Here is a 72,089-nt window from a genome sequence, read left to right as displayed (position 1 = left end):
TCAGCAAGAAGACCCAACACAGCCAAAAAATAAATAAAACATAAATAAATTTATTTTAAAAAAAGGATAAACTATCAACACTATAAAACACACTTGTGAGTCCATTAAGTGTCCCGTAATTATAAGAAGTACCCACCCATTTTCAGAAAAAGGCAGAGAAAGAAAGGAGGAAAAAAGCTTGCCGAACACATTTTTGCCCCACACAAGTAACTATCTCATATTCCTCATTTCTCTAAACTGTTCCAGGAAGAGTCCTAACACCTACTGCTTCATCTTAATCATCTCAGAGGATTTCTCTTGGGACATATGTCTTTACTTTTCTAATGGCCAAGTTGTCGCATTCTTCCTCCTAATTATCTACCGAGGCAGATTCCTGTTTCACAGGGTAGTAGACGTGAGTGGTGTCAGTGGTGGAGCTTCACAAAGGACCCGCATCCCAAGGAAGGAAGGATGTGGTTTGCAGAATCCCAGACCAAACATCTGGACAAAACACCTCAAAATCTTTTCCTGTCCCGCTCCACTGAAAACTATATCCGCAACATCGGTGGACAAGCGTGCTTTGTAATTCCAACAAACTCAGGAGTATCATAATGGACGCTCAGGCCTTCTAATCCAAGAGCTTTGCAGCGTTCTGACTACTTCCTGCCTCTTACTAAGCATTTCGATTGTTTCCTCCCATCCTTCCAGGTGGAAATGAACTTGAAGTCTTTTTTTTAAAAAAATTGTATTTGTCAAGGTGATTGCCGGAGGGGGAGCTGGCAGAGGGGCACTTGGCTTGAGACAAGGCCTCTGACAGTAAAAAAGGCTGAAAGCACTTCCATTCTTTGAAGCTCCAGGTCTACTTCTCTTTTAATGGAGACAATTGAAAATAGGGAAAAATTGGGGCATTTTTTTTAAATGCTTAGTTTTAACGAGGTAAAACTTGCACACACGCACAAATGCAATGCAATAATAATATAATGAATAATAATAAGTAATAATAAAAAACAGTGAAGTTAAATAAGCCTAGTTAATTGTGGAATTTACTAAATATTAATTCATACTGGTATAGCCTCAAGTCAAAGTTGTATAAAGATCATTCTGTCTCAATCCCATTAGGCATTTCTGTGACTATGTTTAACTTCATCTGAAGATGAAAGGGAAGCTCTTAAACATACCCTTGAGGCTCCAGCCCCATGCTCCCCTCCTCCCGTCTTTGGGTTGTGGCCTGAAACTGGCTTTAAAGTCTTCAAGGCCACCTGCAGACCACATCCTCATCAGGTACAGTGATCCCTAGAGCTAAGGAACTAAAAAGTGGTTACTCATCCCTGTTTTCTTAAATAGCCTCTTTATTTTTTAGGAAACCCGAAGGACAGAACCACACCTTTTCTATCAATTTCCTAGGGTTTTCAATGACATTGTTTTATGTTATGCATGCTTTTCTTTTGAACACAGCAACTTTCCTATGAATAGCTTTTTATATTGCTTATCCCTTTCTTGGATCTCCTGGAGCTCTGGAGAGCACCCAACTCGATGATGTCACGAGGAGGCAAGTTTGGGCCACGAAAAGAGCATCTTATTGTAGTCTGCAACTCACTCTCCTTCCCGCTCTCCCCCACTGCGCCCCTGTTTCCTGCAGAGTCAGCCAACCAGAGTCACCTCTCCCTGCCTTTTGTGGGGCCTCCCACATTGATAACTGATATCTGTGAACTTTACATTTGCTCTTCTGTTCTCCATGAAACAAGCTAACCCAAACCTCGTTGGAGTGTTGGTCTCATAAAAGCCGTGTCCCCTCTATCCATTCATATGTAAATATTTTGAAAGACAACACTCCACTAATTGCTACTTAAGCAGATTCCCTTCCCCGTCATACTCTGACTCTAAGAGACCTTTCTCAGAGCCTGCCTACAGGACAAACCACCACCCTGATCTTAATAATTGAAGCACTTCCTGCCAGGATGAATTTTCTGTTGTAGACTGTGTTCCAGAAAATATAGATTGGTCTAGTCGTTACCCCTCCCCCACTCCCTGGATCAGCAATGAATCAGCCAGGAATGTCTTTTATTTGATAACTTCTAATGTTTGATTTCTTGAGGCTAATGATTAGATGCTCCTTGCAATGGTGCTTTACAAACAAAAACAAACCAGCAGCCGTGGAAGGTCTTGATCAAGTACACACGGAAGAGATAAAACAAGATGTAGGGTATCACTCATTGTAAGGCTCTTTTGATCACATTTTAAAATTTTATTTTGTTGATGATACAGCTAAAAACTTTACGAATATCTCATCTTTTTTTTTTTTTTTTTTTTCTTTGCGGCACGCGGGCCTCTCACCGTTGTGGCCTCTCCTGCTGCGGAGCACAGGCTCCGGTCGCGCAGGCCCAGCGGCCATGCCTCACGGTCCCAGCCGCTGCGCGGCACGTGGGGTCCTCGCGGACCGGGGCACGAACCCGTGTCTTCTGCATTGGCAGGCTGACTCGCAATCACTGCGCCACCAGGGAAGCCCGACCTAATACAATTTCACGTTTGCTAACTGCTGGTTTTCCACTGTTAACTTTCATGAGAGAGGACTTGCTTTGACCCTACCCAGAACCCTGTACAAGCCCACATTCACTGTGCTTCCTGATCTCTCTGTCCCGTTAAAGGCTTGTCCATGAGCTGCTCCTTTTCATACTTCACCCTTCTGATACTAAGGATGGTGAAGATGAGTTAGGATAGGTATACTAGTGGGTGGAGATAAAACTCTTACCAGACTCTCAGGGAGAGCTCCAATTGGTCAAAAATAGAAATAAATTAGCATATTCCCTGCCTTGGGTTTGCTTCTGGGCGCTTCCCCGCTTCCCTCCTCCCTACTCCTGCCAGTTCTCTGAGCCTCATCAGAGTTAGAGTTTGTTTCTCCCACCATGGCTTTGGATTTGTCTACTAATCCATTCTCTTCTACCTTTTTCTCTTGTTGTTTCTTCCTTGTTTCCTTTCATTGCCTTTTCTTGTCTCCTTTTCTGACACTGGCATTCTTTCTTGACTTCTAATTTCTCATTTCTCGTGTCTTCCATAAAAGGAATAACCTTCATCGTTGCTGACCAAGTCTGTCTATTTTTTGTTCTCTGTGGGCTTATGCTGAAGCTCTGTTCAAAACTGCCAATGTACACTGGGCCCTGATAAAACCATAGAAAGTGGAGAACCCACCCCAAAGATAAACAGTCACTTCCTTCTTGGAAGGGCCATTCGTAGTCCAACCAATACTTCTTTCACCAAAAGCTGCGAAAGGCAAACTATTTCCATACCAAATGAGCTCCATGAAACTGGCCCCTCCCGTATTCAATCAACAAATATTTCTTGAGCCTCACAGGGTCAGGCCGTGTGAAAGGTGAGAACTCAAGACTGGCTTGATTTCTGCCTTTGAGAAGTCACTGGAGTAAACAAATAATAAAAGACCCACCAATGCCATCCCTTCTACCATCACCCCGCCCTCTTCCCTGCGTTATTTTTCTCCGTATCACTTGTCGCCATCTGACATGCCCTGTATTTTACCATTTTACCATCAGTTTACCCCTGACTAGAATGCAAGCTCCGTGAGGGAGGGATTTTGTGTCGGGATGCGTGGCTGAATCCCTAGTACCTGAACATGGCCGAGCATGTGAAGGACTCAAACATATAAGCTGAATGAATGAAACACAACGTTATGTGTGCAATATCAGAAATGTGGACAAAGAGCTGCGGAATTACGGGGATCCCCATGGAACTAAGGGTCAGTGTGTGTGTGTGTGTGTGTGTGTGTGTGTGTGTGTGTGTGTGTGTGTGCATAAAAGTCAGATTCAAAGAGGAATTTGATGCTTTTGGAATGATGTAGGTAAAATACCAAAGCATTCAGAAGAGGCTTGGTCATCTGGTGCTGGGTTGGAGAGCTACAAAGTAGGGGGAAATGTGACATATTCCACCCTTAAAACTTATTGAAGTGTTTGTTGCTTCGTTGAGTTGTATTGGAAATGCTTCTATTTCATTTGGAAGGAGAGGGAACGGAAAGCATTCTCAGTGCCTCCTTAGAACACAAAAAGGAAAGCTAGGTCACAGCGGTCAGGCAGGCAGCAGGGGCTTAAGAACTCAGGTGTGGGAAGTCCTCATTTCTTTCCTGTCTCTGCTGTGTGCCCTTGAGCATGTTACCTGACCTCTCTGAGCCCCACTTCCTCAAAATATGTAATAACATCTTGTACATGTTACCTTGTAGAGGTGTCCCAAGGATTAAGTGAGAAAATGGATATAGGGTGTTTAACATGGCACCTGCCTGTTAAGCCCACAATAAAAAGGTAGCTCTTCTTGTAGTAAGGTCACAGCAGAAAAAAACAGAGCTCTACCCTCGCGCATCCATACTGCTGAGGAGAAGGGACGCCACATCGCTAAGTGTCTCTATGTAGTTTCAAGCAAGGCCTATTTTCCCCAGCTCTTTATTTTTACATAAAGTGGCACCAAACGCAATATAAATTAGGTGCCAATAAAAATTGACACCCCCTCCTATCCCCAACCTTTCCCAAACCTAGTAGAAAAGAGGTTTCTCTCCTGCTACTGAGGAGCAGTGGTGACATTCTTCCACTCAGACTATGGTTTCCTGGGTGACTAAGTCATTATCCCTCTCCTGCCTCCTCCCCACACTCACCCCTTTCTCACCCCCATTACTTCTGCTGGAAAAAGCTTTTAGAAGACAATTTTACAAGCTGCTCTAGCCATCGATTTAAAACATTTTTTTCTTTCCTGAATGCAATATATTTTCTAAAATATTGAAGAAAACACCTTTTTTTCTAGGGCAGAGGAAGGCAATAAAAAGGTACACAGTGAAAGAGAAAAAAGGAAAGCCTAGGAAACAGGAAACCCAGCGGGATCCACTGGGCCTGGCTGGACTTCCTGGGGGGTGAGTTTCTGGGAGTTGAGTGGCTTTGTCTGTGTGGGGATCAACTTCTGAAAAAAATGGGATCTGCTTGGCCAACTATGGCACTGGATAAAATTTTGGACCCATAAGGGAAACATGAGGACTCTAGATTCTTTGTGACTGTTTCATCTGAGTCAATGTTATCACATATAAAACTGAACTCCTTATTGCTGTTTTTAATAAGAATTATGTATGTGCCTTGCTACTTGGGTTTGGGAATTTTTACACACGGTGGACACAGCCATAGTCAACCCAGATCGAGGTATAGAACATTTCCAATTCTCCAGAAAGTCTCCTCTTGCCCCTCCCAAGTCAAAACACCCCACCCCACAGCAGGAAGCCCTTGTTCTGACCTCTGTCACCATCAATGAGTTTGCCTATCCTTGAACTTCATAGAAATGGAATCATATAGTAGATACTCACCTGTCTGTCTGCTTTCACTCAACATCACGTCTGTGAGATTCATGCAAGTTGGTGCATATAGCAGTAGTTTGTTCTTTTTCATTGCTGTGTAGGACTCCATTGTGTGACTACATCACAATTTATCTCTTCTCAGTTGTTGGCATTTGGGTTGTTTCCAGTTTGGGACGACTATGGATAAAGACGCTGTCAACATTTGTCTACATGTCTTGGGCGGACTTAAGCACTCATTTCTCTTGGGTGTTAGGAGTGGGATTTCTGGCTGATAAACGAGTCAAACATTCAGCTTTCAGTAGATCCTGCTGAACAAGTTTTCTAAGTGTCTGTCCTATTTTATACTCACATCACGACTCTATACTACTTCCTGCCTTAATGGAATAAGGAGTAACTGTTATGAAACAAAATATTCTTTGGTTGCTCTACATTCTCAGCCTCATGTGCAAATCAAGATTCCATCAGTTACTATTAATAATAGTTTTTACCTGTTATACCCTCTGCCTGGAACACTCTGCCACTGGGTATTCCCTGGCAGTTCCTCCTTATATTCAGGTCCTAGCCCAGAGGATGCCTCCCCAGCAAGGTCTTCCCTGACTGCCCCATCCAACTGAGTGCCTCTGCTTCCCTAGCTAGTCATCGCCGTTTCACCCCCTGCTTCATGTCCTTTCCGGCACTTATCCTGTTTGTTCATCAGTTTAATTATTGTCTATCTCCTCTCACTGGGAACGAAAGCTCTGTGAGGGCTGGGTGTTGTCTGTCACAGAGTTCAGTACAACCAACACAACCTGTACAACCAATAAAATATTGCAGAAGTGATCATGTGTGACACCCAAGATTAGGGAATAAATCATATGGCATCTGCCGTGCTTTCTCTTGGATCACCTGCTGTGAGGGAAGCCATATTGTGAGGACATTCAAGCAGCCTGGAAAGGCCTGTGTCTTCTGCCAACAGTCTGCATCATGTGAGAGAAGAACCTTGGAGTCAGTGCTTCCAGCCGCAGTCAGGCCTTCAGATGACTACATCTTGGTTGATCCCATCATGAGTGACCTTGAGCCAGAGCCACCCAGATAAACCACTTCCAAATTCCTGACCCACAGAAACTGTGAACATGGCATGGACTTATATATACTACCAAATGTAAAATAGATACACTTTACATTTGGGAAGCAGTAAATGGGAAGTGAAGCAGCCGCATAGCACTGGGAGATCAGCTTGGTGCTTTGTGACCCCCTAGAGGGGTGAGATAGGGAGGGTGGGAGGGAGACGCAAGAAGGAGGGGATATGGGTATATATGTGTACATACAGCTGATTCACTTCGTTATAAAGCAGAAACTAACACAGCATTGTAAGGCAATTCTACTCCAATAAAGATGTTAAAAAAATAATAAAATAAAATGAAAAGTCACAGAACAGTTGTAAAAAAAAAAAGAAACTGTGACCACATTCACATCATTGTGGTTTTAAGCTACTAAGTTTTGAAGTAATTTGAACACAGTAATATTTAACAAATACCAGCACTCAGCAAGTATTTGTTGAACAAATGAGTGAATTAGAGTAAAAGCAACAGAAAACATGGCCTCACACCATCTACTTTGACCTGGTCAGAATGCATGTGCCACAGGCCTCTCCGCTCTCCTTAAGTTTTAGCTTAAGCTTAGGATCCTAGAGCAGGGTTTCTCAACCTTGGCACTCTTGTTATTTGGAGCTAGAAAAGTTTTTGTTTGAGGGGCAATCCTGTTCATTGCTGTCGGATGTTTAGCAGAATCCCTAGTCTCTACCCACCAGATGCCAGTGGAAACTCCTCCCTCCAACGCAACTGTCACAACTAAAAATGCCTCCAGACATGGCCAAATGTGCCCTAGGGTGCAAAGTCATCCCTACTTAAGAACCGTTGCTCTGAAGTAGTCATTGAAGAGAGGTTAGAAGTACAATACTGGTTGGGTTCAGGGCAGGTACAAAATTGTACAATGTCTTTTTAAGATATGTGACTTACAAAAATCCAATCAACACATAACATATTTTTTCCAAAAAAATAAATAAATAAGAGCTTAGTTAAGCCAAGTACATCTATACATAAAACAATCCTTTCTTATAAGTAAATGGCCCAATTAGTACATACTGTGGCTAGGTGTGAAAAAAAAGACAACACCATGACCAAGTCAAGTTCAACCTCTGGCTTTAAATAAAATATTGAAAAGATGATTTGTCCCATAAATCTCCCTTTGGAAGAGGAACAGAAATTACTCTTTTTTCTTTCTTTCTTTCTTTCTTTTTTTTTAAGTATAGTTGATTTTCAATGTTGTATTTATTAGTTTCAGGTGTACAGTAAAGTGATTCAGTTATATATATGCATTTTTTCAGATCCTTTTCCCTTATAGGTTATTACAAAATATTGAGTACAGTTCCTAAAAGTTACTCTTAAAGTAGAGCAGTACAGGAAACCAGCCTTCCTCAAGTCCTCCTGTTTACTTCCTGTTCCCTCTAGCCTGGAAGCCTTCTCAAGAGAGCCATGCAGCTTGCCCCTTACTTCCTCCAGGTATCTGCTTAAATATCTCCTTATCAGAAAGGCCTTCCAAGACCAATCTTTACTGATAGCAATCTGCTATTCATCCCGTATAGCAATTATCACCATCAGATAGACTGTATATTCTGTTTGTCTTCAGCGTTGGTCTCTGCATTGCTAAAACGTCATTTCCAGAAGGGCAGGGACGTTGTTGATACTCTGCTGTATCCTTACACCTGCAAGTGGTGCCTCACACCAGGTAGGTGCTCAATAAATGTTTGTGGAATGAGTGAATGACTGATGTGGTGGCTCAAAGGCCAAGGAGGGCTCAAAGTGCTCCCCTGGGATGGGACGGGGTGGACGGGGGACTGCTCACGCATGTTGTACTTTTTGCATTTTGAGTCGTGTGAAAATAATAGCTACTTAAAACAATTAAAAAGTGAAAGAAAAACGTGGTCAGTTCCCCTCTTTCACCAAATGGGGCAAATCAAGTCTGCTCCACCATATCAACATTACTTTACATATGTGTCATATGGAAAAGGTTTGTTCACCATGTCTCATTCACCCTCAGCGCAAAACTGGCTGCGTTGTTGTTATTATTTTCACAACATAAAATGATGGATTGTTTTGGATCCTCATTCCTCATTTGAGAGCTTCTTTGCCTCTTTTAAATCAAGTTTCAGTGTTTCTTCAGTTCTTTCAAGTATTTTCAGCCATAGAAAAGAAAAGAAAAGAAAGAAAAAAGCCAATCTATCACTACGTGTCCCCTACAATATTGAAGAACAATTATTTCAAGCATATTATAGCTACTTAACTTGATAGCTACTTTCTGAGAAAAGAGAAGTGTAAATTCAAATTTTGTAAATCAATGAGTTTAAATGCATCGTGGAGACATTCTAAGATGATCCTGTGGTGAATAGTTTTATTGAAAACAATGAAAAAGAACCTGCAAAACATGAAGAACAGAAGAAAGAAAAAAATTCCAATATTGAGCCCAAGCCGGGCGATTTGTACCCATTTTTCGTTTTGGTCCCATGTTGGTTATTCAAGTGTTGAGCACGTCTTTTGTGTTTTCCTTTACACGTCTCCTCTCTAGGTAAAAAGTCAACAGTCCTTCCCACCGTTCCCAGGGGGACATATCGGCATCACTGGGATGGGTGCGGGATCTTGGGAGACTTTTGCAAACTCCACAGCACGTCTAGCAGTGGAATCTGACATACCTCAGGTTAGGGGAAGGGAGCCACCATTGCAGGTTAGGTTCTTCGGGAGGTACATGCTGAGAAAGAGTGATGGGCACAGAGGTCTACTGGGAAGTAAGACCTATAAAAGGAGATGGGGAGAAAGCAGAACTGGGCAGGCAGAGTGGTCCGAAGGCCATCAGACTGGACAAAGTCTGCCAGCCCCACGAGGAGCTCAGTCACAGGGACTGTCTGGCAGAGAAGTCTTGCGTTGAGGGGACATGGCTAGGCTAGCACCACCATCTTACTCAGCCCCTGGCTGGGGATCCCCCCAGAAGACTGTGACCTTGACTTGAAGAGCTGAAGCAGATCCTGAGGGAGCTGACGGCTGCAGGCTGTTGGACAATCACACACCCCGTGGCCAGTCATTTCTTGAAGGGGGCTCTGAGCAACACGTGTCTGTCCACCCCAGGAGGGAAGGAATGGGAGAATCTGACAGACATTTTAGAGAAGTCTTGGCAACGCTCGGTGCTCGGTCAGATCTACAGGAAGAGGTTAAAGAGAACCCTGACAGGGCTTCCCTGGTGGCGCAGTGGTTGGGAGTCCGCCTGCCGAGGCAGGGGACATGGGTTCGTGCCCCGGTCCGGGAAGATCCCACATGCAGTGGGAGAGGCCACAGCAGTGAGAGGCCCGCATATCGTAAAAAAAAAAGAGAACCCTGACAATTAGGATAGCACTGCCATCAGTAGTCATAGTTTGGACGAGATGTAACCTCTTCCCATGAGACCCACAGCTGCTTTTTACTGAAAGTAGCCCAATTATTTGCTGCCTAAGTTGCCATGACCTGTGCCCCCTGTGTTGAGTGACCAGCCATGCTCCTTAGCTGCAACTTACAGGGCTCACCAGGGGATTGATCCAAGGCCCAAGAAGGCCACATGCAGGATGGGGGTGGCTTGATGTGAAACGGTCCCATTTTGAATGAGGACAAACTAACTCAACACTCTTGTTAGTTTCGAGGAGCAGTTGAAGCAGGTGCTGAGGCTGCATCCTAAGGGACACTGAGTGTTGTTCCCACTCTCACCTGCTGCACTGAGCTGACCAGAGAGCCGTGGACATCCACCCTGCTGTTGCCTGAAGAGGCAACATGTCTTTTGCTACCCAGTATCCTTGCAGGAAACTCCTGTCATCACAGGTGATCTGGAGATGCCATTTCCTTAGAGTCTGTCCTTTGAATTTCAAAATGACAATGCTGACGGGTATTTTTTCTTCGTAAAAAGTGGGTGAAAAGATGAGGTTTGACCCTGAGACTCTAAGAACTGTCCTTTCGTTTTTGGTTTCGGCAACCTTCATAAACATTGAGCACATCCAACTTACCCCCTCACCTCTCGCGGTGGTTTTTCCCAGAGCAGGAGCTGTCATGTCTCTAAATTTTGAATGTCAGGCTAATCTGCCTGCCGCATTCTTTACTTGCTGCAGGTGATACAAAGAACTAACTCTCAACAGTTCACAATCTAATTAGCAGGACCCTATCTCAAGCAGACCTTATTAAAGTTGTTCTGTATAAATAAAACGGTTTACAGTACTATCTGTGGACTTCCCTGGTGGCTCAGTGGTTAACAATCTGCCTGCCAATGCAGGGTTCGATCCCTGCTCCAGGAAGATCCCACACGCCATGGAGCAACTAAGCCCATGCACCACAACTACTGAGCCTGTGCTCTAGAGCCCGCGAGCCACAACTACTGAGCCCACGCCACACAACTACTGAAGCCCGCGCTCCTACAGCCCGTGCTCCACAACAAGAGAAGCCACCGCAATGAGAAGCCCAGGCACCGCAACAAAGAGTAGCGCCCACTCACTGCAACTAGAGAAAGCCCGCACTCAGCAACGAAGACCCAATGCAGCCAAAAAAAATTTTTTTTAATTAAAAATGAATACTACCTGTTAATACCAAATCTCTGTAACCTCCCAGTATGAAAAGCCTTAAAAGCTTTCAAACCAGAATTGAGCTACACACACACACACACACACACACACACACACCTGCGCACACACACGTACAACTTAGAAGCAGGGGAGGGTTCTGTTTCTATAATTCCCTGCCTCTACTACAGGTTTGGAATTCTTCGACCTTCAGGTCATAGAATAAGGATCGTCTATTCCCAGGCAGAAGCCAGATTAAATGGAAAAGGGGAACTACTAAGAGGTATTGCAGGGAATTTTAATTTTTAAAACAGTGATCAAAATTGTAGTTTGAAAATTAAAATTTTAAAGCGCTTAAAGGTGAAAGAGAAAAGAAGAAATAAAAAAAAGTTACAAGGGTACTACTCAAATTCATACATTTCTTTTCAATATGTTAATTAAAAATCAGAGTTATACCAACAAATACAATATTCATTCTCTACACTAGTCCTTGGGAATTTTTGGATATTTTTAACTGAATGGAATAATGAGTTGGAAGAAGTCAGCTTCTAGATCTCAGAGCCTGTCAGGGAGAAAACTCACAAATGCTAAACAGATAACATATTTTTCAAGTTTATATGTGCTACAATTCCAATAACTTAGATGAATAATATCTGCAGTGATATCTGCAAACATAGCTGAGGGGCTTAAGGTAAGGTGAGGTATAGATTAGGTAAAGCTTAGAATGCAAATAAAAATAAAGATGGGAGGCAAGAGATCGCAGTGGCTAAAATACCAGCGTCAGAATCTGGCTTTGGTTTGAATTCAAGCTCTGCCCCTCGACTAACTGAAGAATCCTGAGCAAATTACTTCCCCTTTGTGGGTCTCTATTTGCCGTAAAATAAGAATAAGGAGATGATCCAAGATGTCAGTCCCCAGGGCTGTTCACGTGGCTGAATGTTCTCCAGTATGCCTGAACCAGTGTCTATGTCCCTGGGGTGAGTCGCAAGCCCATCACCAACACCACCCCTCAGCAGAGATTTTGCAGTTGCACCTGTCAACTTTCACATCAGACAACAAGTGGATTACCTGACAGCAAATGGAAAACCAGGCTATTAAAATTTTCCTGGTATCAAAGCATCCTGCTCTGGTCATTTCTTCAGGTCACCATTCTCTAGTGAGGGCTCCCGTGTACATGTAAATATTCAATAAAATTTGTATGCTTTTCTCCTGTTACCAAAAAAAAAAAAAAGAATAAGGAAATCTACCTCATGTTAGTTTTGTGAGAATTCATGTATAAAGTACTGAGCACACAATTTGGCATGTAGTAGGTGTCCAATTAATGAAAACGATCTATAATAAAAAGTAACCTGAAGTGAAAATCTTATCACAATGATCACTTCTAATTTTTAAGTGATTAACTTGAGTTGTAGACTAGGAAGACTGAAATATGAGAATAAGAACTATTATTTATTGAACCTCTACTATTCGCCCTGCATAGTGGCAGACACTATTTACATATCACTAATTTTCACATTATATGTGATATTATTTTCTCTATTTATAGATGAAGAAACTGAGGATCAGAAAGTCAGAGAGGTTGCAAGTGACTCTATAACCTAATCTCTATTCACTCTGCCATATTGCCTCTAAGAGTTGTGATGCCATCAAATTAATCTGTAAATAAAATTAATTTATTCTAAACAATGTAACCAATTGCTGACGTCCATATCATTCTTGTCAGATGTGCTTAATGGACTCTGGCCTTGAATCTACTACTGGTCTTCAATCTACTGGATTGAAACGAAAAGCAAAATGGAAGCTTCTACTACCCTCCATCCATCTCTAGTGCCACGATCCTACTGGATCGTGGCACTTACTGCCATTCCTAGGAGAGGCATGCCACGAGACACATCTTCTACAACACAGAGAGGCTTCTCAAAGTCAGAGAAAGGAATGATTACCTTTGAGAAGGGTCAGAAAAATTGCTAAGAAGTTATTTGCTAAAATGCTAACATGCTGGCTTGAAGAAGTTAAGTTCTTCACATTTGGTTAGCAATATGACCACCAAAGTATCATGTTCACTTTAATTCAATGAAGGATGAGCAGTAATCACTATGTTTTTTTAGTTATTCTGTTGTATATCTTTCTTTAAATAACTTAGTACTATACATGGAAATCCAAATACACACACTAAATAAATTAGGAAAGTTGTCCTCTCTCTCTCTCTCTCTCTTTTTTTTTTTTAATGAAGAGTGACTTTTGTTTTCCTAAAAACCTAATACCCTTTGAAGCTGGGAAGAAGCACTTCAGAATTCCTTTAAAGGTAAACTCCCTCAAATACTTATTTGGTGTTTTTTAAACATGTACCTAATAAGTCAAAAAAATTCAAAATGTAGAAAAGATGCTATACAAATGGCAAGTAAGCACATGAAAAAATGCTCAGCATCATTAGTCATTAGGGAAATGCATTTTAAAACCACAATGAGATAGCCCTACACACTCACTAGAGTGGCTGTAATTAAAGAGACTGACGACACTAAGTGTTTCCAAGGATATAGAACAACTGAAACTTTCATACATTTCTTGTGAAAATAGTACAGCCACTTTAGAAAGCAGTTTGGCGGTGTCTTATAAAATTACACATACACCTACCATATGACCCTTCAATTCCGCTCCTAGATATTTACCCAAGAGGAATGAAAGCAGATGTCCACACAAAAATGGGTACGTCAGTGTTCACAGCAGCTTTCTCCGTAATAGCCAAAACCAAAAAAGCAACCAGATGTCCAGCAATGGGTGAACAGATGAGGAGACCATGGTCTATTCATGCAATGGAATACTATTCAGTAATAACAGGGAATGAACTAAATAGAGCCACAAAAATTTGCCCAGCTGATTTTTGGCAAAGGTGCAAAAGCAATTCAATGGAGGAAGGATATCTTTCTTAAAAAAAAAAAAAAATGATGCTAGAGCAATTGGACATCTATAGGCAAAAAAGAAAATTGAATCTCAAACTAGAGTCATAGAATCCACAACAAGTATACGGAATAGGTAACAATTTTAGGACTATTTACGCCACTGTTAGCTAGGATTACTTTTTAAAAAAATATAAATTTATTTATTTATTTAGGCTGTGTTAGTTTTGTGAGAATTCATATATAAAGCACTGAGCACACAAGTTGGCACCTATTAGGTATCCAATTAATTTGTTGCTGCGCGCGGGCTTTCTCTAGTTGTGGCGAGCAGGGGCTACTCTTTGTTGTGGTGCACGGGCTTCTCATTGCGGTGGCTTCTCTTGTTGTGGAGCATGGGCTCTAGGCGTGCGGGCTTCAGTAGTTGTGGCACGCGGGCTCAGTAGTTGTGGCTCGTGGGCTCTAGAGCACAAGCTCAGTAGTTGTGACTCACAGGCTTAGTTGCTCCACGGCCTGTGGGATCTTCCCAGACCCACAGAGCTCAAACCCGTGACCCCTGCATTGGCAGGCGGATTCTTAACCACTGCACCACCAGGGAAGTCCCTAGGGTTACTTTTTTTTTTTTTTGAATTTTATTTTATTTATTTTTTTGTACAGCAGGTTCTTATTAGTTACCCATTTTATACATATTAGTGTATATATGTCAATCCCAATCTTTTGACTACAAATGATAGACACTCTGAACTAGCAGGGGCTTAATCTCATTAACAAAAACAACAAAAATGCAGGTTAGGGGTAGTACAGCAGTTCCGAGAAGTTCTGAGAGCCCCACGCCCCTTCTGCTTGTCTGCTCCACTTTTCTTGGTATTCTGCCTCAGTCCAGGTTGGCTTACCTAGCGCTCACTATGTCCACACTCTGGCCAGCAGGAAGGGGAAGGGACAAAGCAGTGAGCATCCTTTCCCTTTCTGGATACTTCCCAGAAGTCTCACATCAAACATCTCCTTACATGTCTTGGCCATTACAAGGCCCACCTGGGTGGGTGGTAAGAAATGTGGTCTTTTTTCCAGGGAACATTGTGCCCAGCAGAATATGAGAAATTCTATTACTGTTTCTAGAAGAAAGCAAGAAGATGTATTGGAGAAAACTTGCAGACTCTTCCACAGGCCACATTTACATTTGTTTCTTCAATGGTTCTCAAGTCTCTCTCTTCTTGAAAAGTATGAACAAAAAATATGACTTTTCTATAAAAATATAAAATACCCAACACTCTAGGAAGGGTGAGAGGGAGGGAGACGCAAGAGGGAAGAGATATGGGAACATATATATATGTATGGCTGATTTACTTTGTTATAAAGCAGAAACTAACACACCATTGTAAAGCAATTATACTCCAACAACGATGTTAAAAAATAACCAAACACTGGAAATGGCCCAGATGTCCTTCAACAGATGAACGGGTCAAACAAACTCTGGTACACCCATACCATGGAATACTACTCAGCAATGAAAAGGAATGAACTATTGATACTTGTAACAGCTTGGATGCATCTCAGGGGGATTATCTCAAGATTATGCTAAGTGGAAAAAAAGCTAATTCCCAACAACTTCATACTATATGATTCCATTTACGTAACACTTTGAAATGACAAAATTTTAGTAATGGAGAACAGATTAGTGGTTGTCAGGGGTGAAAAAGGAGATGGGGATACAGGAGAGAAATGGATATAGTTATAAAAGGGCAACAGGATCCCTCCTGTGATGGAACTGTTCTGTAACTTAACTTTAGGGGTAGACAGAGGAAACCATGTATGTGATAAATGGTATAGAATTAACACACACACACACAAATGAGTACAAGTAAAGCTGGAAAACCTGAATAAGATCTGCAGATTGTATCAGTGTCAATATGGTAGTCAATATATTATACTATAGTTTTATAAGATGTTATCATTGGGGGAACTGGATAAAGGGTGCAAGGTATCTCTCTGTATTATTTCTTAAAACTGTATGTGAATCTAATATTATCTCAATAAAAATTTCAATTAAAAAAACACCCAACACTCATTAATTGGCTCATCATCCATTCAATAAACATACTTTCTTTTTTCAAGAAACTGTGCTAGATGCTAAATCATTAAGATAAAAACACACTCAAGGGGAAAAATATCCCTCATGATTAGTAGCAAAAAACAAAACAAAACAAAACAAAAAAACCAAAACCCTTACTATTGATCTGTAGTTTCTTTAAGAATACCTGGTTGTTGTTGTTGTTGTTGTTTTAATGTTTATTTATTTATTTTCTTATTAGTCATCCATTTTATACACATCAGTGTATACATGTCAAACCCAGTCTCCCAATTCATCTCACCACCACCCCCACCCACCACCGCTTTCCCCCCCGTAGTGTCCATACGTTTGTTCTCTACATCTGTGTCTCAATTTCTGTCCTGCAAACTGGTTCATCTGTACCATTTTTCTAGGTTCCACATATATGCGTTAATATACGATATTTGTTTTTCTCTTTCTGACTTACTTCACTCAGTCTCTAGATGCATCCACATCTCTACAAATGATCCAATTTCATTCCTTTTTATGGCTGAGTAATATTCCATTGTATATATGTACCACATCTTCTTTATCCATTCATCTGTCGATGGGCATTTAGGTTGCTTCCATGACCTGGCTATTGTAAATAGTGCTGCAATGAACATTGAGGTGCATGACTCTTTTTGAATTATGGTTTTCTCTGGATATATGCCCAGTAGTGGGATTGCTGGGTCATATGGTAGTTCTATTTTTAGTTTTATAAGGAACCTCCATACTGTTCTCCAGAGTGGCTGTATCAATTACATTCCCACCAACAGTGCAAGAGGGTTCCCTTTTCTCCACACCCTCTCCAGCATTTGTTGTTTGTAGATTTTCTGATGATGCCCATTCCAACTGGTGTGAGGTGATACCTCACTGTAGTTTTGATTTGTATTTCTCTAATAATTAGTGATGTTGAGCAGGTTTTCATGTGCTTCTTGGCCATCTGTATGTCTTCTATGGAGAAATGTCTATTTAGGTCTTCTGCCCATTTTTGGATTGGGTTGTTTGTTTTTTTAATATTGAGCTGCATGAGCTATTTATATATGTTGGAGATTAATCCTTTGTCTGATGATTCATTTGCAAATATTTTCTCCCATTCTGAGGGCTGTCTTTTCGTCTTGTTTATGGTTTCCTTTGCTGTACAAAAGCTTTTAAGTTTCATTAGGTCCCATTTGTTTATTTTTGTTTTTATTTCCATTACTCTAGGAGGTGGATCAAAAAATATCTTGCTGTGATTTATGTCAAAGAGTGTTCTTCCTATGTTTTCCTCTAAGAGTTTTATAGTGCCCAGTCTTACATTTAGGTCTCTAATCCATTTGGAGTTTATTTTTGTGTATGGTGTTAGGGAGTGTTCTAATTTCCTTCTTTTACATGTAGCTGTCCAGTTTTCCCAGTACCACTTATTGAAGAGACTGTCTTTTCTCCATTGCATATCCTTGCCTCCTTTGTCATAGATTAATTGACCATAGGTGTGTGGGTTTATATCTGGGCTTTCTATCCTGTTCCATCGATCTATGTTTCTGCTTTTGTGCCAGTACCATATTGTTTTGATTATTGCAGCTTTGTAGAATAGTCTGAAGTTAAAAAAAAAAAGTTCTATAAAATTGATCTAACCAACAAGGGATTAAATTCTGGCTTTTAAAGAATATTAGGTTTTTTTGTTATAATACAATCCTTTGTTTATGTGTATATTTTTCAAAAATAGACTTGAAGGTGATATTTTAATTCTAATAGCCATTTTTAAGTTTATGTTTTGAGTCTGTCCCCTGAATAAAGTAAATATTTTTAAAATGACAAGGTCCTTTTTATGTTCAATATTTATATGTAACTGGATTATCCAGGACTTGTTTCTCTTCTCCTTTGATTCCCCTACCTCATTTCATCACTAACCAAATCTCTCCTGGGGTCCTCTGCAGAGAAATGGACATAAAGTAAATTTACTCAGTTTTTCTTAATAAAGAAATACTTCCTAGTATTTCTGGGTTTAAATAAATACTGAGAGTGTGTTTATCAGTGAATTTCATTTATTCATGTTATTATTCATATGTAGCAATATCAGTAGTCTCCAAAATGCTATTGTCTTTTAAAAATCCATTTATTTATTCATTATTCCTCCATTCAACCAGTCTTTATCAATTGCCTACAAAGAGGTAGCTAATATATTTGTCTTTCCCACAAAAATATGACTCTATTGTGGTCTAGAAGTTTCCATCTTTCCACTCTCAGCACCTGTTACATGTGGTATTTAAGTAGTTATTCAATAAACATCTGTTCAGAATGAAAGAATAAATGTGGTCTTTCCAGAACCCAGATCCGTTGATGTTGTTCTGTTTTCCTAAAGACAATGAAGACAATCCATGATGATGTTGAGTGTTTCACTGACATTCCAGAATCCCCTGGTTCTGATATTATTTACTTGCCCTTCCAAAAAGGCCCTTGAGATGTTTCAGCAAAGGAGAACATTAGGGTACCATACGGAAGGCCTGTCCTAGAATGCACTCTCCATTCTCCGTCTCTCTGCAGCAGATGTCGGCGCTTTTCCTGCATTTATATTTCCCTCTATTCTCAGTCAAGTACAGCTCTCGCTTCTCCCTGACCTCTGACTCTCAACTTACTCTAATAAAACAATCAAGTCTTCTTTGTCGGCAGTTCAGGTTTGATTGTTCTTTCTAAAGCTTGACCTTTGTACTGTTTCTAATCCCTACCTTCTCATATATGTAGCCGCTGCCTAGCAGATACGCTTTGATTTATTTATGCCACTTGCATGCATAAGCTATTGCTAGCTGCAAAGCTGTGATAGGAAAGTCACAAAAGGAAGGTGACCTCATCTTATAAATTGCTTAGATAGATCTTTTGGCCAATGGTGGTTTAGAGAAACAGTTCAACACATGTGCCCTTTCCTTCTACTGGTCCCTTACCAATTTAAATGTTCCTGCAGTTGTTACTTATTCAGTTTTTAATTGACCAAGCCTAAAGCCTGCTGACTATACTAACCTGACTGAAAAATCAATGTTTAACAAATAAGTGAGGCGTTAACTGTATGAAAGTTAGTCATGTCAAAAACACACATCTTGACTGCCCAAAATAACCATCTCATGTCCTATAGAGTGAGTTTGGTTTAAATTTCCTATCTAGTCGCTGAAATATTGAAATATTTCAGGGATTCCTGAGGATTTCATGGTTAAGAAAGTGTGTGAACTCCTCCTAAAAATAATTTCAAGTTGAGAGTAATTGCCCCAGAGGAAAGAGCAGGGAAACTAGAATACAGAAATTCTGCTCTTAGGTCCAGAAAAATTTTATATCAGGTCCTGGGAAAACTGCCAGAAATTCACATTGCCCTTGATGCCTTTTCCAGATGCCTAAAGGGGGGAATTTTTATTTTAAGTCTTCTGATATATATGCATTCTTATTGTATTTTCAACCCTTAATGAATTCCACATGTTCCCTTTGCTTATTCTTGGGTACTCAGGACTGAAATACAGGCCAGAAGGGGACAAATTTTTCTTCTGACCTTTCCACTCCATGATTGCTTTTAAATTGTAAATGATACACTTTTGAAACTGTGAGTTCCCAGCTGCTTCCACCTTGCTCAAACCGTTATCAAATGGTGGCAATCTCCAAAAGATGATCAGACATGGTGGTACCTGTACCTTTTTTCATTTTGCTTTGTACATATGAGTACCTCTCATATAAAATGATTCCTGAATTCAGAAGACATTTCTGGTAAACATCATAAGCCAGCACCTTCATTTCTGCACCACTAATCTCAATGGTAAGTTCCAAAAGTTATTTTAATGCTTAACACCAAATTAAGGTTTTTACCTTTGCTTACAAAATATAAAAATATAATATATTAAAAAATATAATTGTTCAAGAGGATGAGAAGACAAGCCACAGACTGGGAGAAAATATTTGCAAATGACTGATAAAGGACTGTTATCCAAAATATACAAATAACTCTTAAAACTCAACAATGAGAAGACAACTGGATTAAAAAACTGACCAAAGACCTTAACAGGCACCTCATCAGAGAAGATATACAGGTGGCAAATAAGCATATGGAAAGATGCTCCACATCATATGTCATTGGGGAAATGCAAATTCAAAGAACAATGAGATAACACTACCCACCTACTAAAATGGCCAAAATCTAGAACACTGACAGCATCAAATGCTGATAAGGATGTAGAGCAACAGGAACTATCATTCATTGCTGGCAGGAATGCAAAATGGTATAGTCGCTTGGAAGACAGTTTAGTGGTTTCTTACAAAACTAAACATACTTTGACCATACAATCCAGCAATGGCACTCCTTGGTGTTTACTCAAAGGAGGTGAAAACTAATGTCTGCACAAAAACCTGCACATGAATGTTTATAGCAGCTTTATTCATAATTATCCAAACCTGGAAGCAACAAAGATGTCCTTTGGTAGGTGAATGGGTGTATCACAGTTTTGTGGTATATCCAGACAATTAAATATTATTCAGCCCTGAAAAAGAAAAGAAAAGAAAATCCAGGGAACTTCCCTGGTGGGCCAGTGGTTAAGACTCCATGCTTCCATTGCAGGGGGCGAGGGTTCAATCCCTGGTCAGGGAACTAAGATCCCACATGCCGTGGGGCATGGCCAAAAAAAAAAGAAAAGAAAACCCATGGAGGAAAGCCATGAAAAGACATGGAGGAATCTTAAATGTATATCACTAAGTGAAAGAAGCCAATGTGAAAAGGTGCTACTGTATAATTCCAACTATATGACATTCTGGGAAAGGGAAAACTATGGAGACAGTAAAATGATCAGTGGTTACTGCGGGTGGCAGGGAGAGATGAATAGATGGAGCAGAGAATTTTTAGGTGAAACTACAGTTTTTAGTAGTTTTTAGTGAAACTACCCCATATGACACTTTAATGATGGATATATATCATCATACATTTGCCCAAACCCATCGAATGGACAACACCCAGAGTGAACCCAAAGGTACACCTGAAACTTTGGGTGATAATGATTTGTAAATGTATTTTAACAAAATACCACTCAATTTTAACAAATCAATTTTATCAGTTTTAACAAATATCCCACTCTGGTGGGAGATGTCAAAAATAGGGGAAGCTATGCATAAGGGGGTGCTGGGGCTATATGAAAATGTCTGTACCTTCCTCTCAATTTTGCTGTGAACCTAAAATAAATTCTACTGGATGGCTTCCCTGGCGGCGCAGTGGTTGAGAGTCCGCCTGCCGATGCAGGGGACACGGGTTCGTGCTCCGGTCTGGGAAGATCCCACATGCCACGGAGCGGCTGGGCCCGTGAGCCATGGCCGCTGAGCCTGCGCGTCCGGAGTCTGTGCTCCGCAACGGGAGAGGCCACAACAGTGAGAGGCCCGCGTACCGCAAAAAAAAAAAAAAAAAAAAATTCTACTGGAGACTACAACAGGAGACTTAAATGTTAAGATGTTAAAATGGTGCCAAGCTACAATCTTTGCTACAATGGTTCGCATTTTGCCATTAAAATATCATGAAAAAGTTTTTGAAAAATAAGAGTCAGCCGTTTGCAAGGGGCATTTCCACTGACTACAGTGCAGAGGAAACTAAACCAAGAAACTTTGTCATGAATACTTTATCCTCTGAGAAAGAAGAGCAAAATGGGTACGAAGAAGTTAAGCCTTCACACTGTTATTCAGTCAGAATCTCCAAATCCCAGGAGAAGGCACAGTAGAATTACAGAGAACCAGGGAGGCAGGGGTGGCTGGTTACAGAATGTGATGGATAGACCCCTGGCATAAGGGGCTGCAGATAAAGCATCGTGGGGAAGCATGCTGACAGCCTTCAGCATTTAAGATTGTAGTTTTTCCATTTATCACAGCTGATTAAAGAAGAACCCCAGATAGCCTCTGATTCTTGTCAACATAAATTCTCCTCCTTGCAGACAACTGAACAGTGGGTCAGGGGAAGATACTGTCGTGGCGGTTGCTCAACAGGTGATAAATGTAAATGTCTGCAGGATTCCAGCATTTGGGTAGGTGAGTGTGTTCCTGCACTCTCCCTACCACTTTAGATCTGTTTTCAAGACGATGGTCAAGAGAAGCAGAGGAAATTTCATCTGCCAGTTGGCCAACTCTGAGACTGGAAGGAACTTCCCTTATTGACATGTAATAGGAAAACAATCACCACCCCATCATAGGGTCGAAAAAAACTCTATAGCACAAGGAAACAGAGTGCTGTCTGAAGACTCCAAAGAAGAGTATACAACTGAAGATGATTTACTATAGGAAAAGAAAACTTTAGAAAATGTCTCTTTGTGTACTTAATAGGATGTGGGGAGATATGGTATCTATCAGTCACTGGTAAGGTAAAAAATGTAAGGAAGCTAAAAATTTCACTGTGGAATTAAAAATGCCATTGGAGGCAAAAAAGCAAAATTGACTCTGCTGATGAGCAAATCAGTCATGTATAGGATGAATATGAGTTTTTCGGGGAACCTTCCTCACTTCTCCATGGACAGTGCTCACAGCTCTGATTTCTCAAAACACAATCTGCTTACCTTTACAAGCCCTTACTTCACTGTGCTTCACTGTAATTGCATTCGGTGTTTGGCTCTGTCCCTAGACTGTGTGCTCCTTCAGGGAGGGAGCACGATCCATGCATTTTTACCCCTCCAGTGCAGCATCATCTCTGACCAGTGGGCCCTAGTTAAGTGCCTGATGAAGGGATGAAATGAGAGTTCACAGTTGACTTGGCTTTCTTATTGGTTTACATTTTTGTTTTTTAATCAGCATGCAAAAAACCCAGTCTGTGACCAAAGTATCATAGAACACAGGGCTAGAGTCTGGGATGTGGGGATACAGTTAAAAGGTACGGACTGAAAGTGTTTTTTGGAAAAATAAGGCTAAAGTAGTAGACAACAGAATGAGGATGGCATGAAGTAAATAGTAAATTAAAAAGTAAAGTAGTGAGACTCAGATTAATTTACTTTTAATTTATTTATTATCTTTGGCTGTGTTGGGTCTTCGTTGCTGCGCGCGGGCTTTCTTCTAGTTGCGGCAAGTGGGAGCTACTCTTCGTTGTGGTGTGCATGTGGGATCTATATCTTATATATATTATAGATATATATTATACTTAATTATCCTTATTATAATATATACGATATTATGTATTTTATATACATAGTGTCTAGCAGCATTCCCTGCTAACTTAGCTGTTATTATTCATTTGTAGATGGATATATCTGATGTCTCTGCTCTTCAAAGGGTTGTGAATATAAAATGAAACCATATATTTAAAACGTCTTTGAAAAGTATGTGGGATCTTCCCAGACCAGGGCTCGAACCTATGTTCCCTGCATTGGCAGGTGGATTCTTAACCACTGTGCCACCAGGGAAGTCCCTTAGATTGATTTAGAATTGAGTAAATGTTACTTTCTTAAGGTCATGCTAAAAGTCAATAGATTAGTCGCAAATACATAAAATACCTTTTATCACAAGATCAGGTTCCTTTTTCTTACTCTCTCACTTCTTTTCCCTCCCAACCCCCTTTTTTCTTTCCCATTTTCTCTTTTAAAAAAATCTTTACCATGCTTTGGATTTGCCAATGACATCTACAGACATTATAGTGCTAGCTCTTATAACAGATAAATCCTAAATCTCAGTGGCTTAAAAAAGAGAAGATATCCCTCAATAAAGTCCAAAATGTTCAAGGCCGACTTTCATAGACTTTCAGGGACTCAGGCTCCTTTCATTTTACAGTCCCTCTCCTCTAAATCCTTGAAATCCTCTCCATTTCAGGTGGCAAAGAGAGGTGCGTTAAGGGACCTAATAAAGGTTCAAACAGGGAGGTTTTTATGGACCAAGGCCACAAGTGAAGCACATCACTTTGGTCACATCCTATTAGTTACTGATCAGGCTCGTGGCCACACCCAATTGCAAAGGAGACTGGGCAATGGAGTCCAGCTGAGGCTCTGAGAGAGAAAAATAGGCTTGGTGAATAACTAGTCTGCCTCTACCACAAACTCTAGGCTGTTATTCCAACAATAGATAATTGTGATATAGAACACTATGTGTAGCTCTCTCCTTACTCTATCTCTTACTTATTCTTGCAATAATCTGATGGAATTGGATATTAGTATGTCCAATTTAGTAGCCTAAGGTCATGTAGCTCTGAATGACAAACGAAAATTTGTATCCCATTCTGACTCCAAAGCCCATTGCACTATGTTGCATTTCTACAATTAAAGCATAATGTTGAAGTGAGATTATAACCTGACTGAATTGTGATTAAGCTTAAAAGATCATGTAACTGCCACATCATCAATAGAGTCCATCCTGTGAGATGTTTTTCCAATTAAAACGATGGACTTACACTAATTCACCTGAACGCTTTCCCATTTTAATGTATAACATAGATCTGAGGAGATCTTTGCAGTCTCTTGTACAGGAATGGAGCAATAATCACTGTCCTACCACTTACGGCTCCTTTGCGCTAACATACTAACAAAGTTGCATTTCCAGAGTGAACACCTTTATACCTCATACTTTTCAAAGATTTTTTAAATATATGGTTTCATTTTATATTCACAACCCTTTGAAGAGCAGATACATCAGATATATCCATCTACAAATGAATAATAATAGCTAAGTTAGCAGGGAATGCTGCTAGACACTATGTATATAAAATACATAATATTGTATATATTATAATAAGGATAATTAAGTATAATATATATCTATAATATACATCACTTATACATTATTATATTATACATATGTATATCTTTCACATTTTAAGATACTCATATAATTGCTTATATGATACCTTTATTATACATTTATATATGTATATATATGTATGTGTATACATATATCTTCATTTATTTATTTTAAAAAATATTTATCTATGCATTGGGCTGCACTGGGTCTTAGTTGTGGCATGCGGTATCTTTAGTTGCAGCATGTGGGATCTAGTTCCCTGACCAGGGATCAAACCCCGGCCCCCAGCACTGGGAGCACAGAGTCTTAGCCAGTGGACCACCAGGCAAGTCCCCTATATATGTCTTCATTTAATCCTCAACACCATTTAATGAGTTAAGTGTTTTTATTACCAGTATTTTATTGATGGGGATATCAAGGCACAGAAGGTTAAGCAACTTGACGGAGGCAACAGAGTTGAGCAGTGAAGAAAATAAAAACAGGTTAGGCTACTACTCAAAGTCTCTAGTAATTGTCCTAGAGTTCAAGTTCATAGGTTCTATTTCTTCGTTTTCAATGATCCTTGCCATATATTATTCCTATTCCTCACAATACGTATCAATTGGGGCTTTCATGACATTCCCTATCCTTGCTCCCCTGCAACTCATTACACTTTATTCAATGAGCATGTTGATCTGAGTATGTAAAACCTAATAGCTCCTGTCGTTTCACCAAAAAGCCTTGCTGTTTAAAGCAGGAGGCAAAAACCTAACTTAGCTGTTTCCTAAGGTAAATCCACAACTTATTTATGTAGAGAAATCCCTAAACTTCCTCTAAAACAAACGGCATATATTCTATCTAGACATGTATTTGAGATATTAAAGAAACATCAGTTTTTTTGGGGGGTGGGGAGCACGTGGTTTACAGGATCTCAGCTCCCCGACCAGGGATTGAACCCAGGTCATGGCAGTGAAAGCCTGGAATCCTAACCACTAGGCCACCAGGAACTCCCATCAATTTCCTTTTAAGAAAGATGTTTTAAACTTAGTATCTTCTGTCAAATTTCTGGTGCCTAGCACAAAACGAGACAAAAAAAATTTTTTTTAAGAAATCTTTTGAAATATTAGTCATTTTAAGTGAGTCACTCCCTAAAAGAATTTGCTTGGGAGTCAAAGAAAGGTGACTTTAATATCCCAGAAACAAAACCCTGATCAATTTGTTCATCCATTCGGCCTACTATGACTCTGTTCCGATGGGGAAAATAAAAAGCACTGAAATTGAACCGGTCACTGGAAAACTCTCTTTGGTTTATCTTTTACTATATAAATGCCAGTTGGAACTTCAGGCAAAACGTCATTTGTAGAACAGTCTTGTGGCACAGACACTGTATCCATCATACAGAACAAGACAAGGTGCTCGGAAGAACCAGGTGCTGGACGAAGGAGGAAACATTTTATGTGTCTGCTACCGGTAAGTTCAATCCTCTGCGGAACTTGAGGCTGAACTCCTGTGAGGCTCCACTCCTGTGAGGCTCCTTTGTCAGCTGTGCCTAAAGCAGGGCCCTAGTAAGTGCTCAGTAAAGAGATGTTGGAAAAGTCAATGAGGCCAAGATGGAGTTTACACATGGGTAGTAGGAAGAGCTCTGAGTTCTATAAACTCCAGACGACTTTTGCAACTGGTTTTGCAGGTCAACCAGGCACTAATCTCTTCTAAGCTCTAATACATTTAAAGGAACACGGATCAGGGACATTTCACACTGTGAATTAATCTCTTAGAACTTCCTTAAATTGACTGGGTGGAGGCCCTACCGTTTTAGGTTGGCACGTTAATGCGGCACCTGCAATTTCCGCCCTTCTCTTTCCTCTCTTCCTGGCTCCCGGTCCCTGCTCCTCGCCCTGCCTGCGGCCCACCGCCAGCTGGGTCAATCCGGGCCCCGGGAACCTCCGAGTCCCTAAAACCTTGCTTCAGGAGAAAATACGTAATCATCATTACGTTTTAAACCACTGCAGCATGAGGTCTTTAAGTGAAAGCTTTATTTGGACACAAAAATGTAACCTACGAGAAACGAGGCAATACGGTCAAACCTCTTTCTTTGCCTCCCTTCTTGTTAAGGCCTCCCCGGCCACCTCAAAGCCTCCATCTAAGGAAGCTGTCTTTTCCCCTCGGAGGTTGTAGGCTTTCTGAGAGCCTCCTTCCAGGCCTCAGCTCCGCCCGCCCGCCCCACCTCAGCCCCACTTCGCGCCCACCCATTGTCCCCTCGCAGCTGTCACTGCGCGCTGATCCCCAAATTCCGATTGGAAAACCATCCCGTCGCTCAGCCCACCCTCTGGGACCGGACGCCTCACTCTCTGCCGAGCCTTAAAAGGCCTCCGGCCGCTTTCCCCGAGCCAGCAGGTAAAGCCGCGGCGGCGGAAGGGAGAAAGGGAGGGGCCGCGCGCCCCGGTCGCCCCGCCCGGCGTGGGGGAGCGGCGGGCTAGCAGGCTAGCGCGCCACCACGCCCCTACCCGACCTTCTGACCGCGCCCTCCCACTACCCCAAGTCCAGATCAGGATGCTAGCGCCGCGGAGCCGCTCTCGTAATCCCGCCCCTCGGATGGCCCCGGGGGCAGCCACCACCGCGAAACACGGAGGGCGGGGCGGGCCAGGCGGCTGGGAGGTGGTGGGGGAGGATGTGAAAGGTCCCGGATGTTGCTGAACTGGAGCCCCTTCTAGAGGGAGTAACTGGCGCAGGCGCAGAAGGATCGCACGAAAAGCTACGGTGGGGGTGGGGAGAAATTTCCTCCTGTCTGGTTTAGAAGAGTGAGCCGGCGGAGGTAGCGGGGGGATCCGAAGGGAAGGCGAGTAAGGTGTGGGGGTATTGGTGGCCAGGAGAAAAAAAAAAAAGAGCTTCCTGTTCAGGCGCACTCAGGACAGGAGTAGAAAAGCTGGAAGCCGAGCGGGCTGGGGAGGAGTGTTGGGAACGGAGAGGACGCGCGCTCCTCCGCTCGCCCTCTAGTGCGGGCGGGCAGGACGGCCCCGCGCTGGGGAGCGGCGGTTGCTCTGGGCCCCCTGAGCTGTGGGCACCAATCAACGGTTGCCATAGCAGCGTTTGACGTCATCGTGCGTGTGGCGCCCCTGCTGCCGGGGCTGGTGATTGGAGGAAACCCCGTGTCTGCGGAGCGGCTGTAGCCTGTGAGCAGCGAGATCCAGGGACAGAGTCTCAGCCTCGCCGCTGCCGCCCAGAGACCGCAGAGCCCCGTCCGTCCGTCGCCACCCACTCCGGACACAGGTAAGGGATCCGGCCGCCGCCGCCTCGCCCGGCTCCTTCCTGTCCCCGGCCAGCCTTCCGAAAGCGCGGGGGCCGTCCCCGCTCCGCATCCCTTCAGCTCCACTCGCCCGGCGGGAGCGGCGCTGGGCTGAGGCGGAGTCTCCTCAGGCGGAGACGGGCGGCGGCTTCTCTTCCGCTGGATTCGGGCGGGCGGCTAGCGGCTGCTTCGGGCTACTTGCTTCCGCATCGGCCGCGATGAGCGCCCGGCCCCGGTCCCGGCCCCCTCGGTGGGAAGGGCGCCCACACGCCAGATCCCCGGGACCCGCCCGGTCGCCGGTTCCCGGCCGGCCGAGGCACCGCCGGCTGCGATCCTTTCCCACCCGCGCCCCCGAAGCTCCCTTTTCAGCGCCTCCCCGCTGCTCGCTTCCGCCCGAGATAATGACTCGGCGGCTACGGGCATTGCAGTGGCGCAGGTGAGGCCGCCCCCTCCCCGCCGCCTCCTCCCTCCCCTGCCTCTCCCGCCCGCTCCTCGGCGCAGCCTCCGCGCCCCGCGCTGCGGTGGCGGCACCCAGCCCTCCCCCACCCGGGTGGCGGCGCGGCGGGAGGCCCGGGCACCGGGCTGCGAGCCGAGGCGGCCCGGAAGCGCCCGCCAGGTAGACCTGGGCGAGGCCGCACTTCGGGCGAGTCGGCTCCGGGGTGGGGCTCGCCCGCGACCCAGAGCCGAATTTCCTGGGTTCCGCGGCGGGGTGACTTGAATATTCCTGGCGGGGTGGGGGATGGGCTGGCTTTCTATGTCCGGGTGGAGGGGGGCTGGAAACCCAGGTAGGGATGAGGATGGGGAAGACGGTGGGCCGCGCGTCTCGCTCGTTCCCGCGGGAGCTGGAACTGAAGGGTCCTGGTCTGGGTGTGTAGACGGGGACCCCGCTCTGCGGGGCGGGTGAGCCAGAGCATAACAGCCGGCGGTGGCCCTGCTCGCCTGGGTGTGGCTCGCCCCTCCCCCACCTGCCGCAGCTGTCGGGTCCCCGTAGACTAAGTGAGCACCCGCGGTGGCCGGTGGCGGACGGACGCCGGTGGGAGAGTGGGGTGTGTCCGCGGCCGGCTCGTCTGGTTCCGCTTCTGCGGGCGGCGCTGGCGTCGGTGCCCTCGGCGCGGGCGGCTCCCCTCCCCGGCTCGGGCGGGGGCGTGTGGCTCCTCCCTCCGGCCCCGGTGGGGGAATTAACACTCGGCAGTAGGTTGGGCTCCTTGACACAGATCCGCCATGACAAAGAGGGAGACTCGGGGACCGAGCGGAGGCACCAGCTTGGGCGGAGCCAAGGAGGGGGGTTGCGGATGGCGCGGACGGAAGGGTTTGCACTTTAAAGTCGCAGTCGGCCCGTTTTCGTTTCACCCACCTCGACGTCTTAGGCCGGCTAAGGGTTAAATGGGTGCGGCCAGTCCTTGGAGCGCTGGTTATTCTGAGAAACCTAATCCATTTCCCGCTTGCATCCGAGGAGTTGGGGAGAGAAACCTTTGTACTGGTCTTAGATAATTTTCATTAGAAGCAGCGTTAGTCCGAGAGCATTTTTGAGTTCCTAGGGGAGAAATTAGTAATTTCAAGAAGAGGGGAGAAATTAGTAATTTCAAGAAGAGGGGGGTGGGGAGGTTATGCGATCACAAATTTTAGTTTTCGCATTGAAACAGTCTAGTTCCCATTCAAGCTCGCTAATTGCTTGTTCAAACACAGAGGACCTGTGCCGATTTGGTTTTTTGAAACAAAAAGTATTGTGGGATTTCCCTGGGAAGGTAAAGAAAGGGAGTCATTTCCTGTAGTGAATGACAGTGACTCTTCTGTTCATCATAAATCCTGTACCCTGTGGGACCACTGTATGGGTTAGTATCTTTCTGTGCTGCTTTAGGACCTTTCAAAAGGATATATTAAGGAATAGTAAAACGGGGGAAATTGAAAAGTCGAAGGAGCTTTAAAATGAGAAAGAATTAGGAAGTTACGATATAAGGGCAGCTCGGGTGATAATGTATTAAATTAAATTTTGACTACTAGGAACAATGCAGTAATTCTGCATTTAAACTGAACAGTGACATCAGAAACACTGGTGACACCGGGAAGCACTTAATAGATACATTTTAGTGCTCGCAGATAGTAAGAATCGAAGTTCCAGGATTCATGGGTGTTATTTTTTAAGCCTGTGTGCATATAACAAGGTACAGATAAATGAAGCCTTAGGGTCAGTTATGTATTGATCCTTGGTGGTGGTTTTACATTCACAATATATTAAAACAAGCAGTTTGGTCATTTCTCCCAGAAAATTGGCATGCTACGATCAGCTGTTGCAAAGATCAGTGGACTTGGGGTGGGGGGGATACCAACTAAAATTTAAACCCTCCTGACAAGAGTAGCTATTACCAAAGTAAAAGGACATGAATTACATTCAACTGACAGGTATCGTGATTCTGGGAGTGTGATAGTGTAATGTTCTTCATAGGTGGTGTTTTCACTAAAAGCTGCTTAATTTTGGATTATTTAGTGATATTTGAAACTGGAGTTGAGATTTTGACCAAGTAAGATAACGGTTGGTTTTTAAGGCCGCCTCTTGGTGAATGTGCTTTAACCTTATGTGAAATAAGGATCCTGAACAAAGATGAGGTAATGTAATTTTAGTTTTGCTAAACCAGTGTTAATGGCTTTAAGTGTACCCTCTGCATGCTGAGCATGCCAGTATTTTTTTTCTTAGCATTCTTTTGTGAGGCTGCATTAAATTTTTCGTGTAAAGAATCTTCCATAGGTAATTAGGTTTGAGGTGTTAACATAGCTTGTTTACAAAGGTATAATTTTCAGTTTGTTTGTTTTAATGGAAAAAAAAATATCTAAATGCTACTTTTTTTTTTCCCCCGGCAGAACATCCAGTCATGGATAAAAATGAGCTGGTGCAGAAGGCCAAACTGGCCGAGCAGGCTGAGCGGTATGACGACATGGCGGCCTGCATGAAGTCTGTAACTGAGCAAGGAGCTGAATTATCCAATGAGGAGAGGAATCTTCTCTCAGTTGCTTATAAAAATGTTGTAGGAGCCCGTAGGTCATCTTGGAGGGTCGTCTCAAGTATTGAGCAAAAGACGGAAGGTGCTGAGAAAAAACAGCAGATGGCTCGAGAATACAGAGAGAAAATTGAGACCGAGCTAAGAGATATCTGCAATGATGTACTGGTGAGAATCAAACCATTCAGTTTAGCGTCGCTATGATATAGAGTTCCTGTAATGCATATCAGTTAGGTTACTCTCAACTTTTTCTTTCTTTGGTTTTTCCTTTCCTTTTGCAAATGGGTTGTTCTAGATTTCCAAGTCTTTCAGGGTGTCATTACAAAAAGATGTTAAAACAGTTGTATAAGGTAAATGCAAAGATGATTATCAATCAGTTCAAATAGATTAGTAGTGTGTTTTGTTCTAATTGAAAAGGTAAAGTAATTGTATATCGCTTCAGTTATGGTTAGAATATTTGTAGTAGTTCTAGAGCTGATTTTCTTTAAAGTACGTATATGGATGCAGGAATTTTACATACCCTGTTTTAGGTGCGATGTAATAGGAGACTCACTGTAGACTTAGTAGCCTTCCCTGGATTAGCCACTATAATGTTAATGTAATGAGTCAGCCATGCGGAAAACTGGCTTCACAGTTGCTTTTGCCTCTTCCTGCGTTTAAGTGTTGGAGGTCTCAACTTTGAACACTGACAACCACAATAAAAGATTATGAAAAACTCAAGCTTGATTTTTCCAGGTTCATTCAAGAAGTATTTTAAGTATTCAGTATCTGCTTGTTGAAGCACTGCTTCTCTAAATAGCTTAAAAGAATTGAACATTACATTTTGGTTAATTTTAAAATTTTCTTACAAATGATTTTCTGTGGCAGAAAAGTTTAAATCTGAGGATAAATTGGTAGACGATCCAACCATTTAGCATGTAACAACTTATATACACTAATACTTTCCCCTTTTAATGAACCGTGGTTTTTGGAATAATATTTGAAGTGGGTTTTACTAAATGATTTCTCTTGTATTTCAGGACTTCAGGTTACACATTGGGTCTCAGTATGGCAGGGCTCTGGTATATAGAGGGATGCAATATCCCAATTCCTCTGAAAATCCAGCTGCACTACTTAATTATTTGAACCTTGTTTACGGAATAACTACTATAATGAGCGATATAGGATTATTTCTCATGTTGTGGGGTTTGGAGTTTTTGTTAAAGTTATAATGGTATTATGATTCCTTTATACTAGTCTGAGACTAATGGAATATCTTCAGTTCCTAAATTATGAGTATTTTTCTTAAATGATGATTTTCTTTAGGCTATCTTTTTAAAGAACAATAATATTTTTTATCTTAACGTGGGCGCCAGTCTTCTTGTGTGGTATCTGTCTTGTGTGTGGTTTGTTTTTGATTGCTTACTTGAAATCTTTACATTGATAGCTATCATTCATTTCTAAGATGAGAAGGGAGTTCTGGCTTTTATTGATACTAAATGACAAATGCTCATCTTGTGGTTTGCTAAGGTAATAAGAATATTTAAAATTTGAAAATATGATGTTTTCCTATAATAAAAAACATGTTGGGCTTTTCCCACCTTGCTCTGTTTACTGATTAGCACCTGTGTACGTTACTGAGTTTTGTTCGCTCTGATATTTTTCCTCCGATTATTACACCTAATAGATCAAATAATTTTTATTTTGGTTTCAAAGAGTTTGCTACAAGTTATAATTTCCCTTAAGACAAAAGTCAATTTTAGGAATAAGTGGGGGACGCAGTAACATTTACCCTCTACTTACAGCTTATTTGAGATTCCAGGTAGGTATCTGCATGTTTTCCACACAAGAAGTATAAAAGGTCCTGTCATTGTGAGGATTTTCCTAGGAAAAGACTATAGCAGTTTTAACTTTACTTCCCTTTGGTTTCCTTATCAAGGAAAAAAAATAGGATCCGTGGGTGAGAATAACTGGATTAATCTCTAAATAGCTTCTCCTTGTTATGATTATTAAGGGGGTTTCATACTGGTCACTACCCATGTTCTCCTTCAGAATAGCACTGGCTTCTTACCGAGTCTAAACGAAATTTCCACTTCGAAAGTATAGATAAATGAAAGTTTAATTCCTTTATTATACAGAAGACTCAGAATCCTAAACAAGCTTTTGCTTCCAGCCTTAGTCTTTTCTAAAGTAAAGCTCCAGTAGTGATCTTTGCATGGCTCATGCCTCTTAACATATAGTAGATACTCAAGTATTTGTTAAGTAAATGAGCAAAAAGCCTTCTTTTGGAAAAGAGGATAATAGAACTAGGTCAGCAGCACTGCTAATTTTCCAAGGCCTTTTCTGTTTCAACTTGGGAAAATTCGATATTTACAGATACTGTGATTCGTTACAGGCAGGCTTCTTTCTTTCCCTGTCATCTTTTTTTCAGGCAGGTCATGTTGACTCTGGAAACATCTTGCATAAAATTCCTTTTCCCCTTTTTAGTAAAATGGAAGAGTAAAATATAGCAGAACTGTTATTTCTCCTAGAGAAAATAATTGTTTGAACTGATTTACTTGATGATTAATGAAAGTGTGCTTAATTATATCTCAATATCTTACTTATAAAAATATAACCAGTTATAATTTTTATTACTCTAGTTTTTTTCTGAACTTTGACTTTTAATTTGAGGAAAACAAGCAGGTAATTCCTTTTCAGAATTAACATTATTGGCTGGTGGCATCAGTGATGAACCAGACTTCATTGTTCTATTGAGTACCTGTATCATACTGGCTAAGAAAATATTCTCTTTCTTCCTACTAGGGGGAACTAACCTCCACGGTTCAAAGTTCTTCTGAAGAGCTCTTTAGTCCATTATTAGGTTACCGCCATTCTGGTTATGGGCACTTTATCAAGTGTTTGCTTAATTTATATCATTTACTTAAGCAGAGAAAGAGCAGTTTGCTTAATTTATATCATTTACTTAAGCAGAGAAAGAGCAGGGAACATGTTACTTTGGACAAAAGTTTTAGAGCATTACTGTGGAAAATGGTCACTGGCTTTATTCTTCACAGCATGGACTTCTCTTTATGCCAAAAAAATTGCAGTTTTCTTCCTTGTGTCGTTAAATTGTGAACTAATGTACTCTGCCTTTTCTACCAGATCTTAGACCAAAAGCTCTCGTGTTCGTGGGGGAGGGGATCAACACCTCTTCTGTCTAAACTCAAAAGAAGCCAAAAAATTGGGTACTTTATCTGAACATGATGAAATGGAAAATGAAATGAGGATATGCATACTAGATTGAACCTAATTCAAACTCAAAGAAGAATGTAGTGTTGTAAAAAGAGCTCCAGGTTTTGAGTCAAACCAACTTTTTACCATTGAATAGCCGAGTGGCCTAAAGAAATCTTCCATCCCTCAGAGAAAACTGAGCTCAATTAAATGGGAATAATATCTACCCCATAGGGTTGTTGTGGAGAAAGAAAATCAGGTACTCTTAGTGCCCCAATTTATCTGTTTTGGGCTTCTGTTTAAAGCAGTGACAATAGTACAAACCTGCCTCTAATAATATAGAGGTCTCGTAACTCAGGAGTCGAAGAATTGGAATTAAAAGATCCAAGAAGCCTTAAAAATTGTGTATTTTTCTAGGGCAGAGGGCCCGTACTGGCCAGCAAATTTTCAAAGGTTTCATTTAAAAATTGAAAGCCACTGGTATAAGGTAAAGAATGGCTTCCTTTCACAAATCAGTAAAATCATGAGTCTGCCATTTGTAACAGTTGGCAACAGTAGTTGTGTGATTCAGTTAACTTGACTGCGGTCCATTTTATTATGCTTCTCTACATTTTTAAGGTGTGGTTTTCAAGGTGTGGTTGCTGGGCACTGGGTTTTATCTCTAGCTCATGGAAATGCCATTAAGCAGGAGCAAGCTAGGAAACCAGGCAGCTTTGGGGTCCTTCCTAGTCTGAATATGTTAACACATTTTTGACCAGAGACAGATTTTGGCCACAGGCGTTAGTTTCTGCAGAAATCCCCTGGTCAATAATGTGTTAATATGTGTCTTAGGCTTTAAAAACTGCTATATAGAGTTTTAAGTTGAAAATCACTAGGCAGTTCACTTATTGGAATAAGGGCTTCTCAGAAGACTTCTGCAGTGTTATATTCATTTTCACTACTATATATATTTACATGTTTTTGTCAATAACTGTTTTTGGTATGTTTCAGAGTACAAAGACCTTATGTGACATAGCAGATAGCAACAGTCCCTTCCAGGAAGGAGTACATTTGATAGTCTTTTTGGGAATAAAATTCAGTAGTCTTTTTAAAAGAGTTTTCATGATAACCATTAAACATTGACCCTGGTGAGGTATTTTGTATATTTGGGAAGTCTGAGGTGTGTGAAGTGTAAATGAAAGAAAATAAAGGAACAAAGAAAGGAGAGGTAGATGTTAGCCGTTTGGTGGGAAGGGGAAGAATAACAGCTTGATCAAGAGCAACAGGTTACCTGTCCTTTTTTGGCATAGCAATACTTAGATAAGAATGAAGTCTTTCCTGCCTGTTCTAAGAGGAGATATAGATGACCTGGAGATGTTTAGTGATTAGATGAGCTGTGAAGATAGTTAAAAGTGAACTAAGAGGAAAAGATGAAAGGATTCAAAATTGGACTTAAAGCAAAAAACCTGAGTAATGGGCTTCCCTGGTGGCGCAGTGGTTGGGAGTCCGCCTGCCGATGCAGGGGACGCGGGTTCGTGCCCCGGTCCAGGAAGATCCCACATGCCGTGGAGCCTGCGCGTCCGGAGCCTGTGCTCCGCAACGGGAGAGGCCACAACAGTGAGAGGCCTGCGTACCGGGGGGAAAAAAAAAAACCTGAGTAAAATCTTAAAGTAGAGGAGGAACATGCACACTTATGCATCTAATCTGCCCAAGAAAGAGGAAGAAATTGTATTCAGCCCTAGCAGAGGCTTTTGAATTAGAAAGGAGGGAAAATAAAGCTACCTTAGAGTTGTAATAGCGTATGGAGAATAATTCTGATTTTCATTTTTTCTTCTAAAAACCCAACTTTATCAGTAAAGAAATCTTACTGGTAACACCTCAATAGTGGTACAGTAGGAAGACCCAAGTTAGTTGTTTAATTGGAAAGTGGTTCAAGTATGTGTTCATACTTGGTCTAAACATTTATTTTCAATTAAAACAGATGTGTATGTTCATTTGCCCATTGCTAATGTGGAGCTAAGACCTTTTCTTTGAATATGCATAGATCCACAGTTTGGAAATAATTTACTAGACACCCCTAAAATAGATGCATCCTTTACAAAATGCTGTTTGAGTTTGCATAGCAGAGTGAGAACTTGAAAGCTAGAAGAATAATCAGTTCATAATCCTAGAAATATTTTTCTAATCTTTTAGTTTGAATAACCCAAGTGGTGTGCGTGTGTGTGTGACTCTCCTTTAAAAACTAGTCGTTTCGCGCATTCAGCTTAGTTTTCATAGGAACACTTCTTTTCATACTTATATTTCATAACACTTAAGTAACATACCATTTTAAGTAATTATAGCCAAGTATAATGGCATAGTTCGGGAAACAAATATGGGACTCTTAATAAGGCTATAACTGCTGATAGAAGCTGAAGGGAGTTCCAGAGAGTAGCCGAAAAACTTATCTGAAGTATTTAGCCCAAAGTCATGGGCATGATTGATGTTTACTTAGGAATGAAAGGCCTAATGTAAAGCCAGTCTATTAGGTAAGTAGGATTTGGTTAATCCAGCAAATTAAGTGATGGTTCATTCTATCAGAACAGTAGGTGGGAACATTGCTTTATTTAAAAGCCTTTTCCAATAATTTTGCAAGAGATTAGGAGAGAGAGGGGTACTGGTTAGATCATGAAGGGTCTACTATGTTATAAATTAAGGAATGTGGGACTTAATGGCCGTATGAAACAGGCAAAGGAAGTGACACCAGATTTTGCCAACAACAAGGTGTGTTGATAGACATGCAAAAATAATTCTGCTCTTATAAAGAAAATCAGAGCTTTTGATTTGACCCTTTTTTTGGATTTCTGATCATCCAGTTCTGTTCTTTGGACTAACTTTCTCCTTTTACTAATGTCAGAAATAGATTCTCAGTGCCCTCCATCATAGTTTATCACATTCATATATTAACCTTGGGGTTTTTTTTTTGGAATTGGGGCTTTAACCTGTGAAAGACAGGGTTTTTTTTTTCCCCCATGAATATATTACCTATTTTCATATCTGATGACTGGTTCTACCACGTAGAGGGAGCCCAGTATGTGAAATAGTTCTTCATTTATAATATTAAATGTTATTGGACCATTTAGATTAATTTGACCACAAGTTTTTTATTCCAAAATAGGTGATCTTTGACACATTTATATTGAAGAACATTTGTGTGTATGAGAAATTTTTTAAAAGTCAAAATTATGGGTGTTCTGATGTCAGCTAAGTTAAAAATTAATGTAGTCCATTGCAATTCTAATAAGCATTAGAATTTTTTTTCTAGAATTCCTGAGATATTCCTCTTGTGATTTCATCCTGGTTTCCATAGCTCTTTTCTTTATTATGGTTTTACATTGAGAATAAACACTGCTCTTTAGAGGATTTAGAATTGCTGTCAATTTCAGCGTGCTACAGGCAAGAGTTCATCTTCCTTTTGAAACTACCTGTCCTTTCTAGCCTCTTAATTTTTAGCACATTTTCTAGACTTAATCAAAATGACATCTTGGACTCAACTTTGACTTCATTTTCTGATTGCAAGTTATTGCTGTGTTGCCTACATCATAGGTTCTCAACCGTTTACATTGTTGATACTCATTTGTATGATGCACTCCCGTGGGTAGTACCCAGGATTATTTGCCATTGCCATTGTACTAGTTAGTAGTAGTTCTGCCCCTTACTCTCCCACTCAGAAGCATATTGGCAAGAAAGTGATGGTGTGAGGAAGGGTAAACTTGACCTAATTTTAATGGACAGAAGCTAAATTGTAAACCTTTTACAGCTAGTGGTGGTCATTCACTCGGACTTGCTATCTTTACTGTTCTTTTCCCGGTTCTATGCTATATACAGACAGCTCTTACTCTTCTTACCGTTTTATAAAACAGTGCTTTCCTTCTGTTCATTTGCTCCATCTTTGCCAGAATACCCTCTATAACGCCTTCAGCTCTAGTTTGGTCTTACTTTCCCTGACACAAGCCATTGCTGATTCCCGTCTTTATGGCCCGAGGGTTTCCTGAGGGTTTCATTACTCTGATTTGTAACTTATTTATTTATTTATTTTGCGCTCACGGGCCCAGCTGCTCCGCAGCATGTGGGATCTTCCCGGACCGGGGCACGAACCCGTGTCCCCTGCATCGGCAGGCGGACTCTCAACCACTGTGCCACCAGGGAAGCCCTGTAACTTATTTTAATTTTGATATCCATGTTGTTTTTGAACTTAAGAAGATTGGCTCTATTTCTTTATTCCCCTTAAAAACAGGACCATTGACATTTGTGGTATTTAATATGTAAAGTATGCTGAAGGAATGATACGCTTAATATTTAGGTGGCACAAATTTGAATTTGGCTTGGGAGAAATGGCATGCTTAGCCACCACATTCTTATCAGTTCCCATTGTACTAAGTACATTTCTTTGCAACAGGTCATTCTCCTTTATTCTCTAGTGAGCATTTCCCTATAATGATGAAAACTTGTATCTGTAAAAATTGCTATGCAGTAGCAGTTGTCGTTTGTCACTATATAATTTTGCATTTTCTGGTAAGGTATAATGTGACATAAGTAGTGATGTAGTATTAAATAGTCTTATATCTTGGCAGATTTCACTAATGTTTTTCTGGTGACGTTAGTTTGCTATAGTGTGGATCTTGGGGGCAACAAAGCATGGTTGAATATATCTGACTTCTACCAGTATGGTCCTGTTGTATGGCACATTCATGTTTGTTTGTATTGGAATAGATAACTAAAAGGTTTCAGCATATAAGCTTTTTCTTTCTTTCAACAGAATTTGTGAGTTTTCTTCCCTTCTCCCCCAAATAAAAATACGGTTACGATGGTATTAACTACAGGTAGGATGGCAAAGTAAGAATGTAATGACAGTCAGTCAAATGTTAATCTATAGAGTTAAGTAAGTCAAACTAAGATTTGTCCAATTGGTTGACTTGTATGCATGTTCATTCTTTTAAGACCTAGAAAAGGTACAGTTTTTGTAGTATTGGAATTTCATTTATTTGAATTGCTTAATGAGTTGGACATCATTAGAGAAGTTAGAAATGTTTTAGTGGAGGTTAACTTCCATCTCGCAAACAAATTCCAGGATCTACGAGTTTTTTTAAATTAGCGGTATTACCAGGGAACCCAGTGGTGAGTTGAATGTTTCTCATCTAAGTGATTAAATACAAATGCTTTTCTGAGACAGACCTACTTCTCTTGTTGATCCAAGACTCATGAATTGTCAACTCATAATTATTTTTGCCCCTTAAAACAACATACATTAAACACCATTGCCCAGAATTTCAAAGGAATACTTGGACCACATTCAACCAAGGGAAACGTGATGAAAATCCTACTCAAAACACGTTACCTTTAAAATGTGATTCTGGGAAATTGACAGTTGAGGACAGTGTATAGGTAGGCAGTAGTATTCTTAGAACAAGCAAATTCTCAAGTCAGTAATTTGATGAGTATTTTACTACGGTGTTTAGAAGATGTTTGGAAATGACATCAAATGGATCATAACACTTTGTTAACAGTAATGACTTTTCCCTTCAGTTTACCATTTGATAGTTTCCATCTGATAAGAGAGGATTATCATCAGACTTAAATTTAATTGGGTCATAGGGATAAGACTTGAAGAATAATCTTATGAATATTTCTAAAAAATAAACTATAATGTGTGCTGCTTTACTTTAAAGGGGTGATACAACCTAGCACAGACTATGCAGATTTTTGGTGTTTGAATTTTTAAAATTCATTTTATGACTCTGGGCAGGTATTACATCTCTGTGACTCTTATTTCCACATCTGCAAAATGGAAATAATAATAGCATCTACCTCTAGGATATTTTATATAGAGTTAATACATCCCCGTGGTAATAGTAGATAGCAAATATACTGCTTACCTTCTTTTGTGCTTCTTTGATATCACTTCATTGTGGCTTGATTTATTAATTTTGGATTAAATTTAAGAGAATTTTAATAAACTGCTTAAACTTTAAATTTAATATTTATTGATTACTTGCTACTTTATAAGCCCTGTGCATAAAGAAAAACATAATAAGTATAAAAAGCCTCTGCTCATAAAAAGAATCTCAACAGCCTAGAGGGGAAAGTACTGTGTGTTGGTCAAATTCAGAAGAGCTGGTCTTCAACCTTCTTTTTTAAAAGTGGCTGATAATCTGGTCCCACTAAGGAATTATACACAACACACAATGTGCATGTGCAAGTTTTAAAAAACACTATAAAAAATGAGGTTTTTAAAACAAAATGTGCTTTGTGATGGAAATATTGGGAAGTGGGGCCTTGATTGGTGAGAAACTTCAACCCAAGTAGGTCAACGTTAATGCTAGCTCTGAGAAAGGCTCTGGGGAAGGGGACCCTAGTGTCAGACAGTTTTAGCAGTTATCACTCAATGCTCAATAATTTCTTTTTGGTACTTTTCACCATCTTTTAATCTTTAGGAGGTACATTTCGAATATGACTAAAATACTAATTTAAAAAAAAAACATTTTAGAACACACCAGGCTTTCTATCAGCATTGAGTTTTTATGTGGTTGTCTTTTGTTTCGTTTTTGGTAAGAATCAGGGAGCCAAACTACTCTGGCTTTTTAACAGGAATTAAAATGAAATTTTAGGCTGGTTTCAACATTCCTTAAACACCATAGAATAATATATCTTGGCTTTATCAAATTCCTTGTTGCTATTTTAAAAGTTAGATGGTGCAGATTTGCCATCTATTTCTTATTAGTGGAAAATGCATTCAGTTAAGTGACTGGTCAGAGTCCTCTATGGTTCCATCCTTGAAGTTAAGAAGCTCTGTCCCTTCATATCTATATGACTTTATCATTTATAGAATACCTAAAATTTTACTGTGTGCCAACATTACACAGAAAGTCTTCAAATACGTACCAAATTAGTTCTTGACACCATCTAATTCATTAGCAGTTTTGGTGGAGCAACTGGTGGAGTTGCAATTGAAAGAAAGGAAAGCAATGCAGCCACAAGAGGGAGTAAGAGAATAATTTCTAAATTGATGGGCCTTAGTTGCAATGAAAATAGCTGCTTGCCTTTTAGAATTTTGAGACTTTAGGAATGATAAAAGTCTCAGGGGCTCTACAGAGTAAAGTGAAAGTTCTGGGAAAATTCTCTGTGCACAAGGGAATTGTGCAGGACCAGAATTGTGAACTTCTCCGTTGTGCTATAGAATTTGAATTAAACTTCATATTGGGGATATTATTTAAAATGACATTTGTGGGGCTTTTGAGTTTTTTAATTGAATAATAAATTGGGAGGTGAATTTTATAGAATCATTGGATTTGGGGCTTGAAGGAGCATCTACCCTAGCTTTTTCATTTTCACAGATCAAGAAGCTGAAGCAAAATAAGACTTTGTCCAGTTGCATGACCTGTATGCTTGTTTGTTAATCTAGGAGAGATCCTGTTGCATTTAATTTACGAGGAGTGCCCAATTTTTTTTGCATTGGAATTTCATGTATTTGAATTGTTTAATGAGTTGGACATTAGAGAAGTTAGAAGTGTTTTTTAGAGAAGGCTAAATCCCATCTTATAACTGGAAAAATTACCACTTTGTTTAAGTGATGGCTTTAGTTTTAGACTATATTTTAGGGTTCTGTACTTAAAATGAAAATAGCAAGAATCACACTTGAGGGCCTTGTGCCTCAAGTTCTTGGCACCTTTTCCCTTTTAGCCATCGGCGTTTTTTTGTGCCTGATTGGTATGAAAGCGCACTATCTATATCCTGGCCTCTTTTCCTTTGTGTTCAGGGAAGAGGGCCATGATAGTACAGTCTAAAACAGAGCAATGGGTTGTAGAGGCTTGGTCTTCCCTGTGCACACATCTGGTGAAATCAAGTCAAAGGAGACACTTGCCCAGCTATGTTTTCAAATTGCAGTCCGTAAATGTCTCATTAGAGGTTGATTCTTTTGCTTTATTATTCTGGGACTATTTACTGTTTGCTTAGTGACTTTTTAATGTATATTAATTAATGGAAATTGAATTTAACAGTATAACCAATTGTTGGAATACTCTCCAAGACAAAGTGGGAACCTCCTCTCCACCCCTCATTTTAATTTGCAAACACATCACTTATTTTTGTGACATTTTTTTCTCCTAAATACAAGTTGTACCAGGCCAATAAGGAAATTTGAAAAACATAGATGAGCACATAAAGGGTATAAGAGTGGAGAACAGAACTCACTGATAATGTCGTCTTCCAGAAATAGTCATTTTTTTTAATCACTTTAAAAAAATTATTTATTTATTTTTGGCTGCACTGCATCTTCGTTGTTGACGGGCTTTGTCTAGTTACGGCGAGCGGGGGCTACTCTTCGTTGTAGTGCACGGGCTTCTTATTGCGGTGGCTTCTCTTGTTGTGGAGGACGGACTCTAGGCGTGCAGGCTCAGTAGTTGTGGCTCAGTAGGCTCTAGAGCGCAGGCTCAGTAGTTACAGGGCTTAGTTGCTCTGCCACATGTGGGGATCTTCCCGGACCAGTGCTTGAACCCATGTCCCCTGCACTGGCAGGCGGGTTCTTAACCACTGCCCCACCAGGGAAGTCCCCTAGAAATAGTCACTATTAAGAAGGTTTTTCTTTAAAACTTACTTTTATATAAGTGTAGTATTAAGTAACCAAAAGTGAAAATAGCCTCTTCTACATATGGTAATTAAACTGCCTTTCTAACCATTTATTTTTTAACTTTTTATTTTGAAATAAGTTCAAATTTTCCCGTATATCCTTTACCTGATTCCCCAAATGTTAACATGTGTAACTACAGTATAATGATCAAAATCAATAAATTAATAAAATAATGGATAAAATAAACTATTATATAACCTATAGCAGTTACAAATTATACCACTATAATTGCCTAATTCTGGTCCAGAATTCAATCCAGGATCACAGTTTGCATTTCATTGTCATGTCTCCTTACTCTTCTTTAATCTGGATCAGTTTTTCAGTCCTTGCCTTTTGCCACTTTTTTCAAGAGAACTGGCCAGTTGTTTTGTAGAATATCCCTCAGTTTGGATTTGTCTGGTGATCCCTCATGAGTAAACTCAGATTGTGCATTTTGGGGAAGAATTCCTGGAAATGATATTGTGCCCTCCTTGGTGCATCATATTAGGAGACACATGTTGTTCTGTTACCAAACCATTATCTTTAGGTAGGACATTATATTTTCTAATTTAAACAGCAGGGAGGACTTCTAAAAACACCCTGTGGTGCAAAAGTATCAATTTTTTTTAAAGATAGATGCCCCATAAGTATGATTACTTTATCAAAGGTTAGAACTAAGTATAGTTTGCCAAAGTCCTTTTTAAATGGGTTATGCAATTTTATAATGAATGGATTACTCTTTTGAGAGAGGGAGAAATCCCAGCTCTATAACTTGTGATTTTCCTTTGAAATACATTTTCATTACTTGGCTTCATGTATTCTAATTGACAAGCTAAATCACAGCCACTAGCCCAGTGATTTAATTTGCATAGTGGCAGGTGGTCATTCTTTAGGGCTGAAATAAATATATAAATGGTTTACAATGAGTTCTTGTTAATTTTTTAAAGTTGTCTAAGGACCCTTACTCTCTACATTGTCTGATTCCCATTTAAGAAAAAAAGGAAAGGACAAGTGAGGAATGGTGGGGGGCGGGACGTGTTCAGTGCGTTAGAGAAGCTTTCCTGGGGTGAAATTTAGAAGGAAGGTTTTGAAATGAATGCTACTGTGAAACACAAGAAAATCGAATGAGGAGGTGTCATGATTTTTGTTTGAAACTCCCATCACTCCTCTTGGTGGCAGAGTTGTAGTACCAAAATCTAGGTGTCCTGACTTGCAAAGAAATTTACTCTACCTTGCTGCTTCGAACTGTCCTCCCACCCTATCTCTGGTGAAGCTTTGTAGTTGTTTGTCTCCCTTAGTTGCCCCCTCCAGAGGCATTACATAGTACCTGGCGCTTATCCAAGGGTCCTGAAAGCATATTAGGGTATGCTTTGGCTGCCCTTTGGCTGCTGTTTCTGAATATATGTGCTTAGTACAGCACCCAAACACCTGTCATTTTTGAGCAATTTCTAGGTCTTTAAAGAATCAGAGCATTGTTCCTTTTTGAGCAAAATATTCATTATGTAACCTACAATATCAACCTCAATTTTTACTACATTTTATCTTAACTATATATTTAGAAGTTTGGTAAGATGATGAACTTTTGATAGTCTTGATGTTAGGCTTTTCTCCTTTAAGATTGTTCTAAGTTTCCTCTGCTATATTTAAATGAAGCAGTTCAAATTAGTCTACAAATTCGGCCTGGGGATTTGATGTTTGAGTGCCTAATATGTGCAAAACGTTTGTCTTTAAGGAGCCTATAAGTAGATTAAGAATACGTATGTGAAAAGTCAAAGGTGCAAAATCATAATTATTTTAAATTACACTTGCTCTGGATAACATGTTGCAGAGCATAGGATATAAAGTTCAAAAAACAAAACTCTTCTGATGTCATCCCACTTCCTCAGAGGTAATGTCTAATCTTTTTTGTATCCTCCTGGGAACTTGCAGTGCCCACTCAAACAGTTCTGTCCTTGAAGAATATACACAGGTAGGATCATATACAAACTGTTCTGTAAGTTGAACCCACACACTTTGTTGTATATCTTATGCTTCATTCCATACTGGCACTTACCGCATTCTTTTTAACGTCGGTATAGTGTTTGATGAGTGTAGCAATTTATTTAGCTAGTCCATTGTTGATATTGACAGAAATTGGGATATTTCCTTTTGTTTTTCCTTCAGTTGAAAGCTCTTCAGACCTGAGAGGTACAGAAAATGTAGACTAAACTGAATATTTTTGAGAATTGGCTTGCGGGAGAACATAGTGTTAGAGCTGGGTATATTGAAAGGTGAATGGTACAGATTACTTTAAGTCAGTCAACAGTTCTTAGAGTGATCTGTGGACCCCTGGGAGTCCTGCTGGGGGGAGATTCATGAGGTCACACCTATTTTCTGTCTCTTTTACAGATGAGAAACCTGAGGCCCAGAGAAATTTCAGAACTTCATCAAGTTGACATAGCTAGTAAGCAGTGAACTGGGATTTGAACATAGGTAGTAAGCAGTGTAAGCTTGTGCCTTTTACAAGTCTGCTGTAAGAAGAACAAGTACTAACAGAAAATGTTTCCTTTATCTTATGTACTTTGATATAATTTAATCCTGTAGGTTTGTTTTTGTTTTTGTTTTGCTGTAATTACTTCAGTGTATTCCTTCATCAGAACCTTCAGGAGGCACCACAAAACCAGGTGGGAAAGCCCAGAGCTCAGCATGTCCCCGCCCTCTTTAATCTTGTGTTTTTAAATGAAAGTTTTTTGTGCATTATTTCACCGCTCTTATTAGATACACAAATTTTTGATTACGGAACCTGAACTGAAGTACTAAAGTTGAGAGTACAAGTGCACTAAAGCAGATTTTTTGGTTGTCAAGATCCCCATGTCTTATATTTACATCTAACTGAGTAGGAGCTGTGATTGGTGCTTTCCTGTGTATATAAACTATACTCTCATTTAGACCTCGTAGCGGCCTTTTGAAGTAGATTTTCATTTTAATCATTTGTAAATATATTTTTTATTTAAAAAATCATTTTATAAAATTAAATTTATTTCTTTAATAGATGAGAAAACTAAGACTCTGAGAGATTAACTTGCCTGAGATCTCAAAATTGATGAGAGTGGGATTTAAGGTCTTCCTGATTTTAGTTTATACTGTTTCTATTACACCAATCTGTTGCTCCAAGAAGTGCTTGGATGCCCAGAGGTTAGGGCCTTGCCACCAGCTCAGGCTGCAGTTTTGGTGTTTTAGATAGTTTGTAGTCTTGATTGTTCCTACAGATTTGATATTTTACTCTTCTTAATTTCCAGCTGTAATCATATTAAAGGACAGTGAGAGAGGTATATCACGAGAATAGAGATGGATTTTCAGTTTACAAACTTTTTATTAGAAATATTTGACCACAGTTAGAATTGAATGTTTATTGAAATTCCTAGTGGGGGCAGGTTGAGCCTAGCTCAAGAAGGGCAGTCAGAACTAGATAACCTGTCAGTTTGTGTGGTTCCTTAATGTTAATCCACTCCAGAGTCAAAGCATTGATGTTATGTAGACCATCTTTGGATCGAGCACGTGCTAGAAACTATTGTTAATATATTCTGCCCTGGGTAAATTGACTGGCTTGGGGGAAAAAATCATTACTTGACCCCATATCTTAAGTGTTCTTACAACCTAAGAGGTTAATTGTACATGGTGCTGTAGAGGAAAAAAAAATCTTTTAACTCTAAAATCTCAAGCTCCACATAATTTATCCATTGATTAGATTAAGGTTCAGCGCCCTCTCCAGAACTATAGCATGTATTTAGCTCTGGATTATAAACCATTTACAGAGACATTTCAGATGTGGGCTTCATGCTTTCAATCCCACATAATGTTAAATGGGGATGGCTACTGTATAAAGTCAGAATATGCATTAACTCTAATTCAGCAGATTAATTTTAGGTATTTTTAAATGGCCATGGTTATCTTTAAAAGACAGTAGCTGTCATCAAAAACATTTTTTTAAACTGCTTGAGGGGAACTACTGTGAATCTCTAAAACAAATTCTATTTCGGTAAGATCCGTATTGACACTATATACAGTACAACTGCTCTTCAGACAAGTAACTACTCCCTCCCTGTTGTGTGATAACATTTTAACGTTCATATTTAGCATATAATGCTGATGTGAAAATTTTTAAAAAATCATATAGGTAGTGATTATAAAAAGATTTAGCTTTTTAATTTTTTCTACAAAATATTCATACCATTTTTCCATTTTCACTAGTTCTTTTCAATTTCATATTAATAATTCATAATCAATACCAGTAACTAAGAAAAAATGCTTCCATCAATTGTGTGACAGAAACTGCTATCTGTTTAATAAAACTGAGTCTCCCCTCTAATTCCTGTGCACACAGCTAGACCAAATTTCCCAGTGTCCCTCTTAAATGCAGGCAAGTGACTGTTTTTACCAATGGAATGTACATGCGGGCCGTGGGTACTGACTCCAGGCTACATGCTCCTTCATGTTATTTTTTTCTCTGACTGGCTAAAATGGAGATCAGCTCAATATTAACATTGTAGTCTCAGTTAAGTGCTTGAGTGTAAGATGTTATTAAAGTTTGTGTTTGACCTGAAAATCCTTTTCTGTTATAAATTACATTTAGATTAGAAAGTCAGTGTTATATGGAGAATTTTACAAGTGGAAGGTTCATCAGTAGTCAGCCTAACCATTATTTTATAAGTAGAAATTGTGACACCTCATTTGCTTCTTTCCTTATATTAATGCTATGTCTCCTTTTAAATTTAGATTCTCACAATGTCCCACAGTTGTCATCACCTCCACTTTACTACTACAACATGAATGAACTATAGGAAGTTGTATACTTAGCACAGGGTATTTTCTGAAGTTTTTGTATGTTGAAAATAGCTATTAGTTCTTTCCTCTCTTCATTTTCTCTTCTCCAGTTTTTCTTGTCACTGCTGCTTTCTGATAAGTGCTGCTTCCTTTTTTCCCCGTTTTTATTTCCATCATGGTCTTCTCCCTACATTTGCCTTTCTCCTCTGGCTTTTAAATCCGGAAAATTGAACTTTTATTTCTCTTTGGTTAGTTTGATAAATTAACATACTTAATCACCTCTGTAGTGTTACAATTAACTTAATTCAGTGAACTCTATATCTTCCATATCTTAGAGTTGAATGAGACCACATGTTATTTGTGAATCTCCTCTAAAAAATAGTGATTTTTCTCATTTCTCCTGAAAATCTCTGTAAGAAGAGTAGAACTTGCTATCTGACGAGATGGCCTATTCCGAATTTGTTTCGTAAGCTTTCTCATACTGAGCAGAAATCTGCCTCTGCCCAGATTTAACTAGTCTTGTCTTCTGGAGCCATTCATGTCATATTCTTTCAGTTTTCATGACTGTTTCCAGTTTTCATCAACACTCTTGCTTGCTTTCCTGGATACTCTCCAGTTTGTCAAATCCTGACTTGATACTTTTGGCGGGGGCTGGGGGGGTGGTGAGCCATGCAGCATGTGGGATCTTAGTTCCCTGGCCAAGGAATCGAACCCATGCCCCCCCTGTGGTAGAAGCCTGGAGTCTTAACCACTGGACTGCCAGGGAAGTCCCTATTTTTAAAGGAACAATATACTCTAGGTTTGGTTTCCTCAGCACAGCGTAGAACTGAATCATCATCCTTCATTTTGATTTCTAATTGGTATCTTGGAATCATATTCTCCTTCTTAGTAGGCATATCATCCTGCTGAGGCAGAGAAAACGTAGAATAATGTTGTAGAACAGGTCAGATTGCCTGGTTGGAGTTGTACTGTCACAACTTAGCTGTGGTTTTTGAGCTTGGCGCCATTTGTTGTCTTCTATGAGATGGCGATAATTGTAGTTTGTACCTCATAGGTAAGGTTATGGAAGGATCAAATTAATCCATGTAAAGTGATTAAGTATCAAGAATGGCATGTTTATTATTGAAAATGATGTTTTTATTATTTTTCTCAGTTGTCTATTGCTGCATAACAAACCAATCAAAACTAAAACAGTGATTTATTCTGTTTTGTAACTCTGTGGCTTGTCTGGATTCTTTTGGACAGTTTTTCACATGGTGTTGGCTGTGGTCACTCATTGCTGTTTTCAGCTGGGGCTTAAATATCCAAATGGCTTCACTAAACATGTTTCATGACTGGGGCTGACTTGACCTTTCTCTCCAGCAAGATAGATTTTTTTTTTTTTTGGCTTCCGTGGTGGTGCAGTGGTTGAGAATCTGCCTGCTAATGCAGGGGACATGGGTTTGAGCCCTGATCTGGGAGGATCCCACATGGCGCCGAGCAACTAGGCCCGTGAGCTACAACTACTGAGCCTGCGCGTCTGGAGCCTGTGCTCCGCAACAAGAGAGGCCTGCGCACCGCGATGAAGAGTGGCCCCCACTTGCCACAACTAGAAACAGAACAGAAACGAAGACCCAACACAGCAAAAATAAAATAAATTAACTTAAGAAAAAAAACCTTAAAAAAATTTTTAAAAAGATAGGTTTTTTTTGTTTTTTTTTAATGCTGGCTTAGGGTTCCAAGAGGGCAAAAGGGGAAGTTGCTAGTCCTCTTAAGGATTAGACCTAGAACTGGAACAGGAGTCATTTTCACCGCATTCTGTTGGTTAAAGCAAGACAACAAAGTTAACTCGGACTCAGGAGAAAGGAAATGAATTCCACCTCTTGACAGGAGGAGTGGCATACATGAACAGGGATGGTAGGGGAACTGGTGGAGGACATTCTGTTCTTTCATAGTTAGCTTTTTGAACCAAATTTAATCTTTAATCCAGTCTATCTTGCTTTTTGTTTTTTAAATTTTAATGGTTCTTACCTTTATGTCATCAGAAGATTTTAAAAGTTTGTCATTTATCCCTTTCTCAACTCTTTTATTTAAAAAATTTCTCATCCCTTTCTCAACTTCTTTTATTTTTAACAGCTTTATTGAGGTATAATTGACATACAAAGAACTGCACGTATTCATTTAATGGGTACAATGTGATGAGTTTGCTTTTTCAACTTCTTGTAGTCAGCATTTTACCAGAAACATTCGCCACTGTTGATCCTTCGTCCTTTTAGTCTATCATTAGGCCAATAAACAGCCTGACTACTGGTATCTTGCCTTCTTGTTACTTGTAGGTTCTGGTTAATAGCTTTAAAGTAGTTTTTGCCGTTGTTATTGTTTAAATCAGATGTTATGGCTAAATTCAGTGTTCAGCTTGAGGGAAGAGGTGCTTAATTGCTAATTTAAAAATTCTCAGTGTGGGTTACCCAAATGTAAAACAACAGTTTTTAGAGATATAGAAGTTATTACTCATAAAAGATGAGTTACAATTTCTTATGACATTTATTGACACCTTGCCTAAATAACTTCTGCAAGTTTTCGGACGTATACTTTAAAGTTTTACATTTAAAGTGATTCACCCTTAACTAACTGCACATGTTTGTGGCCCTCATCTTTACATATATACAGTGGGTTAGATAAAAGTCATTGAAAAGTGAAGGACATGATGAGGCAGTGTTATTCTGTTTCTGTTGTCTTCCCTGCTAGACATTTTATCCTCAGACTTAGAGACTGTCTTGCTCACTATTCTCAGTGCCTAGCCCGGTCCATTTAAGTATTGAAGAATAAATGAATGTAAAAAATATGTTGAAGCAGTAAAATACGAAATAGAAATGCCTAGGTAGAGAATTGATTTCATGGTTAGGCTTTTACTTGTTGTCACTTCTTTCGTTTGAAAATATTCTTTGTCAATCTTAAATATATATAAATGAGCCAGAGAGCAGTTCACAATCGAATTGTACATGGAACCTTCTTTAGATTTATATATATTTTTCCCGCTATTTAATTTGAAGTGATTTGTGAATTCTGGTTAATCTCAATACACTTTTTCCTTAGTTGGACTTCATAGTCTAACTTTTAGCCTAGCCAGTCAAAAGTGGAATTTGTCCTTCCAAGTGTGGAGTGCCACAGGTTAAACCTAGACTTCTGAATCCAAAGCCATTATGCTATACCGTCTCCCATAGTGGAATGAATAATGCATTTTGTATTAAGATATAAAACTTGAAAAAGCCTGGTCATTTGTTTCTTAAGTTAAAAAAAAACACTTACTGTACTAAATGGAACTATCTTTTGCTGTTTAGGCAGATCCGCAGATCCCCAAAGAGCAGCTATAGTGTTCACAGAGTGTTCATGCCTCAAAGAGGATGATGGTGTTTAAAGGACAAAATGACGGGAAGTTTGAATTTTGCCAAGTCTTAGGTTATAGGCATTCCTTCTTCGGAGGAAGCAGTGGTCTTCCAAGCCCAGAGGGTTCCTTTATTTCTAGTTTGGTTGAGATTTCACACTAGAAGCTGCCTCACAGTTTAAATGAATCAATGAATGAATGAATTCCAAAACACTTTTGCAGCTGAGAGATCTTTGAATATGAAAGTCTGGGTGTGGTGTAGTAAGAATTTTGTTATCCTAACCAAAGTGGTCTTCTGATTTCAGGCCAACGGTTTCAAATATCAGTTAATAATCACAGGAAACATTATTTCAGGTTGAATTCTCATCTCCAACCCTTTCCTGTAATGCATTGCAACCTGCTCCTACTGCCAACTTGGAACTACCCACTTCATCTGAGTATCTGTTGCTTAAGTTGCAGAAAGGGGGAGAAGCCGGGTTAAAGCTTACTCTCCCACTCACCATTTGGAACATAATGAGGTAGACATACAAAGTTAGAGTTACTATTTAAAAGCATTTTTCAGCCTGTTTGGCATATAAGTAGGTGCTATATAAACTACTGGGTTACTACCAGAAGAATAGAAAGCAAGAATTAGATACCCTTTTTCCTTGTAAAAACTGAGAATTGTTTGGGGCTAAGCCCAGTTGAAAATTGACTTTCACCTTGATTCCTAGAGTGTATTTAGTAGGAAGAAGTGGAGTGTTTAAAAAAAAATTTTTTGCCTAATTCTACTACTGGAATTATCTTTCTCCCCCTTAAAAAAAAAATACTAGTTTATTGTGCCTTATCCCCCTAATACAGTGAAATCAAGTTTTTCTTTAAATCCGTTGTAGAATATAATTATTAGCATGTTAGGATTTACTTAGCTTAGATTGTTATAGTTTTGAACAGAATTACGTAGAATGAAGTTTAACCCGTTTGGGGTGATCGGTAAATATGTATCTTATTAGCTGAAAATCACTTTAATGAAACTAAAGATTTACTCTTCAGATCTTTAATTCTCATACTCCTACCAGTGTCTTAATTTAGTTAGGAAAAATAAAACTTTGAACAGCTTTTTACCTGTTGTGAGGTATTACTTTAATTGTAGTCTTATAAATGACGTTTTGTTCTTTTGTTCTGTTTCCTCTGTCATGGACTCTGGTAGTGTCTATTATACTATCGGTTTCTGCTTAAGTCATATATTCCTCCAGAGTACCAAAAAGTTAATCTCTTATGTTCTTTGCATTCTAGTGTCATGACTACCTTGAAAATGAAAAGTTTGCCATTTTGTTAAATAATATAATAATAAAGCATAATAACAAATATAATATTATGAGCTATCATGCTTTCACATTCATTGAAACATGCAGTCTTTATCAGCATGTAAATTGATAGCACTGTGGGGGAGATGCCAATATTCAAATTATCATCCTTAAATAATAAGCTGAACACTAATTTCAAATTTTAAGTATTACTGTCCAAAGCATTCTGCTCTTAAACCACAAATTTACGAGTCTACAGCATTCAAAAATTGTATTATTGGCAATGACTGGGTATTAAAGTTTTATAACTTAGGCTATAGTATGCTCTTAAAAAATGCAGATTCTTTCAGTTTTGTAAATATTTTAGTCTTATTATGACTGTTTCTTTTCTTCCCAAGTCTCTTTTGGAAAAGTTCTTGATCCCCAATGCTTCACAAGCAGAGAGCAAAGTCTTCTACTTGAAAATGAAAGGAGACTACTACCGCTACTTGGCCGAGGTTGCTGCTGGTGACGACAAGAAAGGTATGCTGCCTCAGCCTGCGCTGGGCGCCTAGAAAATGACACGGCACGGAAGGAGTCCCTTCTGGAGTTAGAGAATTGTTCTGTTGTTTTTTAATAGTTCAGAGCACTAAATGAAGAGTAATAATGGACTTTGCGCTCTCTCTCTCTCTCTCTCTCTCTCTTTTCTTCCTTCCCTCCCCTCCCCTCCTTCTTCCCTCCCCCCCCCTTCTTCCCTCCCCCCGTCCTTCCTTCAACTAAACAGTTGACCCTTGAGGAACACAGATTTAAGCTGCACAGGTCCATTTACACAGAGATTTTTTCTGTAAATACTACAGTACTACATGATCCAAGGTTGGACATGAAGGGCCGCCTACAAAATTATACTCAGATTTTCGACTGCATGAAGAGTTGTCATCCCTAAACCCCTTGTTGTTCAAGGGTCAACTATATATCTACTGCTGAATAATTGGTATTCTGAAATGTATGCTTGTTAACAAGCCAATTTTATGTATAGGAATGTTTCCTCACAATTTTAATAGTGGTTATAGTATAACTGTAGAGCAGTACAAACTAATTATTAAAAATAATACTGAGATGGTTAGAGTTATTTTGTCTTGACATTGATCAATGGCTAGTGTAGTTTTCCAAACGAAGCTTTTCTTTTTTTTTTCTTTTAAATTGAGGAGCCTTAATCAGTTAAGGTTGCTACAGCTTAATATTTCAGAGTTTATAATTGGATAGTAAAGGTTTGGTTTGAGGGGTGAAGGTGAAGTGCAAACTTTTATCGATACATTTTGGTGCATTTTATTATCCAGGGATTGTGGATCAATCACAGCAGGCATACCAAGAAGCTTTTGAAATCAGCAAAAAGGAAATGCAGCCAACACATCCTATCAGATTGGGTCTGGCCCTTAACTTCTCTGTGTTCTATTATGAGATTCTGAACTCCCCTGAGAAAGCCTGCTCTCTTGCAAAAACGGTATGTATTTTTTACCTGTTATGTGGAAATTTAGTAATCATTATTATTAGAGCATTGAAATATATTTTTTTTTATCACAGGCATTTGATGAAGCCATTGCTGAACTTGATACATTAAGTGAAGAGTCATACAAAGACAGCACACTAATAATGCAGTTACTGAGAGACAACTTGACAGTAAGTACATACCAGCATCATGAGCGGTTAACATGGCGAAGAGATTATAGGCATACCTCTGTTTTATTGTGCTTCGCAGATACTACGAGTTTTACACATTGAAGGTTTGTTACAACCCTGTGTTGAGCAAGTCTATGGGTGCTGTTTTTCTCAAAAGCGTTTGCTCATTTTATGTCTCTTGAGTTCACATTTTGGTAATTTTCAGTGTTTCGAACCCTACACCAGCAAAAATTTCAACTGCTGAAGGCTCAGTTGATGATTAGCATTTTTTAGCAATAAAGTATTTTTTTAACAAGGTATGTACATTGGTTTTTTTTAAAGACATAATGCTGTTGCATACTTAATAGACTACAGTATGGTGTAAACATAACTTATATGCACTGGAAACAAAAAATTCGTGTGACTCAGTTTATTTTTATATTCGCTTTTTTTATTCTTTTTTTTTTAATGTAAGATCCTATCTGCTTTTAAAACTCTGAAGAAAACCATCTTACAGAAACTGAAATATTAGACTAAGGACTAAAAATGTATCTTTTCATTAGTTACATATACCCATTGTTAAAATTCTGGTTTTTAAAATGACTTTGTAATTCATGGTTTTGAACTTTCAATTACATAAGCCGTTTTATTTTTCATTTCAATATAGTTGATTCTTTTCTTTCCATTTTAGTCACAGAAGAGTTTTGCTTTTAGTATCAAAAGCATACTTAAGTTCTCTTTTTTTTTAAATAATTTTTATTTATTTATTTGGTTGTTCTGGATCTTAGTTGCAGCAGGCGGGCTCCTTAGTTGTGGCTCTCAAACTCTTAGTTGTGGCATGCATGTGGGATCTAGTTCCTTGACTAGGGATCGAACCTGGGTGCCCTGCATTGGGAGCATGGAGTCTTAACCACTGCGTCACCAGGGAAGTCCCTTAAGTTCTCTTATTTATTTATTTATTTTTGGCTGCGTTGGGTCTTCGTTGCTGCGTGCGAGCTTTCTCTAGTTCCAGCAAGTCGGGCTACTCTTAGTTGCGGTGCGCAGGTTTCTCATTGCGGTGGCTTCTCTTGTTGCGGAGCATGGGCTCTAGGTACTCGGGTTTCAGTACTTGCAGCACGTGGGCTCAGTAGTTGTGGCTCGCGGGCTCTAGAGCGCAGGCTCAGTAGTTGTGGTGCACGGGCTTAGTTGCTCCGAGGCATATGGGATGTTCCCGGACCAGGGATTGAACCCGTGTCCCCTCCATTGGCAGGAGGATTCTTAACCACTGCGCCACCAGGGAAGCCCTCTCTTCATATTTAAATTCCATTAAAAACAGTGACCATAAAGTTGCTTCTCTATTTTTGTAGCTATGGTAGGGCATTAATAACTTTAGTTACAAAATTTCAGATACTCTACAGAGTCCAAGTGGACATCTACTTTGCCTAGTCTCTTAGTAAAAAAAAAAAAAATGACTTACTGTGGCAGGTCATGATTGTCCTTGGTATACTGCAGACTAAAAAAAAAAACCACAATGCCAGTACCACACTGAAAAAATATATAGTTAATACCTTAATAATATTAAATTTCTAGCATTCAATTTCCAGTTGTCTTTTTGTGTTTCTTTGTATTGTCTTTTTTTTTTTTCTTCCAACAGTTTTTTATTTACATTGGGATCCAAATAGTCTATATATTGCAGTTGGTTGATATGTCTCTTTGGTCCCATAGGTTTTCACATTCTTCTCCTTCACATGAATATTAAATTTGAAGTTTTGAGGCTTGGGTGAAAAAAGTAGCAAGTATCTTCTGTGTGCCAGATAAAGAGCTAGGAATGAAGATTATAGTTTAGTGCTACTGGTTTTTATTAGCTTTGGGGCATTTGTTTTGGGGACTGTACATCATCATTGTATACATTTAACTTTTCTCAGCTTTATTTTATCTAGCCCATTGCCAATTTTCTGAACCAGTTATATTCTCAGCAGTTTTTTGAATGTCATTATGTACTTGTTTATTATTAAACACTGAAAATTATTTTAGAAAGTATAATTGGAGGCTCCCTACACACTCTGGAGATTATTTCAGTCAAGAGGATAAGGTATAGAGTTCCTTAAAGAATGAATCTTTTTATGTATATCAAATGAAAGAAGCACTTCAGTTTGTTAGCTAATTTTAATATTAAGAATTTTTCAAATTTTTCTGGTTTGAAATGATGAGATAGTTCTGAAAGGTAGAACTTGAGACCTAGTCACTACTGAGTTGTGTTATCACTTTTTGAGAAGGTCTGATCTGAAATATATACTTCTAGCTGAATCTTGGTATCAGTATAGCATGAAGAGCGTATTACAACAGCTGAGTAAGAAGAAAACCAAGGTTCTGATTCTGATTCTGTCACTATTTACTATGTGCCTTCTCTGAGCTCTTGTCGTATTGCCTGTTATCGTTATAGGTTGATTGGATCACTTATCTGTCAAGTAAAGAAATTTTGTCAAAACTATCTAGTATCTGAGTCTGGATCTGGTTGACCAGTATTGTTAACACATAACCCTAGGAAGAGAAATATAAATATCCTTCATCAAAGTTTTAATGTTTATATGGAAAAAACAGGATCCATGAAAGAACTGGAAAGAGATGATAAAAAAATAATTCCATCTTGTCTTACAAGACCACCAGTTTAATAGAAGCTTACAGACTTCTAGGTCATTCAGATAACTGTATGATGTTCAAAGAAGTCTCCTTTCCAGGCCAGTAACATATTTGGTTAATAAATAAATAAAACTAATGGGTGATTTGGGGGATAGAAAAATATTGAGCTTTCCCCCCCTTCATTCTGCAGTGTATAAGCAATATAAAATTTAAGGTATCTTGAAACAATCCTTTTATAATTTCCTCTAAAAATCATTATAGAGTGCTAAGACTTGTAAAAAAAATATTTGAAACAGCTGAGATAATTTTGAAATCATCTTTTTAAACTGCTGAAAAACTGTAACAATCTAAAAATTAGTAGACACCATAGGCCTACTACTATGGGACAATTCAGTTTTTACCTCTTCGAAGATTTGGTTCTGACCATACTGTTTTGTGTTCATCTGTTTATTTTGAATCAGACAAATTCACAAAGGTAGTTTTTGTGTTTTTTTTGTAAACTAAAAATGTTAGTTAAATTTGTATTTTAGTTCTGACTTGATCCTGACTCTTGAGTTTCATAGAGTGTGGTATTCTCTTTAGAGTGGCAGTCTAAAGTCTACCGGGGAAAGTAGTCAGCCTGAGCTCCTTGAGCATGGGGACTGAATTTGATGATTCTGGTTTAGTTGCACTAAACTTATACATCCGTCTCTCACTGGGGCTATTTGGGACAATCTACTATTCTGATAGCTATTGATATTTAGAACTGTAGTGTTTCTATGATTTCTTCTACTTTTTCTTCACCTATGAATAACCAAGAATTTCCTGTGTCTGACTTTGTTATTTGAAGACAACTCTGTTGTGTACTTACTATGCTTACAGAATGATTAGGGAGGAAATAAATGTATTATGTTGATGTCTTTTATATCTTTTTTTAAAATTTATTGTATTGAAGTATAGTTGATTTCCAATGTTGTGTTAATTTCTGCTATAGAGCAAAGGGATTCAGTTATACACATATACATTCTTTTTCATATTATTTTCCATTGTGGTTTATCACAGGATATTGAATATAATTCCCTGGAGGCGTTTTACATCTTGAAGCTATCTTAAATGCTGCAATTTTTTAAAGAAAGCCTTCCAACAAAAACTGCTTAGATTCTGGTACTTTGGCATATATACTAAGGTTTTTTTAAACTGAAATATACTAAAATTTCTCTCTCTCCCTCCCTCCCTCCCCCCCTTCCTCTTTTAACTAGTTGTGGACATCGGATACCCAAGGAGACGAAGCTGAAGCAGGAGAAGGAGGGGAAAATTAAAAGGCCTTCCAACTTTTGTCTGCCTCATTCTAAAATTTACACAGTAGACCATTTGTCATCCATGCTGTCCCACAAATAGTTTTTTGTTTACGATTTATGACAGGTTTATGTTACTTCTATTTGAATTTCTATATTTCCCATGTGGTTTTTATGTTTAATATTAGGGGAGTAGAGCCAGTTAACATTTAGGGAGTTATCTGTTTTCATCTTGAGGTGGCCAATATGGGAATGTGGAATTTTTATACAAGTTATAAATGTTTGGCATAGTACTTTTGGTACATTGTGGCTTCACAAGGGCCAGTGTTAAAACTGCTTCCATGTCTAAGCAAAGAAAACTGCCTCGTATTGGTTTGTCCTGGTGGGGAATAAAAGGGATAATTGGTTCCAGTCACAGGTGTAGCTGTGGGTACTTTAAGGTTTGGAGCACTTATAAGGCTATAGTAGAAATAGATACCCCATGGATATTACATGTTAAACCATGTGTTATCTGTGGAATACTCAAGTCTCAATGTGCACACCATTGACTACAGCTACAGAAGCGTTCCTTTAGTTGTGACTCAATTTACTCTGGATAAGGGCAGAAACGGTTCACATTCCATTATTTGTAAAGTTAACTGCTGTTTGCTTTCATTATTTTTGCTACACTCATTTTATTTGTATTTAAATGTTTTAGGCAACCTAAGAACAAATGTACAAGTAAAGATGCAGTAAAAATGAATTGCTTGATATTCATTACTTCATGTGTATCAGGCGCAGCAGTAAAACAAAAAACCCATGTATTTAACATTTTTTAGGTTTTTTTTGCTTTTGTGGGTTTTGTTTTGTTTTGTTTTTGTTTTGTTTTTTGGGTTTTTTTTTTTTTTTTTTGATACTTGCCTAACATGCATGTGCTGTAAAAATAGTTAACAGGGAAATAACTTGAGATGATGGCTAGCTTTGTTTAATGTCTTATGAGATTTTCATGAACAATCCAAGCATAATTGTTAAGAACATGTGTATTAAGTTCATGTAAGTGGAATAAAAGTTTTATGAATGGACTTTTCAACTACTTTCTCTACAGCTTTTCATGTAAATTAGTCTTTTGGTTCTGAAACTTCTCTAAAGAAAATTGTACATTTTTGGAAATTTATTCCTTATTCCCTCTTGGCAGCTAAATGGGCTTTTACTAAGTTTGAATACAAAGTTTATCATAACAGCAAAATACTACTAAGATAGCTACTACTGTTCCCAACCATGTCCCTACTTCCCCATCCCCCTGAAAAAAATTTTTTTTTTTTTTTCCAGAGACAGGGGGATTGAATGAAAAAAAAAGTAATGTGTTCCATTTAAAATTTTGGTATATGGCATTTTCTAACTTAGGAAGCTGCAATGTTCTTGGCCCATCATGACATTGGGTAGCATTAACTGTAAGTTTCGTGCTTCCAAATCACTTTTGTTTTTAAGAATTTCTTGATACTCTTATAGCCTGCCTTCAATTTTGATCTTTTATTCTTTCTATTTGTCAGGTGCACAGGATTACCTTTTTTAAGCCTTGTGTCTTGTCACCAACCGTTCCTACTTGGTGGCCATGTTCTTGGGGAAAAGGCCGCATGATCTTTCTGGCTCCACTCAATGCCTAAGGATACCCTGCTTCCTTTGCTTGCATCCCACAAACTATTTCCCTCATCCTATACACTGCAGCAAATCTCTCCCTAGTTGATGAGATTGTGTTTATCTCCCTGTAAACCCTACCTATCCTGAATGGTCTGTCATTGTCTTTGCCTTTAAAATCCTTCCTCTTCCTCTCTGAATAATGATGGGGCTAAGTTATACCCAAAGCTCACCCTACAAGCTATTTCCTCAGTACCTTGCAGAAAACACCAAACAAAAATACCATTTTAAAAGAGGTGTATTTTTTTTTCTTTTAGAATGTAAGCTCCTTGAGAGCAGGGACAATGTTTTCTGTATGTTCTATTGTGCCTAGTACACTGTAAATGCTCAATAAATACTGATGATGGGAGGCAGTGAGTCTTGATGATAAGGGTGAGAACTGAAATCCCGAATACTGTTTTGTTGCTTGTTTTATTATGACCTCAGATTAAATTGGGAAATATCAGCCCTTTGGGACAATTGTCCCAAATGTTACATTCAAATAAAAGTGCAATGGAGGCCTTGGGGTCTTTCTTTCAAGGAGAAAAATATCTCTTATGCATTTGGGACAACATCATAATGCATCTTCACACACAGCTCTTTTCTTTTTCTATTGATTTTTCCTGACCCCCAGGCCAAGGACATGAAATAATCATTTTATAGCTATGGAGAATGAAGTAAGACTGAGGAGATGGGTTTTATTCAAGTAAATTATAAATAAAATCTAAAGCTTGTCTCATTTGCCTATTTATGTGCCTCAGTCTTATCTACTACTTTGATTCTGAAATAAATTGTGATAATACTTCATTAATATTAGGTGTTAATAGGTTTCTACATAGTAGTGCCCAGTAGATAAAGGAAGATTTCAACCTGAGATTTTTTTGCCTTGAGATTTGAACAATAAATTTTTTATAACATTTCTTAAATTGCCCCAAATTCAGGCTTCATGTCTGTTTCTGTCAACAGTTTCAGGAATTTGGAGACTCCAGCAATGTAATGTATTTGGTGTGTGTGTGTAGTATTGGAGTTGTTAAATGTATTATGTCCACTTCAGAGTTGTGCCTTGAGAGTGGGCAGGAGTGTGATCAGTTAAAAGGATGGATTTTGCTGCCACTTTGGCCTATGGTCTTGGCTTTTCCAGTTAATAGCTGTTAGTTTTTTGTGTGATGAAGATAGAAATTGGTGTGGGGGAGCAAAAGAATTAAAAGAATGTAATGTCAAGTGGCTTAGTAACTATAGGAGCTCAGTCCTTTTCCTGTCTTCCCTAAAAATAGTCACCAATCCTGCCATGGCCCAGTACATATTTTAAAACTAGTTAAAGCCAATTTGTAATCTGCAATCTTAGATTATTTGAGGTCAGGTCTCAACTTGATTGAATAATTTGGGAACTCTAAAAATGGTGAGATGTTCAAATATCTTCAGGAGGCTCTGAATGTAGATCTAAGAATGTGACCCTTTTCAGCGGTGGTGGCATCATTTAAATGGTTTCTCTCCATTAGGAGAGAATGGCAGTGTGTTTGGATTCAAGTACATCATAGTCACTGCACGAGAGCCTGCAGTGTGTGAGGAACTTTAACTGGTGCTAAGAGATACACACCTTCCTGTGGGAAAAGGTGAAGGAATCATTAAATAAATTGCTTTATTATACTTTGTTATACATATAGGAAATTACAGTGGTGGAATTGAAATATCTACAGTCTTAAGGTGGTGGCTTAGACGGGGCCCTTGGAAAATGGCTGGACTTGGATACTTTTCTGAAAATTGCATCTGTAAAGTACTTTTCTGTTATTTTTAGTGTGTCCTATAGCAGTCACAATCTCGATTAATTCTAGTTCCTTTTAATAGACTGGAGACCTAAACATAAGATACTGCTGGGTCTTTGTAGGATTTTTGTTTTTTGTTTTTTTAGAAACTTTACAACAGGCCTCTAAGGAAACTGATACTCTTGGATAACAACATGGTATTCAAGAACCCAACACAGTGGTAGATCTGCTTTAAAAGTCTGAAAACTAACCTTAAAAATGTTGCTTGTATACATCCAAGTCTGGTTATGCTACTCACCTGGGTCCTTTGATATGTATGACTGTCAACCCCCAAGTGTTTCAAAACTTGATGGTAGACCAACTATTTGGAAGACATATGCTTCTGACCTGTGTACCATAATTACTCAGTTTGTAAGAATATCCAACCATCCTGCTGGTCAAGCAAGCATATGTGTCTTTTGGATGCAGAAACCAAGAATATATTGAATGCATATATTTAGGCACAGCTATTATCAATCCTAGGTGATGCCAGGGACTCCGTTGGTGATGAGTACTTTTTTCTTATAAGTCCATTTCATAAAATGTCTGAAAGACCAAACTTAACTAATGTTAGTCGAAGACTTGTCCGTAGTAAATTTATTTCCAATTCAAGAACTTCTAAAACCTATCAGTATTTCAGTAGGGGCTTACATTTTTTTTTTTATTATCGGAGGTTGGTTAGGGCCAGTCACTGTTCTGAGTGATTAAGAAGGACTTTTCAGAGAAGATTTATCTTTGAGTCAGACTTGCAGAATGGATGGTATCCGACGGCGTATGAACAAAGGCATCAAGATAGGAGAATTTAAAGACGACTTCCGTGCACTCACAGGTGAGGAACTCTGTGAGAGAGTGTAGGAAGAAGAAATAGGCTCTGCTTTCTAAGCAACAGGCAAGTGGCTTTCACTTTTAATGCTTTTGATCAAATCAGGGTTAAAGTGCTTATTCCCAGCACCCAGTCTCTGGGATTCTAATTTCTAAAGCCCAGGGATATGCATTTACTTCATGAGCTGTAATAACTTAGTGTCCACATTGCTGAAATCTATAGGAGGAGAGGGAATGTGTAACGTTTGGGAAAACAAGGGCGTGTAAAACCATGGCGGCCCCCAGCCCCCAAAAATAAAAGCTGTTTCTAAACTTGAGAACTTCAGTCTGCAAAACTAAAGTTTGTGGATCTGCTCAGCAGATCATGTTTCCCAAGCAGAGATTAATGATAAAGTTTACCTGTCACAAAAGGTTTTTCACATTAATGATCCTGGTTTAGTTTGGAAACAGGTAGGTACTTTAGAACTTCTAGTGTGTCAAGAGAAGAAAGGTAACACATGATTTTATGGGGGTTTTTGTTTGTATTTTTAATGAATGCCGTTTCTACTGTTTTCCTTAACTCCTGCCATGCATAAAAATCAAATCCAGGGAATTCCCTGTCAGTCAAGTGGTTAGGACTCACTGCCGAGGGCACGGATTCAATCCCTGGTTGGGGAACTAAGATCCCGCAAGCCACGAGGCGTGGCAAAAGTCAAATTAAAAATGAAAGATTTAAAAGCAAACTTTGGAATGTTCATAAGATGTAAATGAATAACTTGCTGACCTTGAAGTTTGTGAGGAAGAATCTCTTAAGATGGACATAGAAAACCTAACTAGAAAAATTATATGTAAATTCAGGATCTTTATATATGAACGTTAATATAAATTCAATTGCATAGAAATTTTTATATCTGGAAGTGGAAAGAAGCACCTGAGAAAAAACCTAGTGGACAAAAAGTTGGTATAAATATATAAAGAATTACAAGAAAATAGAAAAATGGACAAAGATTTTAAAAGTGCATTTTTATAGAAGAGATATCTGATCAATAAATACATGAAAAGAGGCTTAACCAGGAAAATGCAAACCAAGACCACAATCTTGATTAGCATAGTTTGAAAGTCTGGCCATACCAGACGTTAGAGAAGTTGTGGATGGAGATCTCATACATTGCTGATGGGAGTTTAAATTAGTACATCCCTTTGGAAAACAATTTGGTATTGTGAAGTTGAACATTCCACATCTCTACAACTGAGCAATTCTCTGTTGAGCATATCTTTTTTAAGTATTTAAAATACTTGCATGTGTGCTTTCAGGAAATTGAAAAAGATTATTCAGAGCTGCACAATTTGAATTCGAATAAATTGGAGACGATCCAAATGTTCATTGAAAGGAAATGGATATTTTCCTGATGACATCGTCTTCATTTGTGAAAATAAGTCAACTATAGTCCAGTCGGGAACATGGTTGAATTTTAATAACAATATTGAGGGGAAAATAGCCCCAGTAAACTACATAAAACAGTACAATATCTTTATAAAGTTCAAAAATGAGCAGATCTTATGCTTAGGCGTACATATATGTGACAAAACTTTCCTTTGCCAAGGGTATGAATGACAAGTACAAAATTTAGAGGTTAACTGGAGAAGAAGCAGGGGGACAGGCTAGGTCAGGAAGACAAGGTAAGTGTAAGTTATCAGCTTGGGAGCAGGGCGGTGGGTTCACAAATACTCATTAGAAAGATCCATTCAAGAACGGGTGAAACAAGGACTATGATTAATCCAGTTCTGGGCATGAGAAGTCACAGAAAGGAAAGGAACTAAATGAGACAGTACAGTAGGCCAATAAATTCATTAGTCAAAGGCTTGCTTGAATGGTAAAGAGATTGGCACAGTTTTAAAATATGAAAAATAGCAAGTTTGATGAAACAGCATGTGAAACTGTCAATAGAGACTTAAAAATTGCTGCCCCATACATTACACCCTAAAACTGTCCTACGATCCTTTCCATTTAACTCCGCAGCAGCGTGAAGCAAGAACCAGAGATCTGGGCAGAAGAATGACTGAGCTGGGAAGGCTGTATTAGGAAATACGGAAGCAAGTGAAAAGTGAAGGGTTTCGAAAGAGGAAAGTCTTCAAGAACTTCTGGTAGCACGTTCTGAGTCTGTCCTTGTGAGGCCTGAGGAATTTTGTCATACCAGCCAAGCCAGCAGATTCAGCCTAAGGTTCCTCACTTCTTAACCTTTAGAGGAAACATACTGCATTCAGTCCTGAATCACTGAGGCATCTCCTATCGTACCCTATGTATAGCCAAGTCTTAAATTTTTCAATATTTTTTCCTCATCTTCTCTTGGATTGAAGAGTTCTTAATTGGCTTCTGTAGGGAAAGTCTACTGACTTGAGTTTAAAGTACAAAATCTACTTATATGATCCATAAACAGTACTAGGTCAAATAGACATATGGTTGTTGGTCCTTTAATTTCTTTCCCAGGATTTGCAAGAGAGGTGTCCAGAAAGTCATTTTTGGTGACTTTAGTCCATACTTGGAGGGTCTTATGAAGGATCAAGGTAGAAGAGCCAGAAAAATTGGAAATGAGACAATTTCTTTGGAGAATGCTTTAGAGTGCTGGGCATGTCCCTCCAGCATCACCTGCCTGCTCAGTGGAGGAGAGGAGGGGGGCACTTCACAAACTATTCTGGAATCTAATATACGACACAGAGTGAAGCTAGGCTCATTGGAAATTCTCAAGTCGAGATAGTGTCTAGCTGGCAATGCTGATGGCAGAGCCGTGAGAAGTAACTGCATTAAGAAATCGTCCGCTCTCTCAGGGTTTGTGGAGGCGAAGAATGTAGACGTGTTTCCAGGAAGCCAGGATCAAGACAAGGAACTTGGCCTAAAAGGGCTGCCTGGATAGGATCCCTGTACCATAGTCTGAGGGGCAGAGCAGCAGCAGCTGATGGTGAGAGTGCTCAAGATCTAACCTGTGACTTGTCTCCAAAGAATCAGCGAGTGACTAAGAAAGTTGGCTGTAACAACTGTCATGGTCAGAGGAGAGCAGTGCCTAGTTTCCTTCAGGTTCCATCCTGTGAGACCTTTTCCGCCCTCCACCCAAGGCAACCGCGGTGGAGTGAGTGCAGCCAGTGGCTGAGGGAGGAGTGGGCCAGGTGAGGACATGGAGAATGAAGCTGCCCACAAGTCCCTCCAGTAGTGGACCACAAAGGAAAGGAGCTTTAACAGGAAGTGCAATTAGATCTTCATCCCCACTTATAAAACAATCTCAGCTCAGTGAAAAATGACAAGGGTGAGTCTGCAAAAGACAAAGGATTAGCTCACCAAGAGCTTGAGTGAAAGAGCCATCTGAAAGAAGTTATAAAATGTGTTTGATATATTAAGAAGGTGAAAGAATAGAAACAAAAATGAAAAAAATTAAAAAGACACTGAAAAAAATGAATTGAACAGGTAGTTGAGTAATCTGGCCAGTAATCTAATTTAGAACTAAAACCCAGCTCAACAAACTAAGAAAACATGTTCCTATTTCCTACTTGATTTTTTTGTTTCATTTTTTTTTCTTTCTTTCAAGGAACTTTAAAGCAAAACACTAACAATGAGGAATTTTACTTTTCCCAGGAAATAAAATCTTTTCTGCCTAATGAAACAAAACAGCAACTATTTTTTCCTGAGAATAAAGTCTTGTCTTTTATTAAGAAAAAAACATTTATTATATATTGTATCTTATTTTTTAAATCTTGATTGTGTCATTTAGCAAAACTTGAGAGTGGCCTCTCATCAAAGAAATAGACTCAACATTGTGGAACTTCAGGTAATTTGGAGTTAAAGGCCTTTTTTGGTTGCATATTCTTAACTAGAGTAGCAAACGTGAAATAGTCTTCTTAAAATTTTAGACTTACAAAAAAGTTGCAAAAATAGTACAAAGAATTTTTATGTATCTTTCACCTAGATTTTCCAAATGTCAATATATTACCACATTTTTCTCCTTAAATATTTTTTTCTGAATCATTTGAGAGTAAATTTGAGAGGTATGATGCCTCTTTACCTCTATATGGTTGAGTGTTTATTTCTTTAAAAAAAGATAGTCTCAGGAATTCCCCAGCAGCCCAGTGGTTAAGGACTCAGCGCTTTCACTGCCGGGTCCCTGGTCCGGGAACTAAGATACCGCAAGGTGCGCAGCACGGCCAAAAAAAAAAAAAAAAAAAGTCTCATATGAAACTATATAATTATCAAAACCAGAAAATTTACACTGATGTGATACTAATATCTAATCTGCAGACCTTATTCAAATCTACCAGTTATCCTACAAATGACCTTTGTGGCAGAAGAAAAAAACTTTTTGTCTGGGTCTCAGATCCAATCCAGGATCTTCAGTTGTATGTATTTAGTTGTTATGTCTCTTTAGTTTCCTTTAATCTGGAACAATTTCTTGGTTTTTGTCTTCATGGCATTTTGAAGAGTACAGACCAATTAATTTATAGAATGTTTCTTTTTTTATTGTTTATTTTTCCCTGATGTTTTCTCATTAGTTTCAGGTTGTGCCCTTTTTCAGGAGTCCCACTGAAGTGATGTGAGCACTGGGACACACTTTCAGGGACAGCCCTGCTCCGCCCAGGCCTCTGGTTGTCTTTATAGAGACAACTGCCTTCCAGCTCACACATGGACCCCAGATGTCTCAAGCTGCCTTTATTTGTTGGTCATATTCTTTACTTCAAAGGATAAAGTCAAAATCCGCACTGTCCAGTGCAGGAGTCACTCGCCACAGGTGACTGTGAAGAACTTGAAATGTGTCTGGTCCAGACTGAGCTGTGCCGGATTTCTGAGGCTTAGTAAGAAAAAAGAATGTAAAATATCTCATTGATAACGTTTTTATCAATCAAGATGTTTTTATCTTGATTATAGGTAGAAATGATAATGTTTGGTGCATATAGAATTAAAAGGCATATATTTTAAAAATTAATTTTCCCTTTTTGTTTTTGCGGTACGCGGGCCTCTCACTGTTGTGGCCTCTCCCGTTGCAGAGCACAGGCTCCGGACACGCAGGCTCAGCGGCCATGGCTCACGGGCCCAGCCGCTCCGCGGCATGTGGCATCTTCGCGGACCGGGGCACGAACCCGTGTCTCCTGCATCGACAGGCGCACTCTCAACCACTGCGCCACCAGGGAAGTCCTAATTTTACTTTCTAATGTGACTACTAGAAAATTTAAAATTACATATGTGGCTTGCATTCTATTTCTATTAGACAGTGCTTGTCTCAGAAGTAAAAATCACAACTCTCAAATGTGTCATGAACGTGTCAAGGATTCTTTGAAACTCATTAATTAATGAGGGAACCAATATGTGAGAAGCCAAGATGTTAGGATTTAACAACGAAATTTAATAACAAAATGTTAGGACACAACGGCTGGGTTAGAAATAAAACCAGTTAATCCTTAAGGGTTATTTGTTCCACTCAACAGAAATTATCTGCCTCTTTACTGGACAAAATTTATAATTCATTTATTTATTTATATTTGGCTGCGTTGGGTCTTCGTTGCTGCGCGCGGGCTTTCTCTAGTTGCGGCCAGCGGGGGCTACTCTTTGTTGCGGTGCACGGGCTTCTCATCGCGGTGGCTTCTCTTGCTGTGGAGCACGGGCTCTAGGCGCAGGCCTCAGTAGTAGTGGCACGCAGGCTCAGTAGTCGTGGCTCGCGGGCTCTAGAGCGGAGGCTCAGTAGTTGTGGCGCACGGGCTTAGTTGCTCCGCGGCATGTGGGATCTTCCCAGACCAGGGCTCGAACCCATGTCCCCTGCGTTGGTATGTGGGTTCTTAATCACTGCCCCAGCAACCACTGTACCACCAGGGAAGTCCCTGGACAAAATTTATAAATTAACAAGTAACATCACTAAGTGTGGGACTTTTAATCAATAGGAAACAATGAGATGTACTAAGTACATTCCACTGGACCAGTGCTTACAATAGAAATAAAATACAAACCACATACGTAATTTTAAATTTTTGAGTTGCCGTATTAAAAAAGCAGGTGAAATTAATTTTAGTAATAAATTTTATTTAACCCAATATATCTGAAATATTATCACTTCAACATGTAATCAACATGAAAATTATTAATAAGCTATGTTACAGTTTTTTTCCATGCTGAGTCTATGAAATCCAGTGTAGATTTTCCGCTTACAGCGTGTCTCAATTCAGAGGCAACCACTCAGAAGCCCAGTAGCCGCAATGGCTAGTGGCTATTGCATTGGGCAGGGTAATTCCAGACACTCTTGGGTGGTCTTTTCCTGCTATGATATGGAAAGGATGTGCCGTCCACCTTATCTGCCTTATTTCCAAATGTTGGTTGTTTTTTCTGACAGTACCCAGAGCTTCATATGAAATAGGTGGGCTCTAAGGATGTTTGGGATGCAAAAGTTCATGCAGTGAATCTGAGTGTGGGCTGTGGAGACAGTCTGGGATCGAATCCTTGCAAGGATTGAATGAGATGATACACATCACATCTAGCTCAATGTCTGGCACATAGGAGGTGCTCCATAAGTACCAGTGGCCCCTCTGGCAAGGGAGAGAGTCACTCAGATGAGTCATTCGTCTACACAGAATGGCAGTGACTCGCCCCAGCCAGGGCTAAAGTACTGCTGGCTGAGAAACCCTTTTCAGAAACTTCCCCTGTTTTTAGTACTCACTCTTCCAGAATTCTCTGCAGCCTCCAATGGGGCTCGAACACTTAGCTCCCTCCTTCTCCTTCTCCTCAGAAAGGCTGAGAAAGGGAAAATCAGCTCCTAAACTCCCTCAGGCAGATCAAGTCCCCTAAGACCCTAGCAGCAGGCAGAAGGCACAACCGTGCCATCCACTCCACAGGCGGTGTGGAAGTGAAGCCCAGCCCGGACCCAGCCCACAGAGCCGACTCTTCTCCCCGGTCTGAGAACTGTCCATTTGATAAAAGAGAAAGTGAGGTCAGGGGAGTCTGATAAGAGAGGGCCACACCCTTTAGTGAAAATGCAGGTGCATGAAAAGCTTTCATAATACGTAAAGGCAGGCCTGATATTCAGCCATTAATGCCATTCCGGCTGTTGACAGCCGCTGCCTGTTCTGATGCGCTGGTGCCCAGTTCTCTCCAGTTAAGATGTTGTTATTCAAATAGTACCTCTGGATGGAGGTGTCCTTTACGGAGCCTCTCAAGATGCCTCATTATGCCAAGATGGACCTACGGTCCTTCACACGTGCTACTACCTTGCCCTTTCCATCTCTCTTCCTACCTCTTCTCCACGAGATTCAACATCAACAAACAAGCCAGCTACTCCTCCGTAGCTTGCCTGGCCCTTGGAAGAGAGAGTTCCCGATAGTACGCGCTCTGTTGATTGGACCAGAGATGGTCAGCTGAGCCCCAAACAGCTGACCATTGGCTGGCTAGTGAGTTGGGTGTCCTGGATTGGAGAATTGAGATGGATCCATCAGCTTCTATACACTGTGGCCAGGTAGTGATAAATATACAAAAACAAAGCAAATCAAAAATGGTGCTAGGGCTTCCCTGGTGGCGCAGTGGTTGAGAGTCCGCCTGCCGATGCAGCGGACACGGGTTCGTGCCCCGGTCCGGGAAGAGCCCACATGCCGCGGAGCGGCTGGGCCCGTGAGCCATGGCCGCTGAGCCTGCGCGTCCGGAGCCTGTGCTCTGCAACGGGAGAGGCCACAACAGTGAGAGGCCCGCGTACCGCGAAAAAAAAAAAAAAAAAAAATGGTAGTAGAAGTTTATTTGGATTCTGGGCTTGGAGCCTATGACAGCCATTTGGGGATCACTTATAAACTGATGAGCCAGCAGAGAAGCTGATCTACAGAGGAGAAGGAAGAGACACACAGAGGGAGTCAGAAATGAGAAGGAGGCAGGGAGGGAGGGAGGGAAGGAGTGAGAGAGAGAGGGGGAATGAAAGAGAGAGAGAGAGAGGAAGGGAGGGGCAGGGAGCCTCTGTGTATCCTCTACACTTTCCACTGTCCTGTTCCAGATTAACGACCCTGGGCTACATAACTCATTTCCTGGCTTAGGTTCCAGGAAATCTCTCAATTCCTAATTTGAAGAGATTTCTATTCCTTGAAGACAAATGCACCTTGGCTACAATATTATTCTTTGAGACTCGGATTGAATGCCTCCTTGTGCAAGGACTCCCCTGTCTCAACAGTCACTGCCCTTGGCTGTCTCCTCTCTTGACTCTAGGCATCTCCAGGTCAGGGGCTTGTTCTACATTTCTTTGATATTCTCAGCACCCAGCACAGAGCTCGCTAAGTATCTGTTGCCCTATGTATGATTGTTGATTGAGAGAATTAAATATACCTTAGTGTTTTCAGCCTCCGGAAGAAAATTCCTTACCTTCGCATGGCTTTTATAGTTTATAAAACATATTCATCCCCAGGCTTCTAGCTTAGAGATGAGCTGGTCAGTGTAACTATATGTTTGTGTTCTTCTAGAATGATACCGACTTAGAACCGACTGCTGGGGAGGGCTTCTGGGGCTGCCTCTCACTTGACAGAAGCGGGCAATAGAGAAGTTCAGTGACCTGCCTGACGTCATGCAGTTGGTGACATGACTGAGACCGTAAGTCGGGTCTCCTGACCCCGAATCGGGGTATTTCCTGTGCTCGTAATCTGAATCCTTGTATTTATCTCCACCTTAATGAAATAGGTTGTGATGACCCCCCCAAATGCTAAGTCGATCCTTGAAGAAGGCTTTTTAAGGGCCACCTCTGAAAACCCTCACCTTGCTCCAAGGACTGACTGCTCAGCGAATCTAGGGCAAGGTTTTAAAGAACATCGGCTCCCTAGGAACTAGGGCGGCGCTGCCGCTCAAAGCAGCACTTGTCTCCCTGGTTGATCTCCCGGACTGTAACCCCACACAAAACCATAATAGTCAGGCCTCTGAGCTCCACGCTGTCCCCATTCCCCAGAATTCGTCCTCAACTCATCCATCGTATTGCCAAAGCATTCCCAGTGATTCCCACCCGACTCACCATTTCTTGGTACCACCAGGAATGCTAAAGGAAACACTCAAGCCCCAGAAGCAAGCGTCGTATTTCCCTGCTTCTGTTAGCCGCTCCTTCCCACCCCCCCAGCATTAACATGTGGGATGTCTAGTCCTCAAACTGTTACCCTTTAATCAATACGCTCCTGATAAGAGAACAATTCTCTACAGAATTTTAAGTGGAGTCTACAAATTCTAAGTGCTCACATTAGTGGATTTTTTCCTACATATAGGATATTACACTACTAGGAATATACATATTAAACCAGTAGTCTGGGTATATTCCAATTACTAATGTGATTAAAACCATTTTATCATTTTGGAAATGCTGCCAAGTTTGTCAAAGAGAATGGCTTATCCTCGGGGCTTCCCTGGTGGTCCAGTGGCTAAGACTCCACGCTCCCAATGCAGGGGGCGTGGGTTGATCCCTGGTCAGGGAACTAGATCCCACATGCCATAATGAAAGATCCCGCACACGGCAATGAAGATCCCGCACGGTGCAACTAAGAGCCGGCACAGCCAATAAATAAATAAATAAATGGCCCCCCCTCCCCCGCAAGAAAAAGGCTAATTCTCTTATTCTGCACTCAGTCCTCCATGGCAGGCCAGTATGTGTGATTTTTGACAAATGCAAAATGTCCTTTGAAGCTCTCTACAACGGGGGAAAAAAGTCCCCAAATTATGAGAAATACTTTTTTATGCTCCACAAAGGCAACTACCTTTATTTTTGTATTTATGTGAAATTCATGTAACACAATGTTAATCATTTTATAGTGAACAATTCAGTGGCATTTAGTACATTCACAATGTTGTGCAAATACCACCTCTGTTTAGTTCTAAACAATTTTCATCACCCCCAAAAGGTAATAGCATGTCCATTAAGCAGCTGCTCCCTGTTTCCTTCTCCCTCTAGCCCCTGGCAACCACCAATCTGCTTTTTTGTCTCTGTGGATTTACCTGACCTGGACATTTCATATTCATGTAATCATAGCATATGTGGCTTTTTCTGTCTAGCTTCTTTCACTTAGCATGATGTTTTCAAGGTTCATCCACATTGCAGCAGATATCAGTACTTCACTTTTTATAGCTGGATAAGTTTCCATTGTATTCATGTACGGAGCCTGTCTGAACTCGAGGGGACAAGACACAGACCTCAGCTATCTATGGGAGGAGTGTCAA

At 39.9% G+C, this 72,089-nt stretch overlaps 1 protein-coding gene across 2 annotated transcripts; it reads left to right on the top strand.

Moving 5' to 3' along the window:
* Positions 1-27,462: 27,462 nt before the first annotated feature.
* On the top strand, positions 27,463-59,816 carry YWHAZ (tyrosine 3-monooxygenase/tryptophan 5-monooxygenase activation protein zeta). Of its 2 annotated transcripts, XR_009559488.2 has the most exons (7): positions 27,463-27,842; positions 30,715-31,019; positions 52,515-52,638; positions 53,433-53,596; positions 53,677-53,772; positions 57,609-59,074; positions 59,174-59,816. XR_009559488.2 is itself a non-coding variant. In XM_030863018.3 (6 exons), the coding sequence occupies exons 2-6, from the start codon at positions 30,726-30,728 to the stop codon at positions 57,666-57,668; spliced, it is 738 nt and encodes a 245-aa protein (XP_030718878.1). In that variant the 5' UTR covers positions 27,463-27,842; positions 30,715-30,725; the 3' UTR covers positions 57,669-59,816. The 2 variants fall into 2 exon arrangements, 1 of the variants encoding a protein (XP_030718878.1); XM_030863018.3 differs by having other exon boundaries at positions 57,609-59,816.
* The last annotated feature ends 12,273 nt before the right edge of the window (positions 59,817-72,089 follow it).

The sequence above is a fragment of the Globicephala melas genome, chromosome 17, assembly GCF_963455315.2.
Source record: "Globicephala melas chromosome 17, mGloMel1.2, whole genome shotgun sequence".
NCBI lineage: Eukaryota > Metazoa > Chordata > Mammalia > Artiodactyla > Delphinidae > Globicephala > Globicephala melas.
This window is presented reverse-complemented; position numbering and strand designations above follow the sequence as displayed.

Excerpts from the sequence above, each read along its gene's own strand:
- YWHAZ (XM_030863018.3), top strand. The coding sequence starts at position 30,726 with ATGGATAAAAATGAGCTGGTGCAGAAGGCCAAACTGGCCGAGCAGGCT. Across the intron at positions 31,020-52,514 it reads ATATCTGCAATGATGTACTG|TCTCTTTTGGAAAAGTTCTT; the intron begins GTGAGAATCAAA and ends TTTCTTCCCAAG. Across the intron at positions 53,773-57,608 it reads TACTGAGAGACAACTTGACA|TTGTGGACATCGGATACCCA; the intron begins GTAAGTACATAC and ends TCTTTTAACTAG.